The 72089-nt window shown below is 36.9% G+C and overlaps 5 protein-coding genes and 2 long non-coding RNA genes across 7 annotated transcripts in view; 4 read left to right on the top strand and 3 right to left on the bottom strand.

Moving 5' to 3' along the window:
- The window catches only part of LOC107808205 (xyloglucan endotransglucosylase protein 2-like), a 3546-nt gene extending 582 nt beyond the window's left edge, over nucleotides 1-2964 (bottom strand). Inside the window, exons 1-3 of the mRNA XM_016632697.2 lie at nucleotides 2652-2964; nucleotides 1714-1814; nucleotides 1010-1203 (exon numbers count right to left, since the gene is read on the bottom strand). Coding sequence (XP_016488183.1) covers nucleotides 1010-1203; nucleotides 1714-1814; nucleotides 2652-2838 — 482 coding nt within the window. The 5' untranslated portion in view covers nucleotides 2839-2964. The remainder of the gene's footprint in view (nucleotides 1-1009; nucleotides 1204-1713; nucleotides 1815-2651) is intronic.
- A 6478-nt stretch (nucleotides 2965-9442) lies between these two features.
- LOC142176988 (uncharacterized) lies at nucleotides 9443-12182 on the bottom strand. Its single transcript, XR_012705769.1, has 3 exons — nucleotides 11878-12182; nucleotides 10619-10683; nucleotides 9443-10483 (listed from the first exon to the last, which is right to left on the bottom strand). It is a non-coding gene; the product is annotated as an uncharacterized LOC142176988 (long non-coding RNA).
- A 188-nt stretch (nucleotides 12183-12370) lies between these two features.
- On the top strand, nucleotides 12371-16988 carry LOC142176989 (uncharacterized). Its single transcript, XR_012705770.1, has 2 exons — nucleotides 12371-13171; nucleotides 16591-16988. It is a non-coding gene; the product is annotated as an uncharacterized LOC142176989 (long non-coding RNA).
- Nucleotides 16989-22311: 5323 nt separating this feature from the next.
- LOC107805831 (DNA replication licensing factor MCM2) lies at nucleotides 22312-29371 on the bottom strand. The gene is made up of 17 exons (XM_016629921.2): nucleotides 29043-29371; nucleotides 28767-28945; nucleotides 27610-27788; nucleotides 27332-27521; nucleotides 26966-27185; nucleotides 26678-26885; nucleotides 26463-26597; nucleotides 26113-26304; nucleotides 25834-26006; nucleotides 25576-25764; nucleotides 25345-25461; nucleotides 24757-24841; nucleotides 24513-24665; nucleotides 24305-24430; nucleotides 24011-24193; nucleotides 22824-22985; nucleotides 22312-22708 (listed from the first exon to the last, which is right to left on the bottom strand). The coding sequence occupies exons 1-17, from the start codon at nucleotides 29306-29308 to the stop codon at nucleotides 22589-22591; spliced, it is 2877 nt and encodes a 958-aa protein (XP_016485407.2). The 5' UTR covers nucleotides 29309-29371; the 3' UTR covers nucleotides 22312-22588.
- Nucleotides 29372-35540: 6169 nt separating this feature from the next.
- On the top strand, nucleotides 35541-39637 carry LOC107764470 (putative protein S-acyltransferase 7). Its single transcript, XM_075246734.1, has 5 exons — nucleotides 35541-36079; nucleotides 36737-36919; nucleotides 37636-37944; nucleotides 38572-38805; nucleotides 38906-39637. Exons 1-5 carry the CDS (start codon nucleotides 35963-35965, stop codon nucleotides 39209-39211), a joined length of 1149 nt encoding a protein of 382 aa, XP_075102835.1. The 5' UTR covers nucleotides 35541-35962; the 3' UTR covers nucleotides 39212-39637.
- An 8311-nt stretch (nucleotides 39638-47948) lies between these two features.
- On the top strand, nucleotides 47949-49677 carry LOC142177049 (uncharacterized). Its single transcript, XM_075245510.1, has 4 exons — nucleotides 47949-48452; nucleotides 48610-49008; nucleotides 49414-49492; nucleotides 49592-49677. Exons 1-4 carry the CDS (start codon nucleotides 47949-47951, stop codon nucleotides 49675-49677), a joined length of 1068 nt encoding a protein of 355 aa, XP_075101611.1.
- A 20672-nt stretch (nucleotides 49678-70349) lies between these two features.
- LOC107762085 (uncharacterized) lies at nucleotides 70350-71334 on the top strand. Its single transcript, XM_075245509.1, has 2 exons — nucleotides 70350-70895; nucleotides 71068-71334. The coding sequence occupies exons 1-2, from the start codon at nucleotides 70350-70352 to the stop codon at nucleotides 71332-71334; spliced, it is 813 nt and encodes a 270-aa protein (XP_075101610.1).
- Nucleotides 71335-72089: the final 755 nt, after the last annotated feature.

Below are 72089 nucleotides of genomic sequence, written 5' to 3'. Positions count from 1 at the left end.
GTAAAAGGGTAGTCCGATACATGAAGTATCTCGTGTTCATGCAGGGTTCGGAGAAGGGCCGCACCCCAAGGGGCATAATGTAGGTAGTCTACACTGATTTCACGACTTGAACTCGTGACCCATAGATCACACGAAAACAACTTTATAGTTGGTCCAAGGCTCCTCTTTCACAATGTTTAATTTCAAGTCTCAATAAATATTGCATGCCCTTAATTAGTTTATCATAAAATATTACAAGTAGAGGTGTCAAACAAACGGATTGGGGACGAGTCAAATTGATAAACATGTCATGATGTAACTCGTCCAAAATAACATTTTAATTGATTTGACATGTCTATTTGACCCGAAAATATTTTATGAGTAACCAATTAAAAGTTTAGTAATTTTAAAATGAAAAGTTCAGTAATTTTAGATGGGTAATGAAAGGGTTGGGTTAAACTTGGACGCGTCAAAATGGGTCAAATTAATAAAGGGGTCGCAATGAAACACGTCCAAAGTTTGCTGGAGTCAAAATGACGTGCCTACTTTAGCAGATTTGACATGCCTACATGGCATCCCGATCATATTTAATGAATTTTTTTAAAAAACAATCGTAGCTTCAGGACATTTTTATCTCAAAAAATTAAATAATTATTAAACATCAGCATTTTGAGTAGCCACCTGATGTCATTTCTACGTCAAAATGACGTTTTAGCTGATTTGACATGCTTGCTTGGCATTCCTGTCATATTTAATTGATTTTCTGGCCGAAATAATTTTCTTAGTAACCAATCAAAAGTTCAATAATTTTAAAATGAGAAAAATCAGTTTAATGATCTTTATAGAAAAAATTATAAATTTGATGATCATTTGAGAAATTAATTCTAGAATTAAGTATTATAGTATAGGGAAGGAAATGAGAAGGTAACATTAGATCAGATTGTGGTAGGATGAATAACGTTAACTAGAGGTCTCGGGTTCAGAAAATGAATAAAAAACCGCAATAGAAACATGAAATAAAGTTGCTTACACAATCTGGTGGAGATTCCACAAAACAGAATAGGTGTGGTAATCTTTGGTTGGATCAAACCATAAATAAATCCTCTGCTCTTTGTCACCTTTCCCTCCTGTGTATACATTTGTCTGTACAACATATGGCTCTCCTGTTTTGTTCCCCAAAAACTCAAAATCTATTTCATCATGCTCATTATTTTGTGAAGACAACTGCAATAAATGTAAATATAGGGTAAATACTTATCCGTATCGGATTTTTACACCCGACCAGTCATTTTGTTAACTAAAAGTTAGAGTAAGAATACATATCAACAAATCATGGTTAATTGATAAATTTGTGCATGACATATGACTTACATTCATTGTTTGAGTGTAAACACCCGATACAGGTAAGTTTTTACCGTAAATATAATTTCCAGGACAAACAAAAACTAATAAATAAGCCAGAAACACAAGATTTTGTATAAGTGGCGTCAACTTATTATTTTGTACAAGGGGCGTCAGCTTATTATCACAACTTAACTTGTATATGAGATTGAGTCGGGATCTGTAGAAGTTTTTACGACTTTACTTTTTGTTGCAAATTAATATTTACTTTATATTATTGTCAAGCGATATCGATATATATAATAATCTACACCGACCCCACCTATCGGACCACTAGGTTTGTTGTTGATAATACTATATTAATAATTTAATATACTTTATGCTAAGACTTACATAGAAAGCAGTCACAGTGCCTGCAGAATCACCAGCAACCATCTTTATGTGCATAGCAAAGTGCCCAAATAGGTAAGATCCTTTTGATTGGAAGCCAGTTCCTATGTCCCAAAACAAAACCAAAATCAGAAATTTTGACTTTTTATACTTTCACCATAACATCAATACCAAAAAGAAAAGAAAGAAAACTATAACATTATACTACAGACAACATGGAGCAGATCAGCAATGTGGAGCTAATACTTGGAAAAAATATTTCCATGAAAAATTAATGTGTTCCGATGTTTGGTTGGTTGAATATCTACAACAACAACAACAACCCAGTGAAATCTCACTAGTGGAGTCTGGAGAGGGTAGTGTATACGCAAACCTTATCTCTATCCCGAAGAGGTAGAGAGGCTATTTCTGAAATACCCTCGGTTCAAGAGAACAAAAAGACAAAAGGAGACAATATCAGTATCATCACAGAAATCATAGGAAAAATATAAACAACATGAAATCCAGGAGAAAGATGCAAAACAAAAGCGATAGCTAGTAAATAGGTCCGATTGAATATCTATTTTAAGTAATATACATTAAGTAAAAGTTAATAATAGTATTAGCAAATCGGAGAGGGTTTAAATGAAATTTTTGAGTACTAAAGATTAACAATAATGTCTAACCGTAGAGCTAGCGGAAAGTCACTTTTTTTCCCGTAAGAAAGCAAAGTCATTTATCCCTTTACTTTGGAAAATATTTCCGTTATAAAAACGATAGATATTTTCCTGAAAAATGACTTATGTTATATCAAATGCACTAAAAAGGGTAGCTCGGTGCACAAGGCATCCCGTAGGGTTCGAGAAAGAGCCGCATTCAAAAGGTGTGACGGGACGGGGACAACCTACACTATGCTTCCACAGCTCGAAAGCTAATACACTAAGAAATGAGTAATATTTTACCAGTGCGGTTGTCAAGGAAGAGCTGGATCTCACTGCCACCATTAAAGTATTTGACATGATCAGGAGCCCAGCTATTCTCATAGTTTCTTCCAAATGGTACATCCATTGGCTTCTTTGGTGCAGCAGCCATTGCTCCTACGACAAATAACGCACAAAACAACAACATATTCATCCATTTGAACCCCATAATGTTTCTACTCTAATTTGCTCTGCACTTTTTTACAGCACAGGAGCAATGATGAATAGAATCCCGACACCCTTATTATTCAGTCGCTAAGAGACTAATTAGGAGATTTCTTTGTTTTGGGATGAGAAAAATGTACTAGTCCTAGGGTGTTATATATAGATCCCTTAACGTGTAAAGGACTGCAACTTTGACAGTGTCGAAGCTGAATGCTGAATAGAAGTAAATGAGGAATTGATTAATGTAATATCCTATGCACATTCGTATCTCGAAAGTCTCTCGAGAGAGGGGGAAAGGTCAATGACTAGCATCAGACGCACGTGCACATGCATGTAACTTGCAACTATTTGGTACGAGATTTTGCGGATTTAAAGTTTATACGTTCAGAATTAAAGTCATTTTAAGTCGTTGAGTTGACAAATTACTAATGTAAAAGTTTAGACCAAAGTCGATGGCGGACCTAGAGGCTAAGATGTGAGTTCTCATGAACCTAGTAACTTTTGCTAAGATTTTGTATTTGTATTAATAAATTCATTACCGTGAACCTAATTATTAACTTGAAGTTATTGTAAGAATTCATAAACTGACCAAAATTACTTGGTTCGATCAAAACTGTAAGCTATACTCTAGTGCCGCCCTCTCAATTGTACAAAACTTTTACATTATAAGTGTACTTTAATATGTTGTGGCACGTAATTTACCTTGGTTTTCATGTCTCTAATGTTACTTTTTATAATATTTAAATGTAATTGTTTTTTGATGAGCTGATAATATAAAAGTTTTTTAGTACACCGTTAATGAATACTACAACTGAATGAATTGATAGAAGAGTAGGGCACATGGCATTAACTTTGAATTAGCAGTGACCTCGTTTGACCGGATCCGACTCCAACTACTGTCCAAATGCTCACCAATTTCACTTTCTTTTTGTTTTTGCACAATTACCACCACATTATGATAGGTGAACGTAGTCCATATATTGACGAGGTTGGATGTATTTATTTATTTAAATTATGTATATACTTGAAAAATATTGCATATACATAATATACATAATACGTTCGCAACCACGAAAAAATATAACTGCAGTGATTTGTTTTTAATATCAGTCGCGTTCGGGTTAGTTTATGTGAATATCGACTAATTTCATACTCCCTCCAACACAAAATATTGTTTGGGATGGAAAGAAATTACTTATGACCCATTTGTCCATATATATATTTTTTTCTTTTTTTCGAAACTCATCTTCAAAATATTGTTTGGTTATACATTTTATTGAATATTTGAAGATAAATTTAAAACAATTTTAAAGATGATTTTTTCTCTTTTTCAAGTAAATAATATTTTTCTCTTGCAAAACTGTATATTTTTTTAAATGAAATGGATGTCCAAATATAATTTCAATTTTTAACTTCTTTTTTCAACTTTAACTTTAAAAATTACTTTTTTCAGATCTTACAGTTTTTTATGTTCAAATGTCTACTTGATATATTTTGTCTAACCTGAAACATTTGTAATTTTTTCTCACTCTATTGACCATTAAGACACACTCTTTGCTGCAATTACTTTGGTACTCGGCACCCTCTAGCATAAAATTTATATTTGCCTCTGATTAGGCTAAATTAACCGAGGCATTAGATTAGAATTTAGATGCTCTCTTTTCTTGTTTGTTATGTACGTGAGCCTAATCCTCAAAACATTATAAAATAACAATATCTTCAATCATTTCCTGGTCGCGCCTTTATCTGGTTGCTTCCCTTAATTAGGTTACTTGAGTTATTGTTCTTTCTTTTCTTTGTCAATAATATTGCTAATAATGCCGGTGTCATATAGTGAACTACGGCGATGATGGGGGCGAAGCAAATAGATTAAAAATGCTTATTTTCATGCTTGCATGAAAATATAGCCGAGTCATAAATTAGTTTAAGGGGATTCAGAAAAATACTAGAATATCACACATGAGATTTGAATCTATGACCTAAAGCAATTTTTGCATTCTCTTCGCCACTACACTCAGAGACGGATATAGGATTTAAACTCTATGAGTTCAAGTTTTTAGTTTTGAACTCATTATGTTTTTTAAGTTATAGGTTCATATCTACTAAATATTATAATTATAATTAATTTTTACATAAATTTATGCTACGCATTGAAAGTATTAGGTTCAGATGAACCTGATACCAAAGGGCTGAACCTGCCCCTGACTACACTCAACTCTCCTCTTATTTCAAGAGAATTCAGCATTTTATAAATACCAAAAGATTATTTTTGCCCTAATTACAGTATAATTTTTCGATGAACGGACTTCAAATCCCCTTAGCTCTACGTACCTCAGCCCTTGAGGTTCAGTGATGAGAACTGTCACGATCCAAAATCCCAACCTGTCGTGATAGCGCCTATCTCGATACTAGGCAAGCCGATAATATCAATAAACCAAAACTTCTCTTTAAGGTTGAAAATATAATATTTAAATACAATACAAACACTCCCCAAAACCTGGTGTCACTGAGTACATGAACATCTAATATGAATACAAGTCTGAAAAATATAGTCCATAATAGTCTGAGACCAAATACTGTAAACAAAGAGATAGAGAAGGAGAGACAAGGTCTGCGGAACACGGCAGCTACCTCAAAATCTCCTGAAAATCAACCGCGCGAAAGGATCAACACCCGCTATGTCCAGGAACACCTGAATCTGCACACGAAGTGCAGGGTGTAGTATGAGTACAACCAACTCAGCAAGTAACAATAATAAATAAGGAACTGAAGATAGTAACGAGCTACACAGTTATGGTTCATTTCTAGTAATTCCAGCAAAGAATAGACATGCTATCAAATCTGACAGTTTAATGTCAAATTAATTTTTTATACAGTTCCTGTTCATGTAATCCGTATATCAACAATCTTTTAGAGATTTCACAACAAGGACAGATAGCAACTAAGTGCAACAACAAATTAAAATCAAGTACAGCCTCTTAGGACAACAATCACTCACTGGGCTCCCATCCCTCATCACTCACACTTAATGGGTACATGCGCTCACTAGGGGTGTACAGACTCCGGAGGGGGTCCTACAGCCCAAGCGCTATAATCTGCATGGACAACTCACGTGCTGCACGGACAACTCACGTGCCATAATATAAATATCTGGATCCGCACGGCCAACTCACGTACTGCACGGCCAACTCACGTGCTATAGTATAATATAAGGATCCGCACGGCCAACTCACGTGCTGTACAACATAGTATAATATAAGGATCCGCATGGCCAACTCACGTGCTATAGTATAATATAAGGATCCGCACGACCAACTCACGTGCTGCACGGCCAACTCACGTGCTACACGGCCAACTCACGTGCTATAGTATAATATAAGGATCCGCACTGCCAACTCACGTGCTATAGTATAATATAAGGATTTGCACGGCCAACTCACGTGCTGCACGGACAACTCACGTACTATAGTATCAATATCTCACAATCAGGCCCTCGGCCTCACTCAGTCATAAATCTCTCCAGTCCCTCGGGCTCTCAATAATCATGAAATCAGCCCAAACAACAATGATATGATGTATCAATAATAATAATAACAGAGACTAAGATAAAATATGCAAGTAAAAACTGAGACTGAGTACATATAGCATTTAGCAGGCAATTCAACAAGTACACGATCTTTGTGGGTCCCAACAGTACTATCACATAGCCTAAACATGATTTCTAACATGATTTACAGTCAAATTTTATCAACACATAGAGAGCATATAGCTAACAATAAATTATTCAACTTTACAGTTTTTCGGGACGGACCAAGTCACAATTCTCTCGGTGCACGCCCACACGCCCGTCACCTAGCATGTGCGTCACCTCCAAAATAATCGCATGATACCAAAATCCGGGGTTTCGTACCCTCAGGACCAGATTTAAAATTGTTACTTACATCAAGCCTTGAAATTCTTATTATGCAATGTCCTTTCCTCGTGAATTGGTCTCCAAACGCCTCGAATCTGGCCATAAATAATTCGTTTCAGTCAATAAAATTCATTGAAATTAATTCCATAAGAAAATAATAATTTTCAATAAAAATCCGAAAATTAGTTCAAAAATCGCCTATGGGGCCCACATCTCGGAACTCGACAAAAGAAGCCCATTCAACCACGAGTCTAACCATACTAATTTTATCAAAATCTGACTCCAACTCGACCCTCAAATCTTCAATTTAAACTACGAGGGTTTTCAAACTTTTCCAACTTAATTCGCCAATTAAATGATAAAAACAACCATGGATTCGGGTAACTTAACCAATATTGAGTTAAGAACACTTACCCCATTATTTTCTCTGAAAATCACCCAAAAATCGCCTCAAATCGAGCTCCAAATCGTCAAAAACTGAAAATGGGAAACTCACTACCCAGGCTTTTCTTCTCCAAATTCCTCCTTCGCGAACGTGACATCACCCTCGCGTTCGCGAAGCACAAAATGCCTCTGCCTCAGTGCCTTCTACGCGAACGCGTTCAACCCATCGCGAACGCGATGCTTTGTTCCCCCTTACTACACGAACGCGACACCTCCTACGCGAACGCGTAGACCAATTGCCTGGGGTCCTCAGTTGCTTCCTCTCTTTTTCACGAACGCCTAACACTTCTCGCATTCGCGATGCACACCCAGTCCACCCTTCGCGAATGCGTTCTTCTCTTCGCGAACGCGAAGAGAAAATATTACCAGCCTCTCAGTTTCTCTTCGCGAACACGAGGCTCCACTCGCGAACGCGATGAAGGAAACCAGATGGTGCATCAGAAAAATTCCAGCAGAGTTCCAAGTCCATAATCTAACCCGTTAACCATCCGAAACTCACCCGAGCCCCTCGGGACCTCAACCAAATATATCAACAAGTCCTAAAACATTATACGAACTTAGTCGAACCCTCAAATCACCTAAAACAACGCTAAAACCATGAATTACACCCCAATTCAAGCCTAATGAACTTTGAAAATTTTAATTTCTACAAACGACTCCGGAACCTATCAAATCACGTCCGATTAACCTCAAATTTTGCACACAAGTCATAAATGACATAACAGAGGTATTTTAATTTTCAGAATCGGATTCCGACCCCGATATCAAAAAGTCAACCCCCCAATCAAACTTCTCAAAAATTAAACTTTCGGCATTTCAAGCCTAATTCCTCTACGGACCTCCAAATAATATTTCGGACACGCTCCTAAGCCCAAAATTACCATACAGAGCTATTGGAATCATCAAAATTCAAATCCAAGGTCTTTTACACATAGGTCCATATTCGGTCCACTTTTCTAACTTAAATTTTCAATTATGAGACTAAGGGATCGTTTGGTAGGATGTATAAGAATAGTACAAAATATAGTGTATTAGTAATATTGGGATTAGTAATGCATGGATTACTAATGCAAGCATTAGTTATGCAGATATTATTTCTTATAAACTGTTTGGTGTGGTGTATTAAAAATTATAATGCAGTGCATAATTTTTAAGAAAAATAGTTGTTTACATAAATGTCCTCCATATTCTCTAGCTTTAAGGGACTGTAAGGACAATTTTGTCTTTAACCATACTAATGCATTGCATTAATAGCCTTGGTATTACTAATGTCATGATTTTCTATGCATTACTTATACATAGGCTAATACCAAGCATGATGTATAACTAATGCAAGTATTAGTTATACATATGTTGAAAAAATGTACCAAACAAGGTATTAGTAATGCACAAAGCTAATGTTTGCATTATTTTTTCTAATACCTCCTACCAAACGACCTCTAAGTGTCTCATTTCACTCCGAGTTCCTTCCGTACCCGAACCAACTAACCCGATAAGTTATAAATCAATTGCAAGACATAAATTGAGCAGTAAATGGGGGAACAGGGTTATAATATTCAAAACGATCGGTCGGATCGTTACAAAAACATACAAATTGGATCAGCTTTCTATTACTTTCTCCAAACTTCGATGATCCTCCTACAGACAAATCATCGAAGTCAAGAAGAAGTGACAGGCCTGATCTTCCGATATCGCTATCTAATTCCTAAGTTGGGCTCCAAAGTTTAGATTTCTTTCTAAAACTAAAGTACGGGCAAGGCCTTAATTAGTTCTCTCTTTTTTCTTTCTATTCATCAAATTTAAATCCGAAATCCTTCTTGACAAGATTATTTGCCAAAGCAAATTCTTGCTTCAGTTTTCCAAAAAAAGCAAAAGCACAAGGGCAAACGTGCAATAATATGTGGGTATTGGCAACAGATTATAGCACATGACATGTGCCACTGTGCCAAGTCCTGGCAACAGTTGTGTCAACCCAGGGCACATGAATATATATGTGCCAAGTCCTGGCAACAGTTGTGTCAATCCAGGGCACATGAATATATATATGATCATGCAATTATTATATAATACGTACTTTGCAAGATCGTCAGATCAATTAAAACAACTGGACACAGTTAATTGTCACATTAAGTGCAGAATATCATATATCCATCTGGCTTTAATTTCCCAGTTCATAACTTGGGAATATCCATAAATATAGTTGCCATTTAATGCAGCATTTGGATCTAACCCCATTGGCCTACTCATTGCACAAAAAACAACAGATATCACATTTTAAAAAAATAAAGGCAGCCCGGTGCACTAAGCTCCCGCTATGCACGGAATTCGGGGAAGGGTCAGACCACAAGTGTCTATTATACGCAATCTTACTCTGGATTTCTGCAAGAAGCTGTTTCCACGGTTCGAACTCGTGACCTCCTGGTTGGCACCAAATTTACCAGTAACGCCAAGGCTCCCCTTCATAAAACTAACAGATATCACATGAATTCGAATATTGATATTATAGTACTATAGAGCTTTTATCCTAGTTTCATATTAGATGAGATGAGTTAGACCGGTGTTATGCAGATTACTTTTATATGCTTTTATGAATGTTACTATAAGAAAGCCTTATGGGAACTACCCTTATTACCATCTTAGATGAAGTCAACTATATGAACTCTCTATATCTATGGGTGAAGTGCACTAGTAACCACTTTTAAGCATATTACTTAAAATATATCTATAATTTATAATGTATTTAAAGATTAGCCAATTCTCTCAAGCTTCAGGACTAAGTATTCTGGATTTTTGAGCTGTTAATTGAAATTCAGGACTTAGTGTCCTAAATTTTTGAGCTACTAATTTGAAATTCAGGACTAAGTGTCCTGAATTTCAAAACTTCTAATTTAAAATTCAAGACAGGAGATTCGAATTTCTGAACACAATTTTGGAACTTTAGGACATGATGTCCTGATGTTTGAGCAAATTGGCTAATCTTTAAATATATTACATGGTGTCATTACATTTACTTTTTTATATTTTGATTCTTTTTTTCATGAAAATCATGGATTTGCCACTAGCATTAGCCTAGGTGCCCATGTTCTAACAAGTTCAATATTCAGAGGATTCATCATAAGTATACTATATTTATACTGGTCGTTAATCTATCTTATCGTTCCTCCTTTACTCGAGCTTGTAACCGGTCTCTACTCTTTCTTTCTTGTCTGAAGACACGTGCAGGCCTATGATCGATCGATGTGAACTACTTGATATCTTGACGGAACACTATTAAGACAAATTCTTGCCTTGGCTGCAATCAAAAGGTGGCCTTATTTCAATTTGACGTGAAATAGAATGCATTTCAACAGCATAAGGGAAGAGGGCAATATGTTAGTCGCACATATGATTAACATATAAAAGAGGTATTTTAGTCATGGATTTGTACCTAATTAATAGGTGCGAGCAGTGCAGCTGAACAACCGGGAAGGGAGTCATGTGTCGACTGCAAATCTAATCATATTAATATAATTAGAGATAAGTAATGGATCAAGAAAGATAAAAGATGGATTGAGTTATGGTTAATCACTGACATTTTCATGTGCTCGTGTGAGTTTTGCTTCAACTATGCATTGAATTAGAGATAAAGAATCTTTAACAATTGCAACCGCAAGACAAGAAAATGGCATCAATTAATAATACATTATCTTGTCTTGCAATTAATTAGAAGTTGCATGCCAAAGTCCTAACTTGAAAGAGACTGCATACCACATATTACATATTCTTTTAGAGATATATTGGTTGTCTTTAGAACTTATGCTTGTCTAACTACTTGCAGCATAATTTATGTTGCCAGAAATTACTTAGTGGGCGTTTGGACATAAGAATGGTGAAATTTCGGGAAAAATAATTCAAAGAGAAAATGGTATTTGAATGCGAAAATTTTGAAAAACGGCTTTTTGGAGTTTTTCAAATTTTCAAAAAATTCTGAAATTCAACAAATTTGAAATTTTCATAGCCATGTAACTAGGAGGTTACGGGTTCAAGCCGTGGAAACAGCCTCTGGCAGAAATGCAGGGTAAGGCTGCGTACAATAGGCCCTTGTGGTCCGGCCCTTCCTCGGACCTCGCGCATAGCGGGAGCTTAGTGTACCGGGCTGCCCTTTTTTAAACACTGATTACAAAAAAACAAAACAAAATCGAAAAAAAGTGAATTTTTTTTATGGCCAGACGGGCCCCTAAAATGTGGTCCTTGACTAAAGGAACCAAACAATCAAGAACACGCAGTTACTAGTACCATTTTTGTTTCACTAATCATCGATATTGCCTCGCTACCTGCATAAATGTAGGGGTAACGCATGCTTGCTTACTATCCTCCCCAGACTTTACTTGTAAAACTATAATTGGTATGTTGTTATTATATTATTAATATTCTATTATTATCTTATTTTCCAGATTTATTACTATTATTGTTTCTTTTATTTTGGTTAGCTTTACTATTTTGCTGCCAATACCTTTTTACCCTTGTATTTTCAAACCTGTTTTGAAAATAATTTTTTTGAACCGAGTATCTATCGAAAACAATCTCTCTACCTCACACAAGGTAGGGATAACCCACCCTTCCCAGACCCTTGTTGTTGTTTCACCCATAACCGCTTGTACATAAGAACACGAACTATGTTGTAAAGACCACATTCTATGATCGTACCTGAGTAATGGAGAAGAAAGACTTTGCCAAGACTGCTTCCAACTTTGCGTTGTAGCGGCGCGCGCGGGGAGGGGAGGAGTACTTTCTTTTCTTCTTGTGCTTGTTGGAGATAACTGGTGTGCAGGAAGATACGAAAAAGCAAAAAAAAAAAAAAAGCAAATAAAACCGGTGGGTTGGTTGAAATCATTTATTTTTTGATTTTGCACCGGGTGTCCGAGTCTCTTTGAGCCCCGGCAAATCCCGGGGGTGCACAGGCCCTCAGCAAGGAGTTTCCTGCAAGTGCACCACGGTTAATTCAGGTTTTACCTGAGTCCGATGGCCCTCAGAAATTGTTTGCACCCAGTAGGTTTCGAACTTGAGACCTTGAAAGGGAACAAACCCCAAGGCTCAAGTCAATTGCCACCAGGCCAACCCCTGAGGGTTTGGTTGAAACCATTTATCTATTAAGCTTTAATTAGAAAATCTGTTTCCAAGGTCAGTCATATTGTTTCTTTTGGTTGCAAATATTGAATTTGCCTACGCACAAACATCAAATTTCTTGACCATAACACAGGAAAGGTGGCTATAAGATTTAACGAAATTGGCTGAAACATCAGCCATCATAAAACAGAGCATTTTTTGTCCTCTAGATACGAAGCAAAAAGATTGTCAACTTCTTTCTGTGGAAGAAACGTTATGGTCTCATCCCAATTCATTTTCTTTCTTTTACATTAGCTGCAAAGGTACCACGGCCTTCATCAGCCGGCTCGATACATCCCTCCCTTTCAACCACCATCAAGGGGAAATTAAAGAGGGAAAGAAGGAATGAGAAACCTACAGATGATATTACCGTTTCTTTGAGCCTTTTCCTTTTTTCCTTTCAGACAATCTATTGTTATCATTATCCTCCGAAGGAACTGTCTCAGCGACTGAGATATCCTTGGAGTACTTTTTCACCCTCAAAGATATGAGGATACTCGCTAAGATCCCAAGAAGAGGAAAGATGTATGACCGTAAATTGGATGCCTTAGATCCAGAGCCAGAGGATACAGCAGCACCGGCAAGACTGCCAATAGATGTATTCTGCAAGATCATGGGAAGGCAGCCAATTGCTGTTGGAAGCAGGAAATCCAAGCAGAACCTAACTTTGGTGGCTGCCAAAGCATAGTTGATGACATAAGAAGGTATAGGTGAGAAACGGGCAAGAAGAACAAACTTCCATCCATCTCGTTCAACACCCCGTGAGAGTATATGAAAGTATTTGTTATTTTGCGCCCACCCAATAGCAGAGCTGGAACTCCGAAACACGAACCTGGTGAAAGTACGATATCAGAATTGCAATGGCAAAAATCCAGAGAGGAAGAGAGGGATCTACATCATTTAATAAAGTAACATTCACAAACCAAAGCAAAGGCTGCTTTGGCTGAACAGCTTAAAAGTACACCTCCTGAGATACAATACACCTATTTCGCTTAAGCAGAAGGACAAGCTTAAAAGAAGGGAAGGGGAACAGAAAGACAATCTCGTCACCTGAATTTCTGAAATACAACCACTATAGTATATTTTCCTTTGTCCATAGGAGTGAAAGATGAAAGAAAAGGCTGAGCCTTCCAGTTTAAATTTGTACGTTGTGGTTTCAGTTAATGGAAACAAAGTAGTCAAATCAGAAATAAACTCCTCATACTAATACTACCTCCAACTCCTCCAGATCAGGTTGTTTATCTGCTTAAGAACAAATTAAGCTGTTAATGAGCTGATCGCACTTCTTGGTTTACCCAAAAAACAAAATGATCGCACTTAAAACACCCCTCCCCACCTTTTTTTCTACAAGTTAAAAAACATCTTTTTTGATTAGTAACTTAGTCTTTTCTTAACACAAACAGCCAGGCACTTAGTAAGGTCCCCCTTCTAAATTTTTATTTGCTTTGTCTCATTGTATACATCCTCACACGAATGTAGTTCATTTTCCTTCAGCAACATTTCAGCCTTCTTCACTTTCTTATTTCATGGTCTAATCTAGCATGCTAATTAGAAGAATCTAGAGGATCACCCTTTAGAGACCTATAAAATAAACTTTTCACCAACTATAATAGCACTTTATGCAGACCTCTACCTTGTCACTGTGGCTCATCCTTGTATACTGTGAGATATCTGAAACCCAGAAAGTTTAAAGCAACACATGGTCAAGCTACAGATCTGCCACTGCCACCAAATGAACTAGCTGAATATTTCTGACGGCAAAATACTATAAAGGCTTAATCCTATAGGAAATATTGACATTTAAGTCCTTGAATATTCTTTTATGATCACTTAAGCACTTGAATTCATTTAAACTCGAGATGTTATTCTAGAAAAGATTCATTTAAACTTTCATCTCAAAAAAATGATTCATTTAAACTCAAGATCATTAGATAGAGTGTAATATGTACTTTTCCCCGGGTTAAAGGAAAGAAGAAGAAGGAAATGGAAACAAAAGGAAAAGATGATGATGGAACAAAACCTCGTAACTTACTTACAGCCTTGGAAATCCAGCATTATACACTCTATGGCCATCATTTCTTACCCAAATTTTATATTTCTTTTTTCTTTTCCAGGTATATGTTAATGTTCATTTCCCCGGTTTTTGGATTTCATTTCTTTAAGTAAATAAGAGTTGGATCAAACGCCTCGTCTCAGAGCCCTTCCGCAGATGGACATTTAAGCGTACAAAGTGTTAGGAAAGAATGGATGTTGCTTAGTCGCTGCTCACTACGGAGCTCGCCGCTGAAGCACATTTTCTTTTATTCTTGTTTTTGCATAATCTTTTTTTTATTTTTTTATAAGGTAATAAATTGCATAATCTTGTTATCTTCCTTTTTGGGGCTCTATTTTTTGTTTTCCCCTCTCCTCTCACTAATCTTTCTTTTCTTGCTCTCTTACTTCTTTTTCTCTTTTTCTAGCCCCCACCCTCTCTTCTTTTATTCCCTTATACCTCCTTTCCTCATCAAAAGCTACCTATTTACCCTAAGTTCTAGCAATCTCGAATGGAAATACCAAATAAAGTCTCCAAAATAGTCCACATGAAAATTCAAAAGATTAAACAATCAAATAACCACTTGAGGACTATATGCTATTCTCCTAAAAGTTCTTTTTACCTTCAAGCAGCTTTCTCTCAAATTCTTCCTTTTTGATGAATTTACTTTTCTAAAGAGTGAAAATAATTGATATCATGACTCTGCTTTTAGTATTGGGTATATCCTTTAGGCTGCAACTTTAAACAATACCTTCAATAATTGGGAATTCCAATAAAAAGCGTTCTTCGATAAATCAGAATTCGAATATTCCATGGTTCAAACAAGAAAAAAATTCTACAATAACAACTAACATATGTTATAATGACAGTACTGCCTTTCCTTCAAAAAAAATGCTAAGACTTTTTTCGATTTTGTTTTCAAACAGCATAAATCAATTAAGCTTGATACTTGCGTTGAGGTAGGCTGCAACATCACACCTCTTTGGGGTGCTTCCCTCCCGCACCCTGCGTGAACGCGGGATGCTTTGTGTATTGGACTGCCTATAATCAATTAACAAGGACCAAGAGCGGAGCTATAAGGCAACTTACAGGTTCAGCCGAACCCGGTAGTTTGTCCTAAACCCTATATTTGTGTTATTAATTCACTAAATATGTACAAATAGCACTTGAGGTCGTTGTAAAATTAAGAACCCATAAATTTCAAATTTCAGATCCGGCTCTGACAAGGACATGCAACTACATATAATCTCCCTCATAGGTTTCACTTACCTCCCAGATGAGAATACATTTGACGCACTAGACTAGCACAGACTGTCTCAAAAAGGAGCCAAGACTCTAAAAGAGAAGATTACAAGTATATAAAGAGACTCTGTAACATTTCATATCCTTGGGCAAACAAGAAGATAATTTTAAACTAAAAATTCACATTCAACCATTTCTAAACAACTTTATGATGTACCCCCTTTTAACAATTCCTAACTTTATCTCCTCATTTTGACTCACGAGAAGAACATGGTATAATTTATTGTAGACAAAGCATACAATTTGGCAGTCAAATGAAATTGGGAAACCCAGATAGGCTTGATGATTCAAAAAACAAGCTCATGAGAGTGTTGTCTCTTAAATCAATCAACCACCCGAATCACGAATCACCTACCATTTCTCGTAGACAAAATACACAATTCAACTATCAAAAGATATTCCAAACCCAAAACCTTTATGAATTTAGCAAACAAATTCACGAGTATCTACTCTCGTTTTTCCTCATTTTTAATGACAATGGTATCAAGGCCAGCTTGCGCGTGCCTTAACTATTCCACCTGATACCTCCCACCGACACAGGTACCGAATAACTCTACTCTATCCACCAAGGCTTAGGCAGATGGGAAGAAATCACCTAGTATTCTTTGCCTCTGCTGCGATTTCTCTTAAATCAATCAGTTACTACACCTCAATCCGAATCAGTTAGCTCCGCTATATTAACCCTCTAACCCATTTTCGTTCCCAAACCAAAAAATCTTCTTAAGGCAAATTGAGAATCTCCAGCAGGGTTCTATGACCGTTATTCAGTATGAGACCAGATTCATCGACTTGGCCTGTCATGCTCTTATCATACTTCCCAACGAGAGAGAGAGAGAGAGAGAGAGAGAGAGAGAGAGAGAGAGAGAGAGAGAGAGAGAGAGAGAGAGAGAGAGAGGAGGTTCATTGAGGGACTCATTCAGCCTATTCGACTTCAGATGGATAAGCACAAAATACACACAAAACAGCTGGGAAGAATCCAAATAGAAGAGAAGCACCAGCTTCAAAGAACACGGCGTAGGGCAAGCACAACGCTAATGTAACTGTATGAAGACCCACATATGCAGGGATCGCCCAATTACCTAATCGATCTGACATTTGCTTCAACCATTGAATTGCAGCTTCTTTTTCGAAACCCAGTTGATTGCTTAATGCCTTTATTATTGCTATTATCGCTACCACCACTGCTATCGTTACCCATTTCCCCTTCCCCATTTTTCACCTTCCTCTTTTATCAATCCTTCTTTCGCTATATATAGTAATAAATTGGCGAATTTGAAAGTGAATTCCGTTGAATGAATCTGCCTCTCTTTTACAATTCTCACTTCTCTCTCCGTTGCAGCCGATCAGTAGTCTTTTCTTCTTGTTTTTTGTCCTGCTCAGTAGGTCGCTTGTACAATCGGCGTCCTTTAAAATATTTTATTATACCTGTTTTAAAATAATTTTAACATGAAAAAAGATGTTTTTATAGCGACACTAATATGATATATTATGACAATGTTTAAGGTACACAAATTTGAAAAGTATTATAGTCTTGTATTATTACATATTTAAAATTACAAATTTTGAAAATTCTTATTCTCTTTTAAATAAATTTTATATCGTATTAAACTGCATCATATGAGTTGACATGAAGGTGTATTTTTTCAATTTAATCGGATAAAAATGTTTTCCTAGGGATACTTTGTTAATGAAGGTTGCAAGGTTACACATATGTTAAATAGGCAAATTGTTTCTGAGAACCTTTTGTTTTAGGTTTTGGAATTTTTTCTTTTTGGAAAACATGTTTATGCTATAAGAAGTTAGGACTCAAGTATTGGATTTGAAGTAATATTAATAGGGCTGTATTTTGTCCCGGGCCCGGGCCTTAGTGGGCCTAACGGGCCGGGCCTCGCGGTCCCGGGCTTCGTGGTCCCGGGCTCTGGCGGTCCCGGGCCTGGCGGTCCCGGTCTTCGTGGGCCTAATGGGTGGAACCGGCCCGTGACGGGCCTAAGCCCACATGGTCCTGTGCTTAACGGGCCGGGCTCGTGGGCTTCGCGGGCCTAGCGGGTTTTTTTTTTTTTTTTAAAGACAATTTCTTGTAGTATCATGGCTATATTAATATGTAGTATATATGTATATCTAATTATTAAAGTGCTTGACGAAAAAGAAAATAACAAAACAATAGTAAAACACTAAATTGTCATGCATAAATATCACTTCTTGATATTATATTGTATCTTATGTATATATATTCTCTTATATATTTTCTTTTAGTATATATATTGTATCTTATGTATATATTGTAGCTTATAAATATATTTTCTTGTAGTATATATATTGTATATTATGTATATATTGTAGCATAATATATTTTCTTGTAGTATATTATATTGTATCTTATGTATATATATTCTCTTATATATTTTCTTGTAGTATATATATTGTATATTATGTATATATTGTAGCATAATATATTTTCTTGTAGTATATATATTGTATCTTATGTATATATATTCTCTTATATATTTTCTTGTAGTATATATATTGTATATTATGTATATATTGTAGCTTATAAATATATTTTCTTGTAGTATATATATTGTATATTATGTATATATTGTAGCATAATATATTTGCTTGTAGTATATTATATTGTATCTTATGTATATATATTCTCTTATATATTTGCTTGTAGTATATTATATTGTATCTTATGTATATATATTCTCTTATATATTTTCTTGTAGTATATATATTGTATCTTATGTATATATTGTAGCTTATAAATATATTTTCTTGTAGTATATATATTGTATATTATGTATATATTGTAGCATAATATATTTTCTTGTAGTATATTATATTGTATCTTATGTATATATATTCTCTTATATATTTTCTTGTAGTATATATATTGTATATTATGTATATATTGTAGCATAATATATTTTCTTGTAGTATATTATATTGTATCTTATGTATATATATTCTCTTATATATTTTCTTGTAGTATATATATTGTATCTTATGTATATATTGTATCTTATAAATATATTTTCTTGTAGTATATATATTGTATATTATGTATATATTGTAGCATATAAATAATTCTAAGTATAGACAAAGAAATATTGCGAAAAGAAGCTCATGGGTAGAAGCAATAAATTTTATTACCAAAAAATGACATATCTTTCTTAGTCATCCTTCCCCCAATGGAATGAGCACAACAAGGTACTAATACCACCATTAGAAGGAAAAAACTAAGGAAGATGTGCCAAAATACAAGTTACATATTATTCTATGTATTATCTCTAACAAATCTCATAAATCCTTCAAGGTTCGGAGGAGGTTGCGTTGGTGGTGGTGGAAAAGAAGCTTGTTCATCACCACTTCCGGGCGAAGCCGAATCCTCCGTAAGTTCCGCTATCATTTCTTCATAAGCTTCATCTATCGCCGGTTGTGCTTCTGCAATTCCAAAGTTTCTTCTTTCCGAGCGGATCCAATCTCTAAACAATACTGATTTTTCCAAGCTATCCCTCATAGACGCTCTATGATCACCTATTTGCAGTCTTGCTTGACTGAAAGCGCTCTCTGATGCAACAGTTGAAGCTTGAATTGATAAAATATCCCGAGCCATCCTTGCAAGAACAGGAAAATGTTTTTCCCTTGCCTTCCACCATTCCAAAAGATCAAAAGAGCCGTCTGGATTCTCCTTTTCAAGTCCCTGAGACAAATAAACTTGAAGCTCATTTAGATGTGAAGTTTCATCATAATTTTCACCTTGAGACCCCCTGAACTCCGTCCAAGATTTAAGAGCTTTTAAGCCCGCAACTCTTTTAGAGGATTGTGAGCTAGACGAAGTAGGGGTTGGAATAGTTGGCCTAGCATGCTCTAAGGCAAGTTGATAAGCATTATAAACTGTTTGAGCGTTAATCTTAATTGAAGCTTTTGCATCTGCAAGTGTCGCAATTTCCTCATTTGAAAGATCTAAAGCCTTATAAATATTTGAATACCAAAAATGAGGACCTCCCAATTTCATTGTAGGATTTAGCATTGCAGCAAGACCATAAATAGGAGGGATAGGAAAAAAATATTTTTTAAACTTTTGTTTCATTTCATTTATAGCAAGTTCATAAATATCCCCACCCTCACTAAATTCAACAAACAAATCAGATAGTGCTGCAATATAAACTAAACAGTTTGAAATAGTAGGATAATATTGCCCAGAAAATGCATTTGTTGCAATTTGAAAATGTTCTAAAAAATCTAAAAGAATTTTAACATTAGTCCAATCTTGAGTGGTAAGCATTTCATCATCATCTTCACCACCTACCCGAGAATTAAACGTTGCATTAATTGGGTTTCTATATTCATATGCTACTACTAAACTTTCGTACATACAATTCCATCTAGTCGGGCAAGGTTTAGGAACCTTTCTTTCTCTAAGGCCATATTCATCACATTTTTTAAAATACTCTCTAAGTCTACTTCTACGGTTTGAATAAAAAAGCCAATTAAGAGCCATTCTAACCTTTTCAATTTCTATGTTTAATATTCGCATACCATCACCGACAATTAAATGATAAATATGACAAATACATCTAACATGGAAAATATTAGTAAATGCAGGATTTAGTGTTGTTGTAAGCATGCCTATAGCACTGGTGTTACTAGAAGCATTATCCATTGAAATTGCCATTATTTTATCGCTAAAGCAAAAATATCTACAAATATCTGCAACAGTGTTAGCTATAAATTTACCTGTGTGACGCGAATTAATTATTCTATATGCAATTATGCGTTTTTGCATTATCCATTCTTCATCTATCCAATGACTTGTAACAGTTAGGTAATCACAATCATTACCACTTCTACCAATATCAGTAGTAATAGAAATCCGATTAGGTATATGAGTAAATAAATAACGCAAATATTGTTCATATTCATGTTTGAATTTATAAATATCACTCTTAACTGTTGCGCGAGGCCAACCTTTATAAGTAGGATTAAACACTCTTCTAATATAATGAACCCAATTAGGATTAGAAGCAAAAGTATAAGGTAAGCACATAACAGTAATCATCTTTGCTAATTCTTCACGATCTCTATTTGGATCGTAATATAAAATACCTCCAGTGACAGTGTTAATTCCTGGTTGAACTAGATTTGAACCTGTACTAGGGTTAATCGCAGAATCTACACTTGTCCCCTCTAGATGCGCTTTCATTTGAAAAAATCTAGCCTTATCTCTAGGGTGTGTTTTTATGTGCCTAGTCAAACTACCTGTGCCGCTACGGTCTCCTACATATTTATGCGACATTAATTTCCCACAAGTTTTACACTTAGCCTTATTTTTTTCTCTTACTTGAGTAAAAAATTCCAAACTAATGATGTTTCTAAGCGTTTAGCAGGTTCTCTATTAAAAGTAGGAGTTTCTACAGGTGGGTCGACCGGTGCATCACTTGGGTTATTAAGAGGACTAGTAGGTGTATCATCTAAATCCGGTGCTTGAGTTTCATCATCATCCTCATTTTCCTCATTATTTTCTAAGATGGTTTCATTAGGATAAAGAGCATTCATAATTTCATCATCTAATCTATCACCTGGTGCAACATTATGATAAAATTCACTATCGGTAAATTGAAAACAAGGGTGATCACTATCAAGAATTACGGAAGGAGGAGGACGTCTAGGTTGGCGACTACTTTCAACTTGCTTATCTTTTCTAGGTCGGGGAGCCGGGGGAAGGGTAGTTGGTTGGCCACTACTTTCACCGGTTTTATCTTTTCCTTTACCAAACATTTTTTTCAAAGTAAATGCCATATTAATTATAATTATGCAAACTAAACCACACAAAAATATATTATAAAAACGTAAGAGTTGAAACGAGTTTACCGGATTGCCGAACAACTTCTTGAAAATTGAAAATCGTTGAACACTTGAAAACTTCAATTCAACAACTTCACAATTTTTCACGAAATTTCAACAATAAATTAAGTAATTGTAGTAGAGAGATTGAGAGAGATTGAGAGATATTGAGAGATATTGATGAATTGGTGAATAAAAATGAAAGAATGAGGGGGTATTTATAGTTGAGAAATGGGGAAAAGTGTAATTATATAAAGTTTGGGGTTAAAATAAAGTTTGGGGGCCAAATGGCCATTTTTTTAACTTAAAAAACGGTCATATTTTCAGCCCAAACGGCTAGATTTTAAATATGGCCGTTTGATTTTTTTTTTTTTTTTTTTTTTTTTTTTAAAATAGCCGTTGGGCCCGCCAGGCCCGCCAGGACCGGCCCAGGCCCGCCTGCCGGTCCCGGGCCAAACGGTCCCGGGCTCGTGGGCTCAACCATGGAGACCAGCCCGTGACGGGCTCAGAGGCCCACCAAGACCGGCCCACCCAGGACCGGCCCACCAGGCCCACCAGGCCCGTTAGGACCGCGGGCCCGGTCCGGTCCGGTTCAGGCCCGGCCCACCGAGCAGCATTAGTAATATATGGATAATTAAGTGGAGTTGCAAACTTGCAATCCATTTCTTATGCAGAAAAAAATAATTAGCATTCATTTATATTACGATTATTTTCAAAATTTAAGATGACCTTTTGACTAAGTAATTCAACTAGAAATTATAAAGGATCTGTCATATTGCCAAAAAGAAGCTTCATTTTGCCAAATCAAATTGATTTCTCTTGATTCAAGTGAAACCAAAGAACAAATTCTTGTGGAAACACAACAGGCCAGAAGGCTACAACTGACTTCCATGTATTGGAAGTTGTACGGATAATTAAGTTAAGTATTAGATCTTAGTTTGTATACAATTCGAGAATACAATTAAATTAAACCACAGGATTAACCAGCCATAACTAAATCTGAAACACAGATATATCATGTATCTAATACAACTCTTGAAACCTTGCAAGATATACCACCATCATCAACCTTCAAGACGATGCCTTTTTATGCCTTATTATACCTCGTTCCTCGTCCAACTCAAAGTTTGCTTTAGAAAAGTCATTGCTTGTGAAAAATGCTTTGAGATCAGTAATGCCATAATCAAGAGCCTGCGCGGATTTTAGTATGGAAATTGGTTAGCAACCAGTTGCGCACTTTGGGAACCAACAGATAAAGATCATGCTTCAATATCATAGGAAGATCAGGCATTGTGAGTATAATTACCTTGCTTTGTAGCTCATCCACTTTGATATCGATATGGTCTAGATTGGCAGTAGAACCCGAAACAATTTCTTCAAACTGCATTGAGTCGTTTACAAGCCCACGTAGGAGGTGAAGAATGATAGCATTGAAATCTTTTTTGTATGTCATGTACTTTTTGAAACTCTGCATGAAAATACAAAACCATTTCAACTGTCTTTACTGAGAACTATTACTGGGGCATATCAATGTATCACCAACACCCACATAGCATCAGAACATTTGGAGAGTTTGACATGGTAACTCACACAACCAATAAAACTTGTAGGACAATTTTCTTCATTTGACATGTAGAAAGTGGGTGTCAATAGTTGCCACTCAAAATTGATCAAATAAACAAAGAAAAAGTGTATTAGTAAAGAACCCTGGGTCCTAGTAACTATTATATCTCAAATTATGGCCGCGGTGGAAACTCAAAGTAACCATTTAGTGGCTACATCTCTAATTGAACAACCACCTAACTAAATTTGGAAAGGAACCTAATTAATTCAGTAATTCAGAGAAGCACTTGACTAGCTTAGACAGACACCAGACATAAAAAGAGGATTTAAAATTCAAATATTTTGTTGTTAAGTCTTTGATAAAATGTTGAACTCAAATTTTGTTATAGCTCGACTACATTAGTTATTTCATTTTAGCTGGAATAACAACATTTTGGGAGTTAAATCATTCATTTCTTCCTTACTTTCTTTGTTTATTTTCTTTCATTTGGAAAATCAACAATTGAGACCCCACCACAAGTCCAAATAAAGATTTTATACAAGTTTTGCTGGTTTTGTGAGATAAAGTGTAAAATCTCTCGAGAACATATAGGTCCATTCTCAGTTGTTTCAGTCGAAGAAATGTTCACTACGTTGAGAACACTGATACTGATTCGATTAGAACACTGGTACTACTTCAATCGGATGAATCTTGTTATGAAAGCAGGGGAAACTTTAAATATTTGGTTTTGGGAGGGTTTTGCTGGAGGAGATTTTGTTATCCCGTCCTTCTCCAAATTAAAATGGTCAACAGATATATAAGCATTACCAAAAGTAAGGAATGAGGAAAAAAGAAACCTAAGCTGAACATTTAGTGGTAAAGGGTCAAGCGATCATGTCTTACGTAGGTCTAACATGCGAGACAAAGCAGTAAGAGTGCTGATTAATTACCTTTTGCAAAGCTTTTTGCACCCCGAATTTCTGAGTTGATATAAATGAATCTAGGAGGACACGAATTGCCATGTCCACATCTTCTTGAGTAACATGTTGTCTAAGATGCATTCTTGCATGGGCTTCAGACATCCTTATCATGGATTCGATGTGCCTCACTGCTATGGGAACTCCTTGTCCATGCTGTACATGCACATGAAATAATATGTAAGAGAATGCCTCATTGATAAAAAGTTTAAATTAACATACTTTAAAATAGTTCAAGAAAAAAGGTTCAGCGAATGACAATCTCACCGAAGATTCTCTCCTTAATTCAGCATAAACCTGTGTGAGCTTGTCCAAGTCCCCATCATGTAATTTCGGGAATACATTCAACTTTGCATAAGTTATGTACTTCTTTAGCAACTCTTGAGGAATTATCTGCGGGGAAAAAAACTTATACAGGTTTTAAAAAACCCATAATGTTCAAACAAATAGTCAAAAAACGAGCTATAAGGACAACCTCAGGGTCAGTTGGTGCCATAGCGCCACGGGCATCATCCCGTGAATCAGTAAAGGATTTCTCATCTAAAGTAGCACCTTTTGCTTGTGACCTGAAATGGCTATCAACTACAAATTTTGCAAGCATCTCATCTGTGACTGGATCAACCACATCCTGCACATATTCAATTCCCTTCAGGTCAAAAGTTGCTGATGAAAAAGTTACATCAGATGTGACATGGCTCCAACAGAATGAGGAATATAACCTTGACCACACAGAGTACATCAAAGCGAGAAATGATTGGATCTGTCAATTCCACATTTTGCGTCAAAGTCTTCGAGGAATCATATCTACAAGAAGAAATTAAGAGAAAAAAGTCACTCAACCAAAACAGGAAAGAAATGTCAGAAAAAAGACAAACATTAGAGCATAAGCTGCTTTATAGGATAAATAACGATTCCTGAAAGTGGAATACTTGATTCTACCTAATTGTATTTGCACATTAGAACAACTTCAAAAGCATGGGTTGGGATTGGATTAAGTGGATGTTTGGTAGCAAGTGAGGTAGCAAGGCTAAAGACAGGAAATGTTACGAACTTGCAGTACAGCAAAAGAAAATGGAAACCTAAAATTAATGCATAGATTAAGCAAATATTAAGAAGGAAGCCAAGATCTGGCGATCAAAGATGTAGGGAAACCACAGCTATAATGCAGGGATTAAGCTAGAGTTCCAAGGTGGTGCCTAATAGCTGGTATACAACAAATAGTAACATCAACTTAGGAGAAAATGCCTACAATTAGGACAACACAACCATCCTATTTCTCAATACATCAATATTCAGTTCTCATATACCTTCCTCCAATAGGATTTGCAGCAGCAATAACAGAACAACGGGCCTGGAGAGATGTGACAATGCCAGCCTTCGATATGCTTATACTCTGCTGTTCCATTGCTTCATGAATACTCACTCTAAACCAAAAATACATAAATGATGAAAGGAACATGAGAAGCAGGAGAATGTTATAACCAGAAAATGATTTAGGGAAGAGCAGCTAAAAGTGCACAGCTATCAGATTTGCATACCTATCCTGATCATTCATCTTATCGAACTCGTCAATCAAACAGATTCCTCTATCAGCCAGAACTAGTGCTCCTCCTTCAAGGGTCCATTCCCGAGTGACGGGGTCCTTGTGTACTGCTGCCGTAAGCCCTACAGCAGAAGCTCCTTTTCCAGTTGTATAGACAGCTCGCTGTCCTGTCTTCTCTACGTACCTGATAGGTTTGCATGGTGATTACAGTATTCATAGATTCAAAATCAGGTCATTCTAGATCTCTACTTACTTGAGGAACTGTGATTTTGCAGTGCCCGGATCACCTAGCAGAAGAATATTTATGTCTCCTCTCAGTCTGTGTTTTCCTTCAACATTTTTCTCTTGGCCACCAAACATCGCAAGAGCTAAGGCAGTCTTTATGTCTTCATGACCATAGATGGATGGAGCAATGGACTTCGATATCTGAGAGTGTTAAATAAAAATACATGAGAAAAAGAGATTGCTGAGATAGTCTACAAATTGAAAGGACCAATCGAACTTTCAATTGACTCAAGGCACATGTGCGTACTCGTTCTCCAATTCGGGGGTCTTTTGCCAGCTTTTCAATTTCTTCCTTGTCCTCCTGAGTTAGCTTGTAAGCTGAAAAGAGGTCTTGCTTTTTTGTAACATAATTTGCTTCAATCACAGTAGCAAAGACAGGAAACCCATTCTTGGTATTCAAGGACAAGTCAAAGTTGTTTGTGTAGACTCCTGTGACCTCCTGACATTAGAAAGAGACACTTCCTGTCTTTAGGAAAAAAGTCTGGGAACACTTTGAAAGCACATAAGTTTAAGTAATGCTCAATAATGCACATGCCAAAATATTCTTTTAATTTGGATTAAGTTATCACAAACAAGCCAGAAAAGGTGGAGCCTTACTATCTCTTCTCCTGGCCGGGCACAATCAATAAGATCATTCAACAGTATCACTTCCTTGTATCTAGGAAGCCGACCAGCTGGAACAATTCCTGGGCTTTCTTGTAGTGTCAGTTTCTGGTAGTTCCTGTATATTGTCTGCAAAACAATTAGGAAACGGAATCAGATTACCGACTTTGTAGTTTTCTTTCTACAGGAATATACAAAACAAAGTTTACCTGCTCAACATTGACAGTGAATGGTCCTTTGGATTGGCACTCCGGGCAAGAACCAACCTTGACTTCTGAGTATGAGTTCTGGAAAAAAGGACCCAAAATTGCTCCACACTTGTTGCAATCATATTTCACTTGTTGCAACTGGGGAAAGACACCAGAACGTCGGGTGACAACTCCACCAATACGAATCATTGTATTCAAATGGATCTGCCTGCAAAGAGTTACAAATTCAAGTACAGCTTTGTTTATGCTAGAAGTAGTCAACAAAAGCAGACAAGTAAAGGATTTTACCTTATATTGCGAATCTGATCATAAACTGGTAAGTTGGTAATCCTGACATAGACTTTTTGATGAATTTGCTTGTAGTTGGGATGAAGATCAAAGACAACTTTGTTAGCAACTTCTTCCATCACTTCAAGGACGGACTGAGGTGCATCTGCCAGCCAGATGGCAATATTGGGATGGACATATATGAATTGTTTGTAATCAATCTCGAGGCTACACTTGTTAACTGTATATAAAAGATTGAACAATTTAAAGAAGAGCTAAAATGATAAAAAATCTCTGTAGAACTCTTAAATGCTAAATTCAATCTAGACAAGTCAGCGAATTTAGCCACTAATGACTTTTGACAAGTTATTAGCATAGTGTTTTTACCTGATACCATCTCATTAATCTGTCTAAGATATTCAAAGTCCCCATGTTCACTTTTCGGATTTACATATGTGAGTAAGAATTCCTTGAACTTCTTAGCAATGAAACGCCGGACTTCATCTCTAGTTACCCATTCCCTAAGTGTTCCCTGAACTCTGTACATCTCAAACTCTCCTTCATCATTTTCATCATCCTACAGGGAAATCCAAAAAAAGTAAGAGATATATTCAGGAAATTCTGTTATCATTAGCCTAAGTAGAAAGGTTAAAGAAAGCACAAACCTCGTAGGCGTCATCATCAGTTTGATCAGTCATTGGCACATCCTGGCTAGAATTTACTCGTTGTGATGCGCCTGGTGAACTCGGCATTGCATCAGTATCATCAAAATTTCTCTGTGTGTTGGTGGGCCTGAAATCAGCTCTAGTCCTTTTTGATGGCCTATAGTTGTCATCATCAGTATCTGCAGCCAAATACATGAATGTTACCTATTGTGCTCTCAATCTGCTCTAAAGTCAAATCCATTAACACAAGGCAGTAGAGTCCCACATAATTGTACCTCAAAACAAGTTAAAGTTCACATATATTAGCTCCTACCAGCAGCTGGTCAAACCTTAAAGGCCGGGAGTTTATAAAAATCAACCAGTGTTCAGTAGCAGACACCAAAATAATTTGAGGGGGCTATGGCATAACTCCTATTTACAAATTTGGAAAATAGTACTTGGCCCCTTCTTTTAAAACCCCTTAATTTTGTGCACCAAAACATTCATCAGACATTAAAGGCTAGGCTACAGCTGCCCCACAATTTTGTAGTGGACCAGTATGAATTGACCATTATGTAACTGTACATTGTAGCCCTATCATCTAAATATATGGATTACATGAGAAGAAAGGGGACCCTTAATCATCAAACAAGAATCTAAACACACCACAAAGGTTCACTCTGGAGCATCAGAAATAGAACAATATAGATTATGCTGGAGGCATCAAACAACAGAAAAATGGGGAATATAATCATACCAGAACTATAAAAGAAATCTTGAAGATCCCTTGTGATACCCTCTTCTTTTTATTCTGTTCTAAAAAGAATTGACATCTTTCTAAAGTTGAAAATAATTTAACTCTAAACCTCCTATTTATAGCCACGGAAATTTCTAGACTTGTTTTAGAACACAAGTTTCAAAAGTGTTTCTTTGTTTCTTATAGTACTAGTAACTAAGAAGGAAGGTACATACACTAGATGATGTGATTATTTTCAGGACAATGGTGAACATTGTGTGGAATTGGCAGCTTTCTAGCAAAAAAGAAAAGCACTGCGAAAATTCAATAAATTGCATATATAATGTAAATAACCCCAATCCAACCATGAAATACATGGACATGAGTTTCGCCAACCAGTGAAAAATAAAGTTAAGAGAGACAATACTTATAAAAAACCCACCTTGATCGTGAAGAAGTTGAGGAAGCTTGCGGTTCGTGACCTGTACATCTCTAGTGTCAAGTTCCACTTCAGCAGCCCGACGATCCGCCATGATTTGATCCAAATCTCTTTCATCCTCCATCGAATCATCCAATCCCAACGATTCATACTGATCATGCTCTTCCATCCTCCGATAATCCCTGCAATTTCGTTACCAATTCCAAAAAATCAATAACAACATCAACCTTAATAATTCATAATTACACTTTTATTTAATTTAACAGTAGAAGTACTAACTCGAGGTAATTATCGTTGAAAAGGTCCTCTCCGTCTTCTTCCTCTTCGATATCTTCTGGCTCGTCTCGAATGATATCGGGATCGACAGAGGCTTCATCTTCTTCGGAGTAATTTTGGCTAGTGTTGAAAGGGAGCTGATCAGTGTTGAATCCTACGGACGTCGGAGAATCAGGAGTTGACACCGGATTTCCGTTTCTATGATCTGATGATGACGGAGAACCCGCCGGAGGACGAGCACTATCGCCGTTAGAATCTTCGCCGGCCATTTTATCTCTCTGTTTATCACTTTCTACTAGGCGGGAAGTTTCTGTAGGGTTTTGGAAATGAAGTGAGATTGAGCGCCGCGAAGTTATATGTGTTGTTGTTTTGGCGGGAGAAGTTGGCGCCAAAAAACACGAATAGGCCCAAACCCGTTGGGCCGAAGGTCTGAAGCTGGCCCAGTAGTGCAGCACTGAAAGCGATGGGGGATAATCCAAGGGACTTTTTCATATTTGTACTATATTTCAAACTTAATTACCCGGATTCTGTGAGGTTTGTTATTTACCAAAGGTAATAGTGTATTCTTTACCAATTGTATACCTTCCCCTTAAAATTCTCCCAAATCATAATTTATGTCTTCAATTAAAAAATTTAACTATGTTATAAAAATATTATATTGTGTATGTCCATTCATTACTTCGCTATAGATAATCTTCCTGAAAAAGATTATTTATTTAGTACTATGTTGAAGTTTATGTACAAGCAACTGATGCAGGCAGGTAGCAAGCAACTCAATGAAATGATTTGCAGCAACTTCTAATTAAACAGACAGGTTGCAAGCAGCTCATGCAGACAACTCACAAACAGCTAAAGAAAAGTCTTACAACTGCTTTCTTTCTGAAAAGCCTCGCAGCTGTTTCCTTTCTTCTATAAATAAATAGTGGAGTTTTCAGTTCAATATGAACATAACATTAAAAATTGAATAAAATATCAATCTCCATCTATATTTGTCTACAGTTTATTTCTTTTATAGTCTTTGTTTTATAACAAATTACACATTTGTTTTCCTTTTCTCTCTTCTTCTACAGCTTCCCTTCCTCTTCTTCTTTCCTATTATGCTCGAAACCTATGTTGAAGTTTCTAAAATTGTGACAGACAATGGAAACCTGTTTCTTACTTCTCTGCTACCCGCTGCTCACAGCCACACCATGAGAACGAAATAGAAAAAATATTTTTGTTTTTACAACAGAAGCCAGAAAGCAGTTATCAAGTTCTGAATTTGTATATTTTGTTGTGAATAATAGATGTAGGTTGTTGTATTCTTCATCTTCTTTAAATCTCTCGCTGAATTTTTTGAACTTTGGGCGTGCATTTCTCAGCTAAGGCGCAAGGCGCACCTGGGCGAACGCCTAATTAAATTTCTAAAGTGTAGGTAGCAATTCTAGTTTTTGCAAGCTATTTGAAGTCCCTAAATGTGCACAAAAGCTTCACTTTCAGCAACAAATCTACTTGAAGCCTTTGCTGTATTTAGAGGTTCTTGTGCTCTGCTTGTATCATTTTTGTTATGAAATATACTGTTCATAATTATTCATTTGTGTAATATAACAGTTTTTACGTTCCATTGATAATACTTAATTTTTATGTATATGTCAATAAAATCTTGTCTTATTTCTCAGTTCCCATCATATTTAGGGACTGCAAAGGTTTCGAGTTATCTGCAACTTACCTACACTTTCGTACATTATTTTTACCCAGTTATATACAACTACAATATCATATCACTTGAATACAATTTTTATAAAAATTTTATACAATATGTCTTTTGTATATTTTGTATCTGATTTATACATAGTAAAAATAAATTTCATACAACTAATTACATATTATATAATTTATCTACAATTTTCATATATTATTTCTACCCAGTTATATACAACTATAATATCATACAACTCAAATACAATTTTTATACAATATTGTTCAACTTTGATACAATATTTAAATAAAAAATATATATATAAACAACAGAATACAATTTTTCTACAACTTTACTACAATTTCTGCAATATAATATATGTATATATGTATGTAATGTCTTATTCTTCTTTTTCGAGTTTCAATTTGAAATTAAGCCAAAATCAAGTCTAATCTTCACCAAAATACCCTCAAAATTGAGATATAAACTCCAAACAATATTCCAATTGTTTGCAACAATACCCAATCCAAACAAATAATAATTTTTGAAAATCCAAATTCGAATTCAAAGTTTCAAAGCTTATTAATGGTTGTCAACGGTGGAACTGCTGCTCTCTTACTGGAATTAGGGCTGATCTTCGAAAGTGTTTTCTTCTTCATTGAAAGTTAAGCAAGCAGCATGCGTTAATGGAGGTGTGTGATAGAGTATTTAGAGTTTGAATCTATAAAAATGGAAAGGAATTTTTGAAGAAAAGTGAAAAAATGTAGAGAGATTTTTGAAGAATAGTGAAAATATGCGTTAATGGAGAGAGATACTGAAGATACGCGGGAGGGGGTGTGGAGAGAGAAACGTGGGGGGAGTGGATATAGATGTTAGAGTAATTTTAGGATTTAATTATTATCATTAAATGCCTAAAAATGTACAAAATTAGTAATTTTGTATATATTATATAATTATATTAAAACTTGAGTATGGATGATAATAAAGTTTGAAATAGTATATAGAAATGTAAAAATTCCATAATCCAATGATTAAGGGCCTGTTCGGCCATAAAAATAGAGAAAATACCAATTATGTCTATTTATAAGTAGCTTTATTACAAAAAATGGTAATTCATTAAATATTACTACTAATATTAGCCAATTAGCTATTTGTAGTAAAAAAAAGTTCAAATTTTTGCTTTCTTTTGAGTGTGTTATTAGAATAGATTGGGTATATCTTAAAAAGCTTTAATCTCAGCTTTAGGATGAGTTGGTAGAGTTTTGAGGTGGTTTGAATTGAAAATTTGAGGTAGCAAATGAACATGAAAAAAATGATAGGTGTATTCACACTGTGTATCACTTGTGTATCACATATGTATCACATGTATATTCATGTATACCTATTATCTGCGTGTGAGATGCATGTGTGATACATGTTTGATACATGTGTCGCTGGAAAAAAAAATTAACTCGATTTTAACTACGATTTTTTATACCAAATCAGTCCAAATTAACCTCCAATCTTCCTCAAATTTTGCATATTGACTCGTCTATATGTTTTCAATGAATCTCAACCATACCCATTGAAAAAAGTCTTTTTTGCTTATATTTTTTAATTTTGTATATATATTTTTGTATATTTCATCACCTTATTTGCCAACTCATTCATGAAATTTCCTTTCCGTCGTGCATCTAATGTTGCTAATCACACTTAAAAATATGGAAAGAGATATTTGCGTGTGATTCTGGGAGAGAAAGGACTTTATTTCTTTGGGTTTTCAATTTTTATATGTGCTTGGTTAATTTGGGTAAGTCTATGATTAATGGCTAGAGGTTTGTTTTCGAAATATTTTTCACTTTTTTTCAAAATCATTATATGGCCACGAATTTTTCGATTTTCACTTGAAGGTAAATTTCGGAATTTTTCAAAAATTTGAAAAACTCCAAAAAGCTATTTTTCAAAGTTTACACTTGAGATCACTCACAAAAATTCAAAAACAGTCCAAAATTATATTCATGTACAAACACAACTTTAATTTTCAAATACAATTTCACTTGTTTTTTTTTTTGTTTTTTTTACACAATTCTATGTCCAAACGCCCACTAAAAATCATAATTTCATACGTGTTATAATTGTTACCTGATTGATTTTCTTTACCAAACTATACTCCTTATTACTAACTTACATCAATTAAGTACACCTTAATTCCGAATTAGTTTAGTTGAGTATATTACTTATTTATATCCATGTTTTAACATTAAGGACTATACTATTTAGATATTTATGATATCGATTACTTTTATGCTGATTGTTAATCGAACACTCTTCCTTTTATATGGGTTTTGGTCGCAAACACAAGTAAATATACTTGCTTTTGCTAACTATGCGGAAGAAAGTAAATTCATATTTATACTAGTTTTTCATCCATCGTTACAAAATAAGTGAATGTAGTGTTACTTAAGTCCCGTATGTAATTAATTAAATACTTATTCGAGCTTGGTGTTTAATCCAAATAGAACAATTTAACCTCAATAGCTAAAAATAAAATTGAGAATTATAGCACTTCACTATAATTAAGTGATACATGCACCTATTAAATATTTTAGATTTATTGATTTGATATAAACACTAAATGTACTGGGTATATTGTTGTTGTGTAAGCACTAAATGTAAGTAAATTCTTATCCTAAGGATTGATTCATTACGCGAGCTACTAAGCTGACATTCCCCCTCGATATATCGGAAGATTAACTCTATGGGCGTGGTTTTAGTGAGGGTGGCTGATCACGCCCAATTATGCCTTATAAAAAGGATTAAGCGGTCGTTGCAAATATATTCCGGCTAATAAGTCCGGAGTCGAATCCCACAGAGAACTAAGGCTTAGCTACAGTTGTTCAATATCGCTAAGAAACACAAGTCCAAACAATTTCCTAATTATAAAGATTATAATGTTTATTTTCATCTAATTAACTAACAAATACTAGAAAGCAGTAAAACTATCAATTAACAAGGATAAGAATTGGAGACAAGATTAAGGAGGTCTAGAGTTATGATTTTCCCAATTGTCGGAATCCTTTCTGCTATGTTTCCTATAAATTTGCCTAAGTCTTCTCTACCGATCATGAGCACTCTAACTGTCGTAACTCTCTCATGAGTAATTATCACAATTTATTAGACATATTCTCCCGAATTACGCTAGCTGGCATTAAGTACAGCTCACTCAGATCGCACAAAGGTTTCGTTATCCCCAATCCCACCTTTAAACCTTCCGTAGTGATCCCTCATATACGTTTAGAAGTAGTGTTGTTCAACAGCTATCTAAATATGCACTCTCTCCCGAGTAATACATACTAAATAGGCACAACTAATTAAGGGCCCTTAAATCAACCACAAGAATAATATAGTTGAACAAATAGAGAAAATACTAGGCAAATTTATATTAACGTAACAAGAAAATCATCCTCCAACAGGTTTCATAAAAACCCTAGATAACAAATTAGCTATTCATAATAGTATGCATAACTACAATACTAGAATTCATAACCAATAATGAAAATAGGAAGAAGGAAGTGAAAAACTCGTAGAAGAATTTTCCGTCTTGCTCTTAGTGTGTTCTTTCTTCCTTAGGTCGAATTTCCGGTCTAATGTCGGTCTCTCTGTCCAATCTCGGTCTCCTCTTTAAAAATAGTGTTTAATGATTATTTATATGTGTAGGGTAAAGACCTAGATGAAATAACTCAGTCCAAAACCAAATAGGAGACAAAATCCATGCATAACGCGCGAGCACCTCGCGTCAGGCTGCGCGTCGCGTGCTCAAACGCGAGAAAATTGCTTAGCCTCGCCCGACACTGCTGCTTCGTTTTCAATTTATGTTGCCTTACATTTTCTTCAGCTTTCATCCTTGTTTCTTGTCTTTCTCTTTCACGTTTTTTGTCTCTTTCTTTTCCTTTCTTTTGAATTTGTTTATTTTGTCTTTCTTTTGATTTCTTTTGTCCCTGATTAAATAATCATAATTTCATTTTTGTAGTTTATAAAATATATATAAAATCTTAACTTTGCTCCCAATTTCGTCTTTAACGTATCTACACATAAAATAAACTCAATTAAGCACAAATATAGTATAGTTTAGCATTAAAACCCAGAAATATACGGTAAATAATATACTAAAATATAGAATTATAACCGAACATCAGGGGCAAATAAGAGGGTTGGACTTGTCAAAATAAAACAAATTGATAAATCGCTCACGATCCAATACTCTTAAAATTTAATTTTAGTCAAAAATAAATTAGGTCAAAATGAATCAAATAACAAATCATAACCAACCCATTCAACATGATTATACATTATCTCTCTTAAAAAAAGTAAAAATTAATGTGTTTTTTTAATTATTATTAGCTTAAATTCTTCCAATTTTACTATCCAAATTTGCATAGGATAACAACCTTATGCGTATAAGAAAAAAGATGGTCAAAAATGTTGTGGTCGAAGAGCATAAGGGCATGTTTGGTCATAAGAAAATTTTCACTTTATTTCGAAAAATTTTAACTTTTTTCGGAATCAGTATCTGTCCATGAAAATTTTAAATTTCACTTGAAATTGAATTTTGGAATTTTTGTAAATTTGAAAAAAATCCAAAAAACAGTTTTTTAATTTTTTCACTTAAAATCACTCGCAAAAATTTAAAAACAACTCCAAATTATATTCATATTCAAACAGATCTCTAATTATCAAATATCATTTTCACTTAAAAAAGAAATTATTTTTCCGGATTTTTACAATTCTCATGTCCAAACGCCCCCTAAGCTTAACGACCCGAGTGAGCGATAGACCGTTCATTCAGTTAAGACTCTTCTGCTCCTCATATGGTTGGACTGGTTTTGCTTCATTTCTCATCATATTGCATATTCCATCTTTCTAATTCTAACGCTCAAATGTAGTCATTTCCCCCTTTCTTTCTTCATTTTTCTCGCAATCTCTCTCCTTACAACAAAGAATTGAATAGTCATAACAAATTTCCCAGTACCATTTACAGAGGGAGAGAGTCACATTACATTACAAATCTATTTTCATTATTTTAAAAAAAAAGGAATTTGGGTATTCAGTTTGATCAAAATATTGTGTGATTTCACAAAAAAAAAAAGGCATTTATGGCAAGGTTGTTGATTGAGGCTGAAGCTATAAAGATTGGATAAAGACAGCAGATGCTTTATATTGAAAGTGATTGGGGATCTGTGAGATCTCCGTTTGTTTGTAAAGGAAAATGTATTCTCCTCCCCTGTCTTCTTCTAGCCATGACCGATGTGATTCCAAAGCGCGAATCAACAACAATACTAATAGCTCACAATTGCGACTTTATCAAATTTGGCAAGGAAGAAATGTAATGTTGGCACTTTTTATCTTTGTGTTTCTGTTGAATTTTATATTTTGGTTTGTAAGCACCATGTTGTTCAATTATCATCTTTAACATTCAGTTTTATTCTACGAAAGTTACAAATTTAACCACCTTAGTTTATTCAAAAAAAAAAAAAAAATAGTTGGAGGGACATGGTCAGTGAGGATATCTATAGCCGACTCTAGTTTGCTTGGGATTAGGCCCTACTTAATTTATTTTTGTTGTTGTTGTAGTCATCTAGGCCAAAAATATGACACCCATCACGGAGGGCGGGTCAAAGAGAACGACTAACAGACTTTTAGGCTAGTAAGCTTCTGAAGAAGGATTGCATATGACATTTTAGGAAAATCCTACATAAAAAATTGGAGAGATGACTGAAGTGATAAATAAGACAGTGCACAAGTTCACATGACATGCGCGCTTTTGGCACGATGATAGCTTAGCCTAAGCTATAAATCCGTGAGGTCTGTTTGGCCAAAGTGGACAATACGTGCCACGGGTTTGAGTTGTGACCAAAAAAAAAAAACAATCGTTCAACTATGCATTGTAGAGTAATTGATGTAAGGAAAAAAATATGCATTGTAGACTATCATGTACTGATAAATCCCTACCATCTGATTATAGTCTTTTATATCTATGCAGAGATTCTACCTTGGAGGCAGACTTGTATTTGGCCCAGATATTAGAGCACTGTTTCTTACCTTGTTCTTAATCCTAGTTCCAGTAGCATTATTTTGTGCTTTTGTTTCAAGAGGACTCATCAATGCATTTCCCCATCGATTAGGCTATCTTATTGTGGCTATATCTCTTCTCTTCTCAGTCTTTGTAAGTTTTCCTCTTCTTTTACTTGTCTATTACTCAGTATCTATTTCAAATCTATCTTTATCTGCTGTTACTTTTAACACCATCAACGTTACTTTTAGTGAAGGGGAGCCCTTGGCGTAACCGGTAAAGTTGATGCCATGTGATCAGGAGGTCACGGGTTCGAGCCTCTTGCAGAAATGCAGAGTAAGGCTGTGTACTATAGATCCTTGTGGTTCGGCCCTTCCCCGGACCCCGTGCATAGCGGGAACTTAGTGCACCGTGCTGCCCTAGCATTACTTTTAGTCCCTTGTCTACTTCTATGTAAATGCCATTCAAGCAAAGACATAAACTGGATCAAACTATGTTATAGAGTCTGCATACACACGTAGATCTTAAACTCGCACGTTACTGTTCTACCAGGATAAGTTATAGGATTGCCATGTTATAAGCACAGTTCATATGTTGCAATTGTAAAAATCTAGTTACAAATCTTGGTTCTGGTTGCTCTTTTGTCCAATTCATCCGTATTAGCCTACGATTATTCCTCTCATAATCTCCAAGAAGAAAAATGTACTGTAATTATGCTTAGTGTTATAGCTACTTTATCACTCGATTTATTCTAAAAAGAGGACAACAAAAAATGCCACTTCCCATTTTGGTTCTGTCTTTATCTGTCAAAAATTATTTAGATAGTGTATAATAGGTAATGTCTAACATATTGATGTAAATTATTGCAGATTGTAGTTCTTCTATTGCTAACTTCAGGAACAGATCCTGGAATTGTTCCGCGAAATACCAATCCTCCAGAACCTGACGAAGAATTTGATACCTCTAGCATCTCCACAAGTTGTTTAGGAAGTCAGACTGGTCCTCTCAGTTTACCGCCTATGAAAAATGTTACTGTCAATGGAATAGTTGTCAAAGTAAAATACTGCAAAACGTGTATGCTATATCGGCCACCACGCTGCTCTCATTGCTCCATATGCGACAATTGCATTGAACGTTTCGACCACCATTGCCCATGGGTGGGACAGTGCATTGGGAAGGTAGGTCTGAGCAATGCCTGCATTTCAAAAGGTTTTGTCATTTGGATAAATTGTGCTTTAGCATCTGCTTAATATTTTCACTTCTGCCAAACATACTTAGACTTTCATGTTAATTTTTGACATTATTGGAGCTCTTGTCAAGGAATCTTGTTTTGTGCTTCCCTTTATATCTCTGGTCTAAATAATTTTGTTATTCTCATTGTTTGAGTTAGCTAAGGTTAAAGGAGTTGCATTTATACTGTGCATTCTTTCTGCTTTTTTTTTTTTGCATCCATCTCATTTGTGTATATGCTTTTTCAATTGTATCTGTTGAATTGTGTGACCATCTGATCTAAAAGTTTAAACTGTTAGAGAGAGCATATTTTTAGTTACTTAATTATGTCTTCAACACGCCCCCTCAGTGCGGGCTTGATTCTAGTTGATGAGCCAAGCATGTGAAAATTCTTTTTGATATTGGGTGGCGGTGCGACTCGAATACAGGACCTCTGCCTGCTCTGATACCATGTTGAATTGTGTGACCATCTCATTTAAAAGTTTAAGCTGTTACCTAGCTCACTTTTTTTACTCCTAGAATGTATTTCTTTTGTCCAATCCAAAGGCCTAATATATTTGCATTATTTCTTGCAGAGGAACTATCGTTACTTTTTCATGTTTGTTTCCTCTACTAACCTCCTGAGCCTCTACGTCTTTGCGTTTTGCTGGGTAAATATAAAGAAGATAATGGAAGCACATGATTGTAACTTTTGGAGCGCGTTTCTTAAGTCACCTGTTTCAGGCATCCTTATAATATATACATTTGTAGTTTCTTGGTTTCTTGGAGGTCTCACGGCATTTCACTTGTACTTGATACTCACAAATCAGGTCCCCCCCCAACTCCCCCCCCCCCCCCCCTCTTTTCTCTTCATTTTAGTTACTTTACTCGTTCCGCTTCCCATCCTTCAGAATACTGTTTTCCATGCAGACCACATATGAGAATTACAGGTATCGATATGAGAGGAAGATGAATCCTTTTAATCTTGGATGTGCTCGAAATTTTAAGGAGATCTTTTGTACTAGTATGCCAAGTTCCAGGATCAATTTCCGGGCACAGGTGAAAGTTGATCGATCTTCAAGCTTAAATGCATCATCTTACTTGGATGGGATGACGAATACAGATATGCACAAAATGAACTTTGACGTGGAGATTGGGATAAGACAGGCTGTTGATGCCGATGAGTGTAAAGAAATAGATAGCCGGATAAGAAGCATAGGTGCTGGATTAGACTGATGAAAGATGAGGGCTGAGACCATAAAGGCCATTGGGAAATAACATCATCGATCGGGTGTACAGATATTGGCTGCTGAGTTTAGAACAGGACGTGGTATGAAGCACAGCAAGAAGTGGTCATCGTTGTAATTGATCCTTGAAATTCTAACGTAACGCATTAGCCATATCGATCCTATATGGCTAATGCATTACGTTCATTTCTTCTGTCGCAATATTGCCACAACATTTGAAATTGTAGGATTGTTGTGGCCGGAGGGGTGGGGGCTCAATAATTTTTTTTCTTGTGAATGATTAGCAGCTCATAGAAATGGTAATTCAATTTTATTATTCTTTTGATGACATAACCATTCAATGAATCTTTTGCTGATGAAGTTGTAAGATACTGCTGCTTGTTTATATTTCTAAAACTGGAGTTTCATATGGCCATAGAATGAAATGACTTTGCATATACAGGACAGTTGTTGGGATTACAAGTAAATGTGAATAATTTTGTGTCTAGAAAGAAGCTTTAACCTTACAACAACAACAACTCGGTATAATCTCACTAGTGGGGTCTGGGGAGGGTAGTGTGTACGCAGACCTTACCCCTACCATGGGATAAAGAAGCTGTTTCAGATATACCCTCGGCTCCCTCCCTCCAAGAACTCCCCACCTTACTCTTGGGGTGACTCGAACTCACAACCTCTTGGTTAGAAGTGGAGGGTGCTCACCACTAGAGCAGCCCACTCTTATCAAGAAGCTTTAACCTTCTGTTCTTAAATTTCTGAGCTTTTTCTTCCTTATATTTTTCGGTTTTGCTTAAACAAATAGTATTATACATAATTAAGTAGCATTTAGTTTTTAACAACCCGTGACTATTCTACAAAACACGGTACCTGAAGAGTCATTCGTGACCTGATCCGGTTTCCTAGTATCTTGCTATTGTTGCTGGTTATTGATATTGCTTTTTCAATCAATTTTCTCGTTCTTATGTTGCTGGTACTATCTTTCTGGCTTCTGTTGTTGTTACTGTTTCTTGAGTAGAGAAACAACCTCTTCACCAGGGTAGGGTTAAAGTCTGCATACACACTACCTTCCCTAGATTCCACTCCCGATCGCTATTTCACCAGGTACATATATTTGTTCATAAAATTAGTAATAGTAGTAGAGACACTGTATTCTTCTACTATATAGAAGAACCCTAAAGCAAGCAGGAGACCGTCGACATCCTTGCTTTCCGACACAATGTCTTCTCTCTCTTCTCAAATGTTATATCTTGGGGACACATGCGTTAACTTTGTTGAGTAGGCTTAACTGTGATAACAAGGCATAGCACCATATCAAGCGCTAATCACCAGATTTCATCTTACTTTACTCTGTTTCATCGTCTTTCCCTACTGTGCTTCTTCTCCAATCGTAGTTTTCTTTGTTCTATCGTCTTTCCCTGTTGTACTTCTTCTCCCACAATTCTCGATTTCTCTCATGGATTCTCCTTTTGTGAATATCAATAGTTCTAGTGAGTATTTTTGTAATATTGCATTGCCCTTTTCTGTTTGCTTTGCTTCCTGTTTAGTCGGTTTTTATTGAGCATATATGAATAAAATTGTTTATGGTTCTGTTGGTTCTTGAATAGATCACTGAAAGGTCTTTCTTTGGGTTCCTGGATGTATTATGGTCAAATTTGATTAAATCTTATACAGATTGAATTGGTGCACTTCTAATAAAACGCATATGATCACTGAAATTGCAAAAGTATGGGGGATAGATTTCCAAAGAAAATTTTTATTTTATTTTCCTACAAAGTAGTCGCGTCCGGAGGTAAAACTTTGGGTATTGAGGCATCGGAAGGTAAGCACCACAATATGATAATATTCTTCTCGAATGGCTGCGTGTTTCTTTGTTTGTGCCCAAATGAGTACTTTACCGATGCCCACAACTGTCAATATCAATGTCGTGAGCTTACTTTTAAGGGCGGCTATATGAAACCTTGAACGTAAGATCAAACTAGAGAATTTACCTATTCAGAGGCTAAAGTAAATTAAGAAACATCATAATCATCGCGAACTAACAAAAAAATATCATCTTTAATATCAGTCATCATTAAATAAATTGAGAAAACTTGGCATGATCAAACTAGCTTCTGCCTTTTGCTTCTTTAGGTGTGTATAATATTCTCTAAGAACTTTGTTGATGTATCTGAAAAAATTGTTCACATGATATTTGTTGCTACAGTAACAAGAACTTCTTGGCCAAGTGATAAAGTTAAAATTTAAACCAGAAGCAAACAATGGAAAAACCAATCAGACTCCAGCCTACGTAGAAACTTTCATCAGAAATACCAATGAAGGACCATATGAATATATTGATCTAAAAAGTATCATTATCCTTTATTCTCCGGTAGGAAATAAGTAATCATATCTCCCCGTTGTGTCTATCATGTTACAATATTTGTAATATCTTTTCTCTACTTAGAGTAATTATGCCAACATAGAAAAAATTCTGTATATTCCAAATAGGCTGGAATTTCCTTGATATGATAATCTTTTTTTTAAAAAAGAAAACAAAATACCTTGCAAATTTTTAGCTTTTCGAAAACTAATTGGCAAAATAATATGAAATAGAATTTAAATGGGCAAGATTAGTGGTTTCGGGAGACTATTGAATACGAAATAAGGATCAGGAAGTTTCATAACAATAAAATGATCCAAAGTAAGTCTTGATTTTGTTTTCTTAACCTTGACTATCAATGCGTTGGAAGGTAAGCACTATTGTATGATAAGATTGTCCTGGGTTTCTTCTGAAAGATTAGTTACCTTTTTATTTAAATTGTTCAAATTGCAGATGTTGACAGACAATAAAACCAAAGCGTCAACTAGCTGCCCACCAAAAAAGAAGTGCCGGTACAATGTCTAAAATCAAGTTCTGGAGACGTGATATGTACAAACAGTTACCAGTTGATAAAAAAGAGTCGCTTCTATCACAGCGACGATTAAAAGAGCTTGAAGCAAAAAAACAGCACGTATTGATTGATTACACTGAAGAAAAGTCATTATTCAAAGCTGGAGCTAACTTGCATAAGCAAAGAACTCTCACGATACACGAGCCATCTTCTGTTGGTAACAAAGGTACAAAACCAAAAGAAGGTATAGTTCTTACAAGAAAATATGTGTTGCTTTGATGATAGTGTTTACATATAATTTTCTAATGCTAAACATGTTTTGCTTCCTATATTAGTTGATATATCTGCATTTGACGGGGCAACAGTCGATTCTAACAAAGAAAAGAATGTTACTGACTTTTGAACTTGGTAAGTAGCAGAAAGTATATTGTTTCACTTTAAATTAATTGTACTTTAATATATTAATTAGAATTTTTGGTACATTAGGTTCGACATCTGGTGTACCTTGTGAGGGATACGATGCAGAGCCGTCGGCCTTTAAAAATAAAGGTTTTCCTCAATTTTGATCTTATAAAGACACTCATTTCTACTCTCTTCGCAGGAATAATGTTATATGTATTTATCTTAAATGTGTCTATAAACAAAAGTAATTTGACACCAACGCTTACAGATTAATAGTACATGTAAAGTCTCTCAAACAATAAAAGTAAGCTCAATTTTAACTGTTCCTATTGTCCCTTCCCTAATCCTCTAATGTATTTTTTTTTGGGTTTTTCACCCGATGTCCGGTACCTGCATTGGAGCCCGACTATATTTGGATTCGCACCGCATATGGCCCCATTCGGGAGGAAGCGCTCCCTACCAAGGGTTTTTCCATACTCAGGACTCGAACCCGAGACCTCTGGTTAAGGGAGGAGCAACCCATCTGATGCACCACGGTGATTCTCTAATGTTATTGTTATTGTCAAATAAAATTTCCCTCCTAGTTTCTTAATAAGGTTAAGGTCCCTCGTAGGAGAAACTGAAACTGAATTTACCAGGAGGTGTGGTACAATTTTGTTAATTGATATTTTGATTAGAGGCCCCCCTTTTTTTGCCTTCAGAGGTATTTTATCATTTCATATGAATACACTCACTGCGACAAAGACATGACTGAAACTTAGGGAGGAGTCAGTTCAATGAATTGGATCATATATCATCTGGCTTCAATGATTGTGTTTGGTAAATGACACATGAATTCTTTTTACATGGACACGGGCCCTTATATGTAATGTTCTAACCCGGCAGTTGATTCGTATTTAGCTCTGTCTGTCTTGTACATGTGAGCAAATTGAAAGCAAAACACTACTAGAAACACATGGTTTTCCCACGGCAAAATCAATGGAAAAATTGAGTTTTCACACCGTATTCCCACCGAAACGGATCACCCGGAAAAGACATGGTCGGAAAAAACTTCCCAGAGAAGTAGTGGGAAGTTTCCCCCGGTTTTCCCAGCGAAAATTTAATAGAAAAAATAATGAAGTTTCCCACCAACAATCCGTGAGAAGTATTATTAGTAATTTTTATTATTTTAATATATTAGCGAGGGAAGTGGTGGAAAAAATGCAGGTAATGAAAACACAAGTATGAACTTTCCCACCGATATCAGTGGGAATCATGCAAGATCTGTAACTAAAAGGACGAACCTTCCCACGGATTCAGTGGGAAGTCTGAAAAATATTTTTTGTGCATTGTGCTGCTTTTTATACTGCACCACCTACCAAACAAAAAATACAACCACCAACAACAAGCCTAAATACAATTAAACATTCACATACAAAATTTAGTATTGATTCAGATTCATTTCATAAACATCCAACCAAAACAGAAAATACAATAAACCAATAATGCAACTAAACACTCAAATAAAAAATTCAACATTCAATCTTATCCAATTGAATGAACTCCTCCAACGATTGTTTGAAATTCCGCAAGTCCATATAACTCTCCTGGGATGGTTGGATTGACTTTCCTTGATCATCGGTTGGTTGGCTTTCAATGAACTCCTCCAACGATTGTTTGAAAGTATTCTGCAAAAAAGTTACAACTATTATATCAAAGGAAAAGCTTTCAGGCTTCATAAAGTTAAATCGAGTTCAAAATCTAATAATAATCCTCTAACCTTTAATTTTCTTTGAGTGAAAGCTCCTTGGACAAGAATGGAGGATTTGCAAAGAAGAGAATGAGAGAGAATGAGAGTGAAAATGAAAAGAAAGAAGAAGGAATGTAATATAATAGGAAAGACATTCCTACTGATTCACTGGAAATTGTCTTATTAAATTTATTTATTTTTTGTGAAATTTTTTTAACCTCGCAGGTGTTTTGGACGAAAATTCAAATTTCAAAATTTTGAATTTCCCACTACATCTGTGGGAACATTAAAATATTCTTTTATCTTTAGGAAAGACATTCCCACTGATTCACTCGGAATTGTCTTATTAAATTTATTTTTTTGTGAAATTTTTTAACTTCGCGGGTGTTTTGGACGAAAATTCAAATTTCAAAATTTTGAATTTTTCACTACATCTGTGGGAAGATTAAAATATTTTTTTATCTTTAGATTCCCACCGTTTCACTTTGAAGAGTTTAATAATTTTTCTAATGTATTTCCCGCTGATTCGGTGGGAAACAAATTGCACGCTTTTTTGCGCCAAATAATTTCCACCTATAGTCTGTGGGAACGTTTAAAAAAAAAGGTAAAAGAAAACCCTTCTATTTCCCATCGAGATATGGTAATTAACAAGAATAAAAGAGTAACAACGACACCAAGATTTTTACGTAGAAAACCCTTTTGAATAAGAGAAAAAAAAACCACGGCCCCGAGAGGAGCCACTGATATTACTATAGCAAGAAATTTTACACTTTGTAGGTCCGAGTAAAATATTTCAAAGACCACTACAACACTCAAAAGAAATAACCCTCTTTTGATATTCTCACCTCATTACAATATCGCTCACTCTCTATTTTCTCACAGACTATTTTTCTTATACCCTGTCTGTGAAACCTCACTCTTTTCTTTCTAACTCTCAGATATATTTTTCCTCTGAGATTGGTGTGTGAAATAAGAAGCTGAAGGTTTCTAACCAAAATCAATTTTGGTCAAAAACGCGTTTCGATACCAACTACTAATTTTGACATTTTGCAGAATGTTTCTTCTTCATTACGAGGATGACCCCACAATCTCCTTTTTTTTTTTTCTTGTTTCATTATGGGAATGGACCCACAAATACAAACACTTCTCCCAGCTTAAGAAACATATCTATATGACTCCGTGAAAATCAACCAGTTAAACTGGCCAAGGAGAGTTGTATAAAGAGAATATATTGATCCGTGTAAACAATAGATGACACCATTAGAAACTGAGGCAGGAGTATATTCACACACTCTATTTAATGGGTCTTATGGACATCTTACATAGAGCTAAACTGTATTCACCACTACTTAAAGGCTAGAATAGAAACCACAAAGAGGCCAAAGGAAAAAGTCCCTATCATCTGTAATATTCTAGTTAAATCATTTCCTTTTTTAATAAGTAAAATTATTTTTAAGCTTCACGTTATATAAATTGGCTGATGGCTTCAAAATCTATTTGCAAGGGCTCTTATCAACCATGACCGTAGCAAGGCCCTAAGAATATATCTGTTTGCTCTTTAGCTTTTACTGAAGGGAGCCTTGGAACTACGGTAAAGTTGTCTCCATGAGACCTATAGGTTACGGGTTCGAGCTGTGGAAGCAGCCACTAATGCTTGCATTAGAGTAGGCTGACTACATCACACCCTTTGGGGTGCGGCCCTTCCCCGGACCTTACGTGAATGCGCGATATTTTGTGCACCGAATTGCCCTTTTTTTTTTAAGCTTTTACTATCTGTTAGTGATAGTAGCAAACCTGTTGTTGCATGTGAAGGAAAGAAAGGTAGACAAAACAAAATAAAGAAAAATAAAAAGAGATGAACTTATGATGTAAGCGCTTACATCGGCATTCTTATGATGTATGCGTTTACATCGGCATTCGTATGATGTAAGCGCTTACATCGGCATTCCTATGATGTAAGCGCTTATGTCGACAAGGTATTCAAATGCCTATAAAAGGGGTATGCATTTTCATTTTCATATCATCCCTCAACTTCTTCTTTCCCTCTTCAATTAATAAAGAGCTATTCTTTGTATAACTGTGGAGTAGGCAAAAATTGCCAAACCACATAAATCTTCTCTTGTGCAATTTTATTGCTTTACTCTTTCAAATATTTTTTTCCTTCTATTAGCATGACACGTTTTTTAATAACTGGTATCAGAGCACATACAATGTAATTCTCGTAGAAAAGTACAGTATCAGTGCATGTACTATTCACAAGAATAGTGCGACATTATTGATCATCGTTACTATTCACAGGCACTATTCACATGAATTTTTTTTGTTGTTGTGAAAAATGGCATCAGAAGACGGGAAGGTTAAGATTGACAAATTCAATGGCAAAGATTTTGGATTCCAAAGAAAATGCAAATAGAGGATTATTTGTACAAAAAAATTACATTTACCTCTGACCGAGGTAAAATCAGAGAATATGGCCAAAGTGGATTGGGATCTATTAGATCGCCAAGCTCTTGGTGTGATTCGTTTGACGCTAACACGAAGTGTGGTGTTTAATATCATTAACGAGAAGACCACTGCAGGCCTGATGAAGGCATTATCAAATATGTACGAGAAGCCATATGCTTCAAATAAAGTCTATTTGATGCGTCGATTGTTCAACTTAAAGATGACAGAAGGTAGATCTGTTACGAAACATATCAATGAGTTTAATGTAATATTAACTCAGTTGAGTTCTGTCAATATAACATTCGATGACGAAGTCAAGGCATTGATTCTATTATCATCTCTACCGAAGAGTTGGTCTGCAGTAGTAACTGCAGTTAGTAGTTCATCGGAAAGTACCAAACTCAAATTGGATGATATTAGAAACTTGGTTCTAAGCGAAGATATTCGTCAAAGAGAATTAAGTGATTTCCCAAGATCTGCTTTTAATACCGAAAGCAAGGGGAGAAATAACCAAAAAGGACAAAGTCATGGTCGTGGCAGATCAAAGTCAAGGAGAAGAGGGAAATCCAAAAATCACAAAGACATTACGTGTTAGAATTGCGAAAAAAATGGTCACTACAGTAGTCAGTATAGAGAGCCAAAGAAGAAGAAGAATGATCAATACAAGGATGATAATTCAACAAATGCAATTGCTTAATAAGTCGGTGATGCACTAATTTGTTGTGCAGACAGTCTAGTCGAATCTTGGATTCTGGACTCAGATGTATTCTTTCACTTTACATCATGCAAAGATTTATTGCATAATTATATTGTTGGAAAATTTGGGAAGGTTTATCTAGCAGACGGCGAACCTCTGGATATTGTCGGGAAAGGTGAAGTTCATATAAAGACTTCACAAAGCACGCTATGGAAATTGCAAAATGTCCGACATGTTCCTGGCCTAAAACAAAATCTGATATCTATGGGTTAGATTGATAGTGAAGGATATACAACAACATTCGGTAACGGATCGTAGAAGATAACCAAAGGAAATTTGGTTGTGGCACGAGGCTTCAAGAAGGGAACATTGTATGCAACTGCAATACAAAGAGATACTATAGCAACAGTTGATCATGGTCGTGATACTACATTGTGGCACCGGAGGCTCGGGCATATGAGTGAGAAAGGAATGAAGTTATTGGCATCCAAAAAAAAATTACCAAACCTAAAGCATGTTGAATTATGTTTGTGCGAAGATTGCATTTACGGGGAAAAAAAAAGTTAGTTTCTCAAAGGCGGGAAAGATGCCAAAGAAAGAGAAACTGGAACTAGTGCATACAGATGTGCGGGGACCATCTCCTGTAACTTCTCTGGGAGGCTTACGCTATTATGTCACCTTTATTGATAATTCCACAAAAAAGGTATGGGTTTATTTTTCGAAAAATAAATCTAATGTGTTTTTTACCTTTAAAAGATGGAAAGCTGAAGTTGAAAATCAGACAAGTCTAAAGTTAAAATGTCTCAAGTCCGACAATGAAGGAGAGTATGATAGTCAAGAGCTTAAAGCATTCTGCTCTGAGAATGGGATCAGAATGATCAAGACAGTTCCTGAAACACCGGAACAAAATGGCGTTGCTGAGAGGATGAACAGAACCCTGAATGAACGAGCCAGAAGTATGAGAATAAATTCTGGATTGCCGAAGTATTTTTGGGCCGAGGCTGTTAACACGACAACTTATCTCATAAACAAGGGACCCTCTATACCGCTATATTTTGAAATTCCTGAGGAGGTATGGACAGGAAAGGAGGTAACTCTATCACATTTAAAATTTTTTGTTTGTATTACTTATGTGCATGTAAACTCTAATGATAGAGATAAGGTTGATCCTAAGGCCAAGAAATATTTTTTTTTATTGGCTATGGTGATGATAATATTGGTTATCAATTTTGGGATGATCAAAATAGAAAGATCCTAAACACAGGAATGTCATATTTAATGAAAATGTGATGTACAAAGACAAGCTTGAAGTAGAACCAACCAACACCAGTAGACAGACATCTGAAATAATTGAGTTAGAAGAAATCTCAGAAAATAAAGTGGCTAGAAAGACTATAACTGGATCTGAAATTGAAGACGTCGAACCAGAAGCCGAGTCTAGATCAGAATCAGAACCAGAGATAGAATCAGATGGTGAACCAGATCTGGAGTCAGGACTTGAATTAAATTCGGGATCAGTTAATCCCGAACCTACATTAAGGAGATCTAAAAGAGTCACGAATGCTCCAGATATGTTAACTCTCTCTCTCCACTATTTACTTCTAACTGATGCTGGAGAACGAGAGGATTTTGTTGAAGCAATGCAGGTGATAAGCTCTGATAAGTGGAAGCTAGCCATGAAAGAAGAGATGAATTCTCTTCAAAAGAATAAAATATGGATACTTACAGAGTTACCAAAAGGAAAGAAGGTATTGCAAAATAAGTGGGTGTAGAGGGTCAAGGAAGCGCATGATGGTAAGAAGAGATACAAAGCACGATTAGTAGTAAAAGACTTTCTGCAGAAGGAAGGGATTGACTACAATGAGATCTTATCTCCTGTAGTCAAATTAACTACTATCAGATTGGTGCTAAGTATCGTAGCTGCAGAAAATTTGTATTTGGAGCAGCTAGATGTTAAAACTGCTTTCTTACATGGTGACCTTGAAGAAGATATCTACATGAAGCAACCTGAAGGTTTTCAAATTTCTGGTAAAGAAAACCTTGTGTGTAAGTTGAAGAAGAGTTTGTATGATTTGAAACAAGCACCCCGACAATGGTACAAGAAATTTGATGGATTCATGCATAATAATGGTTTCACACGATGTGAGATGGACCATTGCTGTTATATCAAAATTTTTGATAAATCCTATATCATTTTACTATTGTACGTTGTTGATATTCTAATTGCAGGATCTAGCATAAATGAGATCAACAGGGTTAAGCAACAACTGGCGGAGGAGTTTAAAATGAAAGACTTAGGACCAGATGAGGATTAGCAGAAACAGGTCTGAAGGAACCTTAAAATTGTCTCAAGAAAAGTACATACAGAAGGTACTAAGCAGGTTCATTCTGTAGTTAGTGGTGTAATTTCACCGATGCTAAGTCTTTCTTCCATTTTATTAATATAACCTGCATATTAATAATCGTAAAATTACAAGAACAAACCATCCCACATTACAAAATATAAGGCAGCAAATATACGTAAAATACACTTGAAATTTTTTCCAACAGTTAGGAATTCCTAGTGAAAGTTGGATATGGATTGTTTAATCACTACATTTCAGAGTGCTGGAACTCCCTGCTTCACGTGTTCTATAATCTCTATTCCTTTGTGGAAACAAAAATAACTTGTCAAGATATACGTCATATCAGAACAACAGAATATAGCAACTTCAGAGAAGTAACGACTCAACAGTTCACACATGTTCATTCTTCAAGATAATGAGATTTATACCAATGACCCTAACATCTAGCATATTTGACACTGTTCAAACATGTATACTACTATTTAACTGTTTAAGCATAGAAACCGACAAGTTTCTACTTTCAAAAATATGACAACGGATTAAGGACCTACTTCCCTATTAATGAAGATTTACTCAATCACTGTTTTGTGTAACCCAATTGATGGCATATTATTTTATTGTCAAATAAATAATTTAAAATACAACAGTATATCAGACATACTAATTTCATACAGAAAATGTACTACACATAGTCATATGAGAAGACATCATTCACAACATATTTATAGTAGAGGAAGGCAATAGATAAAGAAGCGAATAAGTGCAGAAACATCCAAACCAATCATAGATAGTTATCTCCTAAGCACATGTTTCAGTAAAACGCAAAGTCATATTTTGAATGTCAAAAAGAGTGCAACAGCCATAATTTTTTACTCATAGAGTGAAAGATAAGTCTTAACTTTAAATGGTAATTTCTACCATAAAAAAGAATATATGATATTTAAGTAAACCTAAGAAATATGAAAATTTCATTTAGTTTTGCCCTTCTCAAAGACATATTACAACATTATGGCCCACAAACACAAAAACGTTGGTCTATTCTAATAACAAATTAAAGCGATAAAAATTTGGAAAATATTATGCACTATAGTTAATGCACAAAAATAATTTAACATATCATACTTTGTAAATGGTTCCTGCTAGAAAATAGAAGCATATTACTTGTTCTCTTTCTTTTAGCTGGCCTTCTCACTCAAGTTTGGTAATGCAAGTAATTTTAGCACTAATAGTAAAGTTTAATATTTTTGCCAGTAAACATAAAAAAATATCAACATCTTTGGTCTATAAATATAGTACAAACAGAAGATAAACATAACGAAAATGTCATCATCTTTATATATAGTACAAGTCATAAAAAATTATCATCAGTAATTTGGACATACTATATGTCATCTCGACATGTAATATTTTGCTAGTATACTTCGCCATCTTCAATAGTACCTCTATAAATAAGACAACTCCAGTAGGATAAGGAAATCATAGCTGACAGACCTTGCTTGTAACAGAATTATTTAACAAAATAATTTACTGATTCCCTATTAACTGCTTCCCCGTATCTTTTTATGCTTATGTGACTTGTCGGGAGGTTTTGTTTTTGATTTCGAAGTGTTTTGGGACACTTAGTCCCTAAACGGAAGCTTAAGCCTTAGGATTTTGACCATAGTCGGAACTGTGTGAAGACGACTTCGGAATGGAGTTTCGCCAGTTCTGTTAGCTCTGTTGGGTGATTTTTGGTCTTAGGAGCGTGTCCGAAATATGAATTAGCGGCCTGTAGCTGATTTAGGCTTGAATTGGTAAAAGTCAAATTTTGGAGATTTTGACCGGTAGTGAACTTTTTAATATCGGGGTCAGATTCCGATTCTGGAAGTTGGAGTAGGTCCGTAATGTTGAATATGACTTGTGTGCAAAACTTGTGGGTTAGCGTTGTTTGATGTGATTTAAGGGCTCGACTAAGTCCGTATGGTAATTTAGGACTAGTTGGTATGTTTGGTTGAGGTACCGGGGGCCTCGGGTTGATTTCGGATGGTTAACAGATCAAATTTGGTTTTGGAAGAATAGCTGAAGCTGCTGCAGCTGGTGTAATCGCACAGGTGCAACATTGACCGCAGGTGCGAGCCAATAGACACAGGTGCGGTTTTGAAGGAAGAGGCCAAGGGTCGCAGGTGCAGAGGTATAACCGCATCTGCGCATCCGCAGATGCGGAAGATGGAGCACAGAAGCAGAAGGGGCCAGGGCGTGAGGGATCGGAGAAGCGGAAGAATTTCGCAGGAGCGGGCATTGCAGGTGCGACTATGGTCTGCAAGTGCGAGATTTTCGGACAGAATATTTAAATGCAAGTGTTCGCGATTTTTGCTCATTTTTAATATTTTTGAGCTCGGGTTTGGCGATTTCTTCAGAGCATTTTTGAGGGATTTCTTGAGGTAAGTTCCTTGTGCTTATCATGCTTCCCCATTTATTTTTTCACCTAGTTAGTGTGTATTTAAGGTGGAATTTGGGAGTTGAGACTAGAGATTTGGAGAGTTTTATTTGAGGATTTGAAGGACCATTTAGTGTCGGATTTTAGTAAATTTGATATGGTTAGACTCGTGAGTGAATGAGTGGTCATATTTTGTGACTTTTACCCGATTCCGAGACGTGGAACTGGGTCAACCTTTTAGGGCGAATTTTGAATTTTTTGTTAAATTATTGATTTCATTAATTATATGAGCCTATTATAGTTGTATTTATGATATGCAATTGTGTTTGGCTAGATTTGGACCATTCGAAGTCGGATAATCGAGGAAAGGGCATTTTTATGGATTGATTGAACTTGGTTCGAGGTAAGTGGCTTGCCTAACCTTGTGTGGGAGAAATCCCCTTAGGATTTGGTATTGTTGTCATATGTGAGCACCGTGTACGTGAGGTGTCGAGTATACACACATGCAATTTGTTGAAAAACCCGAATTATTTTACTTAGTAGCAATATGTTTTTCCTTTAATTTGAGTTATACCGTTTAAATGAGTATTAGTCTGTTTTCATTCTTCATTGAGCTATTCCAACCTGCGTAGGTATCTTGTTTAGTCTAATATCGCATGTCTACGTGCTTTAACTGCTTATTTGAACTATGTGAAGCATGCCTAGTTGATTTCCTATTTTTCCTTGTTCTTTATCAGTCTTAAATGTAAAATTCTTGCTGTTAATTATGGTATTTATCAGTTGAGTTGTGTGTTTACTTTTGAGACTACGAGGCGGTTTTTCGGGAGTTCTCCTTGCATATTTACTTTTGAGACTACGAGGCAGTTCCTCGGGAGTTCTCCCTGCATATTTACTTTTGAGACTACGAGGCGGTTCCTCGGGAGTTCTCCCTGCATATTTACTTTTGAGACTACGAGACGGTTCCTCGGGAGTTCTCCCTACACATTTAATTTTGAGACTATGAGGCGGTTCCTCGGGAGTTCTCCCTGCATATTTACTTTTGAGACTATGAGGCGGTTCCTCGGGAGTTCTCCCTGCATATTTACTTTTGAGACTACGAGGTGGTTCCTCGGGAGTTCTCCTTGCACATTTACATTTGAGACTACGAGGCGGTTCCTCGGGAGTTCTCCCTGCATATTTACTTTTGAGACTACGAAGCGGTACTTCGAAAGTTCTCCCTGTATATTTATTTTGGGACTACGAGATGGTATCTCGGGAGATCCCCTACTATTTACCCCTGTGTGTTGTACTGTTGCTTTGCTGTATTTCCTTTTATTAAATTCTAGTCTCTTATTATACTGTATATTCTCATGCTTTATTTATTATATACCAGTGGGCCTGACCTGACCTCGTCACTACTTGACCGAGGTTAGGCTTGGCACTTACTGGGTACCGTTGTGGTGTACTCATGATACTCTTCTGCATATATTTTTGTGTGAAGATCCATGTACTACTTATCAGCCATGCGATTAGCTAAGAGTGCTTGCTGTTGTACGAAAACTTCAAGGTACATATGCCGCATCCGCAGATCTCGGAGTCCCCCTCTATTCTCTCCTATGTCATTTAACTTTCGTACTTCTTTTGTTAGACTCTGGTGTATTGAGATACTAGTTTCCTTCTGTAGCTGGTGACTTACAATGTTCTGGGTTTTGGGAAGACTGTGTATTATAGAGTATTGGTTATTGTACATGCCGAGCGGCATCGTTATTAGTTATCCAGTTATCTGTTCCTGTTGGTTGTCAAGTTTTACTTTCGTTTCATTATTTTTAGCAAATTGTTAGGCTTACCTAGTTATAGAGACTAGGTGCCATCACGAAGTTATACAGAAGGAGTTTGGGTCGTGACAAGTTGGTATCATAGCTCTAGGTTCATAGGTGTTGTGAGTCACAAGCCGGTTTGTTAGAGTCTCGTTAATCGGTACAGAGACGTCTGTACTTATCCTCGGGAGGCTATGGAACTGTTAAGAAAAAATATACTTCTTTGATTCCTTGTCGTGCAAAATTTGTTGACATCAAAAATTTTAAAATTCTGTATTCTATTCTCTTACAGATGGTGAGGACACGTACATGCGGATCTGATGACCAGGCACCCGTTCCCCCTGCTAGAGTCGCGAGAGATCAGGGCCGGGGTAGAGGCCGAAGACGTCTACACGGTGCAGCCAGAGCACACGCACGAGATGCTATAGAGGAGCCCCGAGTAGCTCCAGCTGTAGGGTAGGCACCTGAGGTACCTGTTGTTGCACCAGCCCTCCAGGAGACTCTAGCCCAGTTTCTGAGCATGTTCAGCACCTTAGCTCAGGCTGGATTGATTCCACTCGCTCCTGCCATATCTCAGGTCGGGGAGGAGCACAGACGCCCCTCGCCGGTACTTCAGAGTAGCGGGCTCAGGTCGACCAGGCCCCAGAGTTCATCCCTATGCAGCCGGTAGCTCCGGTTCAGCACGAGACTAGGACAACTGCTTCTGAGGCGGAGCAACTAAGACTTGAGAGGTACAAGAAGTACCACCCACCTACCTTCAGCGGATTGGCTACAGATGATGCTCAGGGTTTTCTGGAGGAGTGTCATCGTATTCTCCGTACTATGGGCGTAGCGGAGATGAGTGGGGTTTCTTTTACCACCTTCCAGCTTAGAGGAGCAACCTATCAGTGGTGGCATGCTTATGAGTTGTGTAGTCCGGACGAGACAACCTCACTTACATAGACTCAGTTCTCTGACATATTTTTGAGAGAGTATGTCCGTCAAAGCCTCAAGGATGCATGGCACGCGGAGTTTGAGCAGCTGCGCCGGGGTTCTATGACTGTGTCAGAGTATGCAGTTCGTTTCAGTGATTTGGCCCAACATACACCGGCCTTGGTTGCCACAGTTTGAGAGAGGGTTCGTTGGTTTATTGAGGGACTCCACCCTAGTATCCGGATTAGTATGGCCAGGGAGTTAGAGATGGATATTTCTTATCAGTAGGTTGTGAGTATTGCCAATAGATTAGAGGAAATGCTTGCCCGGGATAGAGAGGAGAGGGAGGCCAAGAGGTCTCGAGAGTCTGGCACTTACAGCAGTACTCGTGCCCCAACTGCAGTTTGACATGGTAGGGGTTATGTGAGTCACCCCGTTCATTCAGCTCTTCCAGCCGCCAATGGTATTTCGGTCCCTTCTAGGCCCCATGAGCCTTATTATGCACCACCAGTATCTAGTATGCCTCCTACTCGGGGTGCTTTCAGTGGCCAGTCCAGTAGACATGGCCTGAGCCAGTCACAGCAGTCACGCTCTCGGAGAGCTTATTTTGAGTGTGGAGACACTTGCCATATGGTGAGGGATTGCCCCATATTTAGGAGGGGTGCACCTCCACAGACTTCTCAGTCACCACGTGCTCCACCGGGTCCTTAGGCTATGATTCCAGCACCAGCTACCGCCCTACTTACTCAGCCAGCTCGAGGTGGAGGTCGAGGTCGCCCTAAAGGAGGAGGCCATGCTAGATATTATGGTCTTCCGACTTGTACAGAGGCAGTTGCTTCCAACTCTGTCATTACAAGTACTGTTCCGGTCTGTCATAGAGATGCGTCGGTATTATTTGACCAAGGCTCTATATATTCCTATGTGTCCTCTTATTTTACCCCGTATTTGGGTGTATCTCGAGATTCTTTGAGTTCCCCTGTTTATGTGTCTACTCCTGTAGGAGATTCTCTTGTTGTGGACCGCGTGTATCGGTCGTGTTAGATTGATCTTAGTGATTTTGAGACCAGAGCCAATTTATTATTACTCAACATGGTAGACTTTGATGTTACCTTGGGCATGGACTGATTGTCGCCCCATTATGCTATTCTTGATTGTCACGCTAAGACCGTAACGCTGGCTATGCCAGGTTTACCGCGATTTGAGTGGAGAGGTACCTTAGAGTATACTTCCAGCAGAGTTATTTCATTTCTTAAAGCTCAACGAATGGTTGAGAAGGGGTATGACGCGTATCTAGCTTATATGAGAGATGTCAGTATTGATACCCCTACAGTTGAGTTAGTTCCAGGTGTGAGGGACTTTCCAGATGTGTTTCCAGCTGATCTTCCGGGCATGCCGCCCGACAAAGATATTGATTTTGGCATTGATTTGTTGCTGAGCACTCAACCCATCTCTATTCATTCATATCGTATGGCTCCTCCTGAATTGAAAAAGTTGAAGGAGCAGCTACAGGATTTGCTTGATAAGGGCTTCATTTGGTCCAGTGTGTCACCTTGGGGTGCTCCTGTCTTGTTTGTGAAGAAGACGGATGGTTATATGTGTATGTGCATTGATTATCGCCAGCTGAATAAAGTTACAGTGAAGAACAAGTATCTATTGCCTCGTATTGATGATTTATTTTATCAGCTACATGGTGCCAGGGTATTTTCCAAGATTGATTTACGTTTCGTCTATCATCAATTGAAGATTCGGAAGCCAGATATCCCGAAGACTGCTTTTAGGACTCGGTATGGTCACTACGAGTTCTTTGTGATGTCATTTGGGCCGACCAATGCCCCAACAACATTTATGCACTTGATGCACAACATGTTCCGGCCTTATCTTGACCCATTCATCATTGTGTTAATTGACGACATTCTGGTGTACTCCCAGACTCGGGAGAATCATGAGCAACACCTGATGACTGTGCTTCAGACTCTGAGAGAAAAGAGGTTATATGCAAAATTTTCAAAGTGTGAGTTCTGGCTAGTCTCAGTGGCATTCTTGGGTCATGTAATATCGAGTGATGTGATCCAGGTGGATCCGAAGAAGGTGGAAGCAGTGCAGAGCTGGCCTAGACCGTCATCAGCTACGGAGATCCTGACTTTTCTTGGTTTGGCGGGGTATTACCGTCGTTTTGTAGAGGGATTCTCATATATTGCAGCACTTATGACCAGGCTGACCCAGAAGGGTGCTCCGTTCAGGTGGACAAGAGTGTGGGGAGAGCTTTCAGAAGCTCAAGACCGCTTTGACTACAACCCAGTATTGGTATTGCCTACAGGTTCAGCATCTTATACTGTATATTGTGATGCATCATAGATTGGTCTCGGTGCGGTGTTGATGCATGACGGTAGGGTGATTGCCTACGCGTCCAGACAACTGAAGGTGCATGAAAAGAACTATCCTGTCCACGACCTTGAGTTAGCAGCTATTGTTCATGCCTTGAAGATTTGGCGGCACTATTTATACGGTGTCCCTTGTGAGATTTACACCGATCACCAGAGTTTGCAGCATATGTTCAAATAGAAGGATCTTAACTTGCATTAGCGGAGGTGGTTGGAGCTACTTAAGGGCTATGATATCACCATTTTGTACCATCCGGGGAAGGCCAATGTGGTGGCTAATGCTTTGAGTCGTCGGGCAGAGAGTTTGGGGAGTTTAGAATATCTACCAGTAGAAGAGAGGCCATTGCCGTTGGATGTTCAGGCCTTAGCCAGCCAGTTTGTGAGATTGGATATTTCTGAGCCGAGCCGAGTATATGTTTGTGTGGTCTCTTAGTCTTCTCTTTATGATCATATTAGGGAGCGTCAGTATGATGACCCCCATATTCTTGTCCTAAAGGATACGGTTCAACACAGTGATGCTAAGGAGGTCACTATTGGAGATGATGGTGCATTGAGGATGCAAGGCATGCTATGTGGGCCCAATGTAGATGGGTTGCGGGAGTTGATTCTCCAGGAGGCTCATAGCTCGCGGTACTCCATTCATCTGGGTGCCGCAAAGATGTACCAGGACTTGAGGCAGCATTACTGGTGGAGGAGGATGAAGAAGGACATAGTGGAGTTTGTGGCTTGGTGTCTAAATTCCCAGCAGGTTAAGTATGAGCATCAGCAGCCAAGTAGATTGCTTCAGAAGATAGAGATTCCAGAGTGGAAATGGGAGCGGATCACTATGAATTTCATTGTTGGACTCCCACAAACTCAGCGAAAGTTTGACGCAGTTTGGGTGATTATGGATAGGTTGACCAAGTCAGCTCATTTCATTCATATGATGACTACTTATTCTTCTGAGCAGTTGGCTCGAATTTATATCCGTGAGATTGTCGTGCTTTATGGCGTACCAGTATCTATCATCTCTGACCGGGATACGCAGTTTACATCACGATTCTGGAGGGATGTACAACAGGAGTTGGGTACTCTGGTTGAGTTGAACACATCATTTCACCCTCAGACAGACGGACAGTCCGAGCGCACTATTCAGATACTGGAGGATATGTTTTGTGCGTGTGTGATAGATTTTGGAGGTTCTTGGGATCAGTTCTTGCCACTTACAGAGTTTGCTTACAACAACAGTTATTAGTCGAGCATCCAGATGGCACCGTATGAGGCTCTGTAGGGTAGGCGGTGTCAGTCTCCAATGGGTTGGTTCGAGCCCGGTGAGGCTAGATTATTGGGTACAGACTTGGTTCAGGATGCCCTGGATAAGGTGAAGGTGATTCAGGATCGACTTCACACAGTCCAATCCAGACAGAAGAGTTATGCAGATCGGAAGGTTCGCGATGTTGCATTCATGGTTGGAGAGCGGGTCTTGCTCCGGGTTTCGCCTATGAAGGGCGTTATGAGGTTCGGAAAGAAGGTCAAGATGAGCCCAAGGTTCATTGGTCCATTTGAGGTGTTGCGGCGAGTTGGAGAGGTTGCTTATGAGCTTGGCTTACCTCCCAGTCTAGCAGGAGTTCATCCGTTATTCCATGTTTCTATGTTCCGGAAGTATCACAGTGATCTATCTCATGTGCTGGATTTCAACTCAGTCCAGTTGGACAAGGATCTATCTTATGTTGAGGAGCCAGTGGCTATTTTGGACAGGCAGGTTCGAACGTTGAGGTCAAAGAATATTGCTTCCGTGAAGGTTCAGTGAAGGGGTCAGCCGGTCGAGGAGGAGACTTGGGAGATCGAGCAGGATATGCACAATCGTTATCCTCATCTTTTCACCACTTTAGGTATGTCTTTATGCTCGTTCGAGGATGAACGATTGTTTTAAAAGGGGGAGGATGTAACAACCCGGGCGGTCATTTTGAGAGTAATAGCCCCCAATTCCCTATTAACTGCTTCCCCCGTATTTTTTTCTACTTATGTGACTTGTCGGGAGGTTTTATTTTTAGTTTCGGAGTGTTTTGGGATATTTAGTCCCTAAATAGAAGCTTAAGCATTAGAATTTTGACCGTAGTCGGAACTGTGTAAAGATGACACCGGAATGGAGTTTCGTCGGTTCCGTTAGCTCTGTTGGGTGATTTTTGGACTTAGGAGCGTGTCCGGAATGTAAATTAGAGGTCTGTAGTTGATTTAGGCTTGAATTAGCGAAAGTCGAATTTTGGAGATTTTGACCGGTAGTGGACTTTTTGATATCAGGGTTAGATTCCGATTTCGGAAGTTGGAGTAGGTCCGTAATGTTGAATATGACTTGTGTGCAAAATTTGAGGTCAATCGGACGTGGTTTGGTAGGTTTCCGCATCGGTTGTAGAAATTTAAAGTTTCAAGTTCATTAAGTTTGAATTGGAGGGTGATTCGTGTTTTTAGTATTGTTTGATGTGATTTAAGGGCTAGACTAATTCCGTATGGTGATTTAGGACTAGTTGGTATGTTTGGTTGAGGTCCCGGGAGACTCAGGTTGATTTCGAATGGTTAACGAATCAAATTTAGTTTTGGAAGAATAGATGAAGCTGCTGCACCTAGTGTAATCGCACCTGCGCAACATTGGCCGCATGTGCGAGCCCGCAGAAGCGAGCCAATGGACGCATGTGCGGTTTGGAAGGAAGAGGCCAGGGGTCGCAGGTGCAGAGGTATAACCGCATCTGCGCATCCGCAGATGCGGAAGATGGAGCACATAAGCGGAAGGGGCCAGGGTGTGAGGGATCGCAGAACTGGAAGAATTCTGCAGGAGCGGGTGTCACAGGTGCGACTATGGGCCGCAGATGTGAGCTTTCTGGACAGAACACTTAAATGTAAGGGTTCGCGATTTTTGCTCATTTTTAACATTTTGAGCTCGGGTTTGGCGATTTCTTGAGAGCAGTTTTGAGGGATTTCTTGAGGTAAGTCCCTTGTGCTTATTTTTGATCAATAATCTTACTTCCCCATTTATTTTTCCACCTAGTTAGTATGTATTTAAGGTGGAATTTGGGAGTTGAGACTAGGGATTTGGAGAGTTTGATTTGAAGATTTGAAGGAACATTTGATGTCGCATTTTAGTAAATTTGATATGGTTAGACTCGTGAGTGAATGAATGGTCATATTTTGTGAGTTTTACCTGATTCCGAGACGTGGGCCCGGGTCGACCTTTTAGGGCGAATTTCAGAATTTTTGTTAAAGTATTGATTTCATTAATTAGATGAGCCTATTATTGTTGTATTTATGATATGCAATTGTGTTTGGCTAGATTTGGGCCATTCAGAGTCGGATAATCAAGGAAAGGGCATTCTTACGGATTGATTGAGCTTGGTTCGAGGTAAGTGGCTTGCCTAACCTTGTGTGGGGGAAATCTCCTTAGGATTTGGTACTGTTGTCATAGGTGAGCGTCGTGTACGTGAGGTGACGAGTACGTACACGGGCTATTTGTTGAAAAACCCGAATTATTTTACTAAGTAGCAACCTGATATTCCTTTAATTTGAGTTATACCATTTAAAAGAGTATTAGTCTGTTTTCATTCTTCATTGAGCTATTCCAACCTGCGTAGTTATCCTGTTTAGTCTAATATCGCATGTCTATGTGCTTTAAATGCTTATTTGAACTCTGTGAAGCATGCCTAGTTGATTTCCTATTTTTTCTTGTTCTTTATCAGTCTTAACTGTAAAATGCTTGTTATTAATTATGGTATTTATCGGTTGAGTTGTATGTTTACTTTTGATACTACGAGGCAGTTCTTCGGGAGTTCTCCCTGCATATTTACTTTTGAGACTACGAGGCGGTTCCTCGGGAGTTCTCCCTGCATATTTACTTTTGAGACTACGAGGCGGTTCCTCAGGAGTTCTCCCTGCACATTTATTTTTGAGACTACGAGGCAGTTCCTCGGGGGTTCTCCCTAGATATTTACTTTTGAGACTATGAGGCGGTTCCTCGGGAGTTCTCCCTGCATAGTTACTTTTGATACTACGAGGCGGTTCCTCGAGAGTTCTCCTTGCACATTTACTTTTGAGACTATGAGGCTGTTCCTCATGAGTTCTCCCTGTATATTTACTTTTGAGACTACAAGGCGGTACCTCGAGATTTCTCCCTCTATATTTATTTTGGAACTACGAGACGGTATCTCGAGAGATCCCCTACTGTTTACCCCTGTGTGTTGTACTGTTGCATTGCTGTGTTTTCTTTCGTTAAATTCTAGTCTCTTATTATATTGTATATTCTCCTGCTTTATTTATTATATACTAGTGGGCCTGACCTGACCTCATCACTACTCGACCGAGGTTAGGCTTGACACTTATTGGGTACCGTTGTGGTGTACTCATGCTACACTTCTGCACATAATTTTGTGTAGATCCAGGTACTACTTATCAGCCCCGCTATTAGCTGAGAGTGCTTGCTACTGTATGGAGACTTCAAGGTACATCTGCCGCGTCCGCAGACCTCGGAGTCCCCCTCTATTCTCTCCTATGTCATTTATCTTTCGTACTTTTTTTGTTAGACTCTGGTGTATTGAGATACTAGTTTCCTTCTGTAACGTGTGACTTACGATATTCTGAGTTTTGGGAAGACTGTGTATTATAGAGTATTGGTTATTGTACATGCCGAGCGGCATCGTTATTAGTTATCTAATTATCTGTTACTGTTATTTACCAAGTTTTACTTTCGTTTCGTTATTTTCCATAAATTGTAAGGCTTACCTAGTTATAGAGACTAAGTGCCGTCACAACGTTATACGGAGGGAGTTTGGGTGGTCACAAATTTACTTTCTTAGCAAACATGACATAAAGGCAATTCACTGGACATAACATGTGTCGAAACTCTTTTAAGTAGATATCTCAGTTAATATCTCTGTGGTAACAACCAAATTTTTAGGTCCGGAGGATTCATTTTTTGCAGGATATCAGGAAGTTGTATATTAAATATCAAATAAGGGGCTTCCTATAGTAAATACTACAATTGCAATACCACGGGTTTAGGTAAAAAAAAAAATCAACATGAGCCCAACCCTACTACTCATAATATCCATTAAGAAAACCAAATTTTGATTAACAGAGCAAAATCAACAGATGTCAAAACAATTTTCAAGCCAAAAATAATCATAAAGAAACAAATAAGGTGGCAAAGAAGGTCTTACAGTGAGAAGGAGTTAACATTGGGGCTTAAGCTACAGATGACTTTATGTTATTATAAACACCATTTCTTCACAATGATACAATCTATAAAAAATTCACAAACAAAATCTCCGTGGATCCCGGCACGTATCAATGAAAAACTCACAATCAGTTAAACAAAAGATTTATTACCTTTTATAGAGTTGTACTTAGAGTAGGATTCCCCTACTAAATAAAGGGGGCTCTGATAATTCATTAGACATAGGGTAACACGCATTCCAAAGTAATATATTTCAATTTTTACTATTATAAGGTTTTTCTGTCGTTCATCAAAATTCTCCACCGTGAGCCCGGATCGAGGGTGAATGCTTCACAAAGGCTGGAATCATCCTTCTCGCGTGGTTTGAAATTATTGTATCTTTACTTGTTCATTCTAACTCAATTTACCATTTATATCAAATTATTTTGCATATCCTTAAAATCACTTACAAATTTAATTATTATCCGATTTTGAGGGTAAACAATTTGGCGCCCACCGTGGAGCTAAGGATAATAGTGGCAATTTGATATAAATTTTCATAATACACCCTACTTCACACTTGTTCTTTGAATTGTCTTTGATTTAAGATCTAAGTTTAAAATGTCGAACTCCCAATCTGCCCCTCTAAACACGGATGCTGAATATGGCCACCATAGTGAGAACAACAATATGGTGTCCGGTAACGAGGTGCCCCCTGCCGATCCCAACGGAATTTCGGCCGCGGACCCGATCGACGCCAACTTATATGTGGCCATTAACACGAATTTTCCCACCGATCTTGAGAACAACATCCGCGGGGGAGTCCGATCGGTAGCCTAAAATACTCATTATAGTGAAGGGGATGGGATCAATTTACAGGTGATTTACGAAATGCTACAGGCTCAGCAAGCAGCAATAGCCCAACTACAAAACCAAAGTCGCGCTCCCAATAGAGTTGAGCCCGAACCGTCCCGGGAAAACACTCGCAGAAATGAACCATCCATAGATAGGATAAATGAAGCTGAACTTGGGACCAACCCTGAGATAATTAAAATGCTCGAGGAATTGAAACAACAAGTAGAAACGGGAGAAAAGAAGATCGAAGCCAACGACAAGAAGGTGGAGACCTACACCACCAGGGTCGACCATATCCCCGTAGTACCTCCGATATTGAAAAGCCTAGACTCCAAAAGGTTTGTTAAAAAACCTTTTCCTTCGAGTGGGCTCCAAAGACAATCCCAAAAAAGTTCCGCATGCCTGAAATTCCTAAGTACAACAAAACAACTGATCCAAATGAACATATGACCTCATACACCATCAAGGGGAACGACTTGAAAGATGTCGAGATCGAATTTGTCCTGCTAAAAAAGTTTGGAGAGACCTTTTCAAAAGAATTTATGATATTGTATCACAACTTGCTCCCAAATTCTATTGACTCATTTGCTATGCTTGCAGATGCTTTTATAAAAGCGCACGTCGGAGCCATTAAGGTCAAAACCAGAAAGTCGGGCCTTTTTGTTCAACATACCAAATTCAACACCACAAGGCTGTTGTTCAACATCGAGGAACGAAATGGTACTCACTCTTGACGGAGGAGGTAACACGGCCTCCTTTTCATTATTCTTTAGAATAGACTCCACAATAGTGAACTTGTCGATGACCCATTCAAAGTGGCCGATATGTAGTGAATAAGGCTGCGGATTTCTAACCTTGGTAGTTGAAATCAGATACGTCTCAAAAAGTTCGAACAAGTTATCACATCGTCTAATGTCGTCACCATAGAGTATTACACAAATTTGTTCCTCCTACAATGTTATTAAGAACGATAATGCACTAATTATTGGAAGAGTACAAGTAAAAAGATCTTATGTTATAGTTATAGTTGTAACTTGACTTACGTTTTCATCCTGGACAATTATTGTCTAAAAATGAACTCGCTGATCTCTGGTGTCTCGCGGGTGAAATTTGGCTACAGCCTGGACTTTGCAAGTCCATTTTGTAGTTAGTGGTGTAATTTCACCGATGCTAAGTCTTTCTTCCATTTTATCAATACAACCTGCATATTAATAATCGTAAAATTACAAGAACAAACCATCCCACATTACAAATATAAGGCAGCAAATATACGTAAAATACACTTAGAAATTTTTTCCAACAGTTAGGAATTCCTAGTGAAAGTTGGATCTGGATTTTTTAATCACTACATTTCAGAGTGCTGGAACTCCCTGCTTCACGTGTTCTATAATCTCTATTCCTTTGTGGAAACAAAAATAACTTGTCAAGATATACGTCATATCAGAACAACAGAATATAGCAACTTTAGAGAAGTAACGATTCAACAGTTCACACATGTTCATTCTTCAAGATAATGTGATTTACACCAATGACCCTAACATCTAGCACATTTGACACTGTTCAAACATGTATACTACTATTTAACTGTTTAAGCATAGAAACCGACAAGTTTCTACTTTCAAAAATATGATAACGGATTAAGGACCTACTTCCCTATTAATGAAGATTTACTCAATCACTTTTTTGTATAACCCAGTTGATGGCATATCATTTTATTGTCAAACATAACATTATATCAGACATACTAATTTCATACATAAAATATACTACACATAGTCATATGAGAAGACATCATTTATAACATATTTATAGTAGAGGAAGGCAGTAGATAAAGAAGCGAATAAGTACAGAAACATCCAAACCAACCATAGATAGTTATCTCCTAAGCACATGTTTCAGTAAAACGCAAAGTCATATTTTGAATGTCAAAAAGAGTACAGCAGCCATAATTTTTTACTCATAGAGTGAAAGATATGCTTTAACTTCAAATGGTAATTTCTACTAGAAAAAAGAACATATGATATTTAAGTAAACCTAGAAAATATGAAAATCTCATTTAGTTTGCCCTTCTCAGAGACATATTACAGCATTATGGCCCACCAACACAAAAACGTTGGTCTATTCTGATAACAAATTAAAGGGTTAAAAATTTAGAAAACATTATGCACTATAGTTAATGCAAAAAAAAAATCTAACATATCATACTTTGTAAATAGTTCCTGCTAGAAAATGGAAGCATATTACTTGTTATCTTTCTTTTAGTTCGCCTTCTCACTCAAGTTTGGTAATGCAAGTAATTTTAGCATTAATAGTAAAGTTTAATATTTTTTCCAGTAAACATAAAAAAAATGTCATCATCTTTGGTCTATATATATAGTACAAGCAGAAAAAAATATCATCAGTAATTTGGACATACTATATGTCATCTCAACATGTAATATTTTGCTAGTATACTTCGCTATCTTCGATAGTACCTCTATAAATAAGACAACTCCAGTAGGATATGGAAATCAGAATTTAACAAAATAATTTACTTTCTTAGCAAACATGAGATAAAGGCAATTCACTGGACATAAATATCAAATTTTAGGTCCGCAGGATTCATTTTTTGCAGGATATCAGGCAGTTGTACATTAAATATCAAATAAGGGGCTGCCTATAGTAAATACTACATATGCAACACCATAGGTTTAGGAAAAACAAAAATCAACATGAACCCAACCCTACTACTCATAATATCCATTAAGAAAACCAAATTTTGATTAACAGAGCAAAATCAACAGATGTCAAAACAATTTTCGACCAAAAATAATCCTAAAGAAACAAATAAGGTGGCAAAGAAGGTCTTATAGTGAGAAGGAGTTAACATTGGGGCTTAAGCTACAGATGACTTTATGTTATTATAAACACCATTTCTTCACAATGATACAACCTATAAAAAATCCACAAACAAAATCTCCGTGGATCCCGGCACGTATCGATGAAGAACTCACAATCAGTTAAACAAAAGATTTATTACCTTTTATAGAGTTGTACTTAGAGTAGGATTCCCCTACTATATAAAGGGGGCTCTGATAATTCATTAGACATAGGGGTAACACGCATTCCAAAGTAATATATTATAATTTTCACTATTATAAGATTTTTCTGTCGTTCATCAAAATTCTCCACCGTGAGCCCGGATCGAGGGTGAATGCTTCACAAAGGCTGGAATTATCCTTCTCGCGTGGTTTGAAATTATTATATCTTTACTTGTCCATTATAACTCAATTTATCATTTTATATCAAATTATTCTGCATATCCTTAAAACCACTTACAAATTTAATTGTTATCCGATTTTGAGGGTAAATAATTTGGCGCCCACCGTGGAGCTAAGGATAATAGTGGCAATTTGATATAAATTTCCATAATACACCCTACTTCACACTTGTTCTTTGAAGTGTCTTTGATTTAAGATCTAAGTTTAAAATGTCGAACTTCCAATCTGCCCCTCTAAACACGGATGCTGAATATGGCCACCATAGCGAGAACAACAATATGGTGCCCGGTAACGAGGTAGCCCCTGCTGATCCCAACGGAATTCCGGCCGTGGACTCGATCGACGCCAACTTTTATGTGGCCATTAACACAAATTTTCCCACCGATCCTGAGAACAGCGTCCGCGGGTGAGTCCGATCGGTAGCCTAAAATACTCGTTATAGTGAAGGGGATGGGATCAATTTACAGGTGATTTTCGAAATGCTACAGGCTCAACAAGCAGCAATAGCCCAACTACAAAACCAAAGTCGCGCTCCCAATAGAGTTGAGCCTGAACCGTCCCGGAAAAACACTCGCAGAAATGAACTATCCATAGATAGGATAAATGAAGCTAAACTTGGGACCAACCCTGAGATAATAAAAATGCTCGAGGAATTGAAATAACAAGTAGAAATGAGAGAAAAGAAGATCGAAGCCAACGACAAGAAGGTGGAGACCTACACCACCAGGGTTGACCATATCCCCGGAGTACCTCCGATATTGAAAAGCCTAGACTCCAAAAAGTTTGTTCAAAAACCTTTTCCTTCGAGCGCGGCTCCAAAGCCAATCTCAAAAATGTTCCGCATGCCTGAAATTCCTAAGTACAACAAAACAACTGATCCAAATGAACATGTGACCTCATACACCATCAAGGGGAACGACTTGAAAGATGTCGAGATCGAATTTGTCCTGCTAAAAAAGTTTGGAGAGACCTTTTCAAAAGAATTTATGATATTGTATCACAACTTACCCCCAAATTCTATTGACTCATTTGCTATACTTGCAGATGCTTTTATAGAAGCGCACGTCAGAGCCATTTAGTTCAAAACCAGAAAGTCGGGCCTTTTTGTTCAACATACCAAATTCAACACCACAAGGCTGTTGTTCAACATCGAGGAACGAAATGGTACTCACTCTTGACGGAGGAGGTAACACTGCCTCCATTTCATTATTCTTTGGAAAGACTCCACAATAGTGAACCTGTCGATGACCCATTCAAAGTGGCCGATATGTAGTGAATAAGGCTGCGGATTTCTAACCTTGGTAGATGAAATTAGATACGTCTCAAAAAGTTCGAACAAGTTATCACATCTTCTAATGTCGTCACCATACAGTATTACACAAATTTGTTCCTCCTACAATGTTATTAAGAACGATAATGCACTAATTATTGGAAGAGTACAAGTGAGAAGATCTTATGTTACAGTTATAGTTGTAACTTGACTTACGTTTTTATCCCGGATAATTATTATCTGAAAACGAACTCGCTGATCTCTGATCAGCTGTCTTGCGGGCAAAATTTGTCTACAACCTGGACTTTGCAAGTCCATTCTGTAGTTAGTGGTGTAATTTCACCGATGCTAAGTCTTTCTTCCATTTTATCAATATAACCTGCATATTAATAATCGTAAAATTGCAAGAACAAACCATCCCACATTACAAATATAAGGCAGCAAATATACGTAAAATACACTTGAAGGTTTTTCCAACAGTTAGGAATTCCTAGTGAAAGTTGGATCTGGATTTTTTAATCACTACATTTGAGAGTACTGGAACTCCCTGCTTCACACGTTCTATAATCTCTATTCCTTTGTGGAAACAAAAATAACTTGTCAAGATATACGTCATATCAGAATAATAGAATATAGCAACTTCAGAGAAGTAACAACTCAACAGTTCACATGTTCATTCTTCAAGATAATGAGATTTACACCAATGACCTTAACATCTAGCACATTTGACACTGTTCAAACATGTAAACTACTATTTAAATGTTTAAGCATAAAACCCGGCAAGTTTCTACTTTCGAAAATATGACAAAGGATTAAGGACCTACTTACCTATTAATGAAGATTTACTCAATCACTTTTTTTGTTTAACCCAATTGATGGCATATCATTTTATTGTCAAATAAATAATTTAAAACACAACAGTATATCAGACATACTAATTTCATACAGAAAACGTACTACACATAGTCATATGAGAAGACATCATTTACAATATATTTATAGTAGAGGAAGGCAGTAGATAATGAAGCGAATAAGTGCAGAAACATCCAAACCAACCATAGATAGTTATCTCCTAAGCACATATTTCAGTAAAACGCAAAGTCATATTTTGAATGTCAAAAAGAGTGCAGCAACCATAATATTTTACTCATAGAGTGAAAGATAAATTTTAACTTCAAATGGTAATTTATACGAGAGAAAAGAATAGATGATATTTAAGTAAACCTAGGAAATATGAAAATCTCATTTAGTTTGCCCTTATGAGAGACAACATTATGGCCCATCAACACAAAATAGTTGGTCTATTCTGATAAAGGGAATTTCATGCTTGGGGTTTCGACTTATCGGCCGAAATCGAGAGTGTTAAGGGGCTCAAAGCCGAGGCCAAGAAGTTGGCTTATCCCGAGGATAAAGAAGGCTCCGAGGGTTCGAGCGGATCCAAGGGTGGAGGAGACTCCGAAGACCTTGGCGATGAGGCGGGTTAAGTTGACATCACATGAAATGCTTGCTGAACTATTGAATCTCTATTTAGCCAATACTGAAGAACCTGAGCACTTTCGTACTTACCTTAGAATGTACAATAACATGTTTGCGTTTACTTCACTTGGAGTGAACTATGACAAGGTGCTAGCTAAAAGAAACTATGGTATTTACACATTTAAAGTACAAGGACAAATATATCACCGCATAAATGATTTAAATCCATCAAATCGACAGCCAAGAAATTTACAACTGCATTTTTATGATGATAATACTGAAATGTTGAATTGAATGATTTCCTCAGGTATACTTAGACAATCTGTTGTTGAGAAGTTAATGGATATACTGAAGATAAATTCTTACTGTATTTTCTTGAAATCTCTAATACATATTCCAGAATTATCAAACTTTTATATTGCATTGAGAAGTGGTTCTCACTTAGATCAACGAATATATAACCTACCAACTGTGTCAGACGTAGTGGCACTATGGCTAGAACAAGAAACAAACAATAACACTTCTGGACCCCATATCCGAATTTACACTCAGATAACAAGAGTCAGTTGGCAAATTACTATTATGGTTGCTATGACCCTTTACAGTATCTGCTTTTATTGCCTTACGGTCAAAACATATGGCATTATGGTATTCAAAAGGTTGCACAACCTGGGAATAAGTTGAGAAAAAAGAGAGCTTACTATGAAAAAGAACAACTTCCAACTTTATCTAATATGTGTTCAATTGATGGACTACTTGATATGGATGTTGAAGTTCTGGAAAAGGGAAAACGAAAAAGGGATATTGTTTTTTGTCGTGAATACTATTGTTACAAACTTTAGATGAGAGACAATGAAGAGAACAAAGTTTTACAGTTTGGCAGATTGTTTCAACAATACTCAGTTGATGAGTTCATAAAAGTGGAAACTCAGAGGTTAGATTTTGTCTCATTTAACCAAGATTTATTTTAGATTTATGTACTACAAGGCATTCTTGATATCCTACAACTTAATGAAAGATAAGCTTCTAATATAGGAAAAAAGAACTTTCTACCGACTAGTTTTACAGGTAGTCAGAGAGATATCCATCAGCGTTATATGGATGCCATTGCGTTAGTGCAACACTTTGGAAAGCCTGATATAATTTTTACCATGACATACAATCCTTCTTGGCCAGAAATAAAAGAGCATTTGCTCGCAACAGACGAAACTCAAAATAGGCCCGATTTAGTTAGTCGAGTATTTAGAGCGAAGGTAGAAAAGATGAAAACAGATATTTTAAAAAGAAACATATTTGGAAAAGTTGCAGCTTTTATGTACACTATAGAATTTCAAAAACGAGGTCTTCCACATGCTCATTTTCTTATCATACTTACTGATGACTATAAATTAGTGACACCTGAAGCTTATGACAAGTTTGTCTCTGCTGAGCTACCTGATCCTGATGCAAACTCTTGCTTACATAAACTTGTTATTAAATATATGATGTATGGGCCTTGTGGTTATTTGAATCCTACAAATTCTTGTATGAATAAAAAAAGAGAATGCAAATTTAAGTATCCAAAGAGCTTCGCCGACAATACGAGAAAAGGAAAGGACTCATACCCAGTTTATAGAAGACGAAACACTAGCAAATCTGTGAAAGTAAGGGAGCAATTTCTTGACAACTCCTGCATTGTTCCTTACAATCCTTATCTGTTATGCAAATATAATTGTCATATAAATGTCAAAGCTTGCTCAGATATTAAAGTTGTGAAATATATATACAAATACATCTATAAAGTGCATGATAAAATTTCATTTGGTCTATGTGAAGATAACAAATATAGAAATAGATGAGATAAAAAAATATCAATCTGCTAGATGGGTATCACCGCCCGAAGCTATGTGGCTCCTATTTGCCTTTCCTATCAGTGAAATGACTCCAAGTGTTTATCACCTCCAATTACATCTTGATGGACTGCAATTTGTTTCTTTTAAAAAAACTGACACATTAGATAATATTGTGAAAAATTCTATGATTAAGAAGACGATGTTGACAGAATTCTTCTTGATGAATGAAACAAATAAAGATGCTAAATAGTTGAAGTTATTATATAAAGACTTCCCACAATATTTTGTATGGTCATCTACGTACAAAATGTGGACTCGACGACAACGAGGTAATATTATTTGGCGAGTTGTAACGTGTCATCCAACAGAAGGAGAAAGATATTACCTTATATTATTACCAATGAATGTGAGAGGACCAAAATCATACGAAGATCTTCCGACTGTAAATGGAATATACTGTGACATATTTAGAGAATCTGCAGAAAAAGAGGACTGTTGTATTGTGATAATAGCTTGATTGATTGTATGTCGGAGGCTGCCTGTTACCAAATGCCTTATAGTTTAAGCCATTTATTTGCTACAATATTAGTATATTGAAACCCTACCAATCCCAGAGCGTTGTGGGAACAATTTGAAGATTCAATGTCTGAAGACTTTAAGAGTCTAGCAAATATAGACGTAAAAGATATTCACCCTGATGTCCTAAACTACATCAATGATATACTACATTCTATGGGGCGTGATATTAACGAGTTCAACCTTATTTCAGAGTATCAGATCTTGAAAAATGAAAAATGAAGCGAAAGAAGTATATTTCGAAAGAAACATCATTGTTAGTGATGAAGATTTATTATTACATAGAAAACTAAATATTGAACAAAAAAGGATACGATGCAATTCTTGATAGAGTATTTGGCAACAAATCAGGAGCCTTTTTTATTGATGGTTCTGGAGGAAGTGGTAAGACAATCTTATATTGTGCGCTGTTAGCAACTGTGAGATCCA

This window comes from Nicotiana tabacum, chromosome 23 (assembly GCF_000715075.1).
Source record: "Nicotiana tabacum cultivar K326 chromosome 23, ASM71507v2, whole genome shotgun sequence".
NCBI lineage: Eukaryota > Viridiplantae > Streptophyta > Magnoliopsida > Solanales > Solanaceae > Nicotiana > Nicotiana tabacum.
This window is presented reverse-complemented; position numbering and strand designations above follow the sequence as displayed.

Excerpts from the sequence above, each read along its gene's own strand:
- LOC142177049 (XM_075245510.1), top strand. The coding sequence starts at position 47,949 with ATGCCAAAGAAAGAGAAACTGGAACTAGTGCATACAGATGTGCGGGGA. Across the intron at positions 48,453-48,609 it reads AGGTATGGACAGGAAAGGAG|AAAGATCCTAAACACAGGAA; the intron begins GTAACTCTATCA and ends TGATCAAAATAG. Across the intron at positions 49,009-49,413 it reads ATTTTGTTGAAGCAATGCAG|TTGAAGAAGAGTTTGTATGA; the intron begins GTGATAAGCTCT and ends CTTGTGTGTAAG.
- LOC107762085 (XM_075245509.1), top strand. The coding sequence starts at position 70,350 with ATGGATGCCATTGCGTTAGTGCAACACTTTGGAAAGCCTGATATAATT. Across the intron at positions 70,896-71,067 it reads ACACTAGCAAATCTGTGAAA|ATAACAAATATAGAAATAGA; the intron begins GTAAGGGAGCAA and ends GTCTATGTGAAG.
- LOC107805831 (XM_016629921.2), bottom strand. The coding sequence starts at position 29,308 with ATGGCCGGCGAAGATTCTAACGGCGATAGTGCTCGTCCTCCGGCGGGT. Across the intron at positions 27,789-28,766 it reads TCAACTTCTTCACGATCAAG|ATACTGATGATGACAACTAT; the intron begins GTGGGTTTTTTA and ends ATTTGGCTGCAG. Across the intron at positions 24,842-25,344 it reads GCAAATCCTATTGGAGGAAG|ATATGATTCCTCGAAGACTT; the intron begins GTATATGAGAAC and ends TTCTTCTTGTAG.
- LOC107764470 (XM_075246734.1), top strand. The coding sequence starts at position 35,963 with ATGTATTCTCCTCCCCTGTCTTCTTCTAGCCATGACCGATGTGATTCC. Across the intron at positions 36,920-37,635 it reads CTCTTCTCTTCTCAGTCTTT|ATTGTAGTTCTTCTATTGCT; the intron begins GTAAGTTTTCCT and ends AAATTATTGCAG. Across the intron at positions 38,806-38,905 it reads ACTTGATACTCACAAATCAG|ACCACATATGAGAATTACAG; the intron begins GTCCCCCCCCAA and ends TTTTCCATGCAG.